This window comes from Chaetura pelagica, unplaced genomic scaffold (assembly GCF_000747805.2).
Source record: "Chaetura pelagica isolate M959 unplaced genomic scaffold, ChaPel_1.0 scaffold11, whole genome shotgun sequence".
Classification (NCBI taxonomy): Eukaryota; Metazoa; Chordata; class Aves; order Apodiformes; family Apodidae; genus Chaetura; species Chaetura pelagica.
The window spans coordinates 406,205-478,293 of record NW_009952694.1 but is presented as its reverse complement, the minus strand read 5'-3'; the positions used below and the strand labels follow the sequence as shown (position 1 = coordinate 478,293).

General features: G+C 36.0%; 2 protein-coding genes across 2 annotated transcripts in view; one reads left to right on the top strand and one right to left on the bottom strand.

Annotated features, from left to right (window-relative positions):
- Positions 1 to 16,011: 16,011 nt before the first annotated feature.
- STRN3 (striatin, calmodulin binding protein 3) lies at positions 16,012 to 54,713 on the top strand. The gene is made up of 17 exons (XM_009993845.1): positions 16,012 to 16,114; positions 20,639 to 20,712; positions 22,080 to 22,161; positions 22,471 to 22,650; positions 23,103 to 23,235; positions 24,855 to 24,996; positions 30,082 to 30,192; positions 34,977 to 35,117; positions 40,156 to 40,289; positions 45,843 to 46,018; positions 46,150 to 46,197; positions 47,862 to 47,983; positions 48,853 to 49,020; positions 49,280 to 49,420; positions 50,784 to 50,891; positions 52,486 to 52,572; positions 52,672 to 54,713. The coding sequence occupies exons 1-17, from the start codon at positions 16,086 to 16,088 to the stop codon at positions 52,839 to 52,841; spliced, it is 2,046 nt and encodes a 681-aa protein (XP_009992147.1). The 5' UTR covers positions 16,012 to 16,085; the 3' UTR covers positions 52,842 to 54,713.
- Positions 54,714 to 70,010: 15,297 nt separating this feature from the next.
- Positions 70,011 to 72,089, bottom strand: part of COCH (cochlin) — a 22,658-nt gene continuing 20,579 nt past the window's right edge. The window contains exons 9-10 of the mRNA XM_009993927.1: positions 71,121 to 71,637; positions 70,011 to 70,392 (exon numbers count right to left, since the gene is read on the bottom strand). Coding sequence (XP_009992229.1) covers positions 70,217 to 70,392; positions 71,121 to 71,637 — 693 coding nt within the window. The 3' untranslated portion in view covers positions 70,011 to 70,216. The remainder of the gene's footprint in view (positions 70,393 to 71,120; positions 71,638 to 72,089) is intronic.

The following is a 72,089-nucleotide window of genomic DNA, read 5'->3' as shown; positions in this document are numbered from 1 at the left end:
CTGGCAATTGCAAGTTCTTTCAAAGTTAACCAGATAACTTTGCAGTGATACTTCAGAGAAAAGTATGTATAAAACAGAAGGAATTAGCAATATGTGTGATTTTAATTGCTTGTTCTAAGTTTATGACTTCAGTTCTTCCAGAAAATAAGATACTTCCTTACCTTCAGTATGAACTTAGTGGGACTCCTGAGTGGTTTCCCAACCTACCCCTTTTTTCACTGTGTAGTTTAAACTACTGGAATAACTGGCCACCTCTAATAAGAGTGCCTTTGCCTATGAGGATGAGGGTGCAGGGAGAGATAATTTGTAGTTACAGTTTATTCTTGCTCGGATCTTGTAATTACCTCTATTATTGTTCTGCCTGTCTATGGGACACATTTTTATAATTAAATTACATGTCACTTCATCATCTTAGGGTTTATACCACAGCCAAATGATTGACAAAAGATCTCAACCCTTTGGATTCAAAGAAGTCCTGTACTAGTAGAAGACGTAAGTCTGTGTTCACTTCAGACTTTGAATTTTAATAATTCTACAGCCAGTCGGGTGCATGGCTGTTGTGTCTGCATAAGTGAAGCAGCATCATTCTTTGCCAAATCTGTGTATGCAAATCAGTATCAAGTGCAGAAATGTCAAATATCAGGAGTGTGGTACTTCAACCACAGTAATTTTGTTCTTTCACTGGTTGTATTGCCTGCCACAGTTGCTTTTATAGCACTTATTGCTGAGTTGAAAGAAAATAGTCTGGCCTTGCATAGTGTGTTGATCACTTGAAGTAATAGGCTGGGTCTGTTCTCTCTTCTGTGAACTAAAAGAATTGTTTTCACTGTAACAATGTTGTGTAATTTTAACTGTAACTTTGATCTGTTGATGTAATTACTTCGATCTTGGTAGCTTTTATACTGAGATAAATTCAGTCCATGTTTTCTAAGATGTTTATGCACTTTGGAGGAGTTAGCAAGCCTGTTGGATATTAGTATTTGTTAGAAATAGTTTCCTTTAGGAGGTAAGTGGCTTTGTAATCTCAAAAGGAATAGGAATGTGGATGGGAAAACACTTTGGGGATGTACTACAGAAAAATACAATCTCAATATAGTCAATATGTACCCTTTTAAGTAACTCAAATATGCATAAAGATAACTTGTTATTGATGCATTTTCTGTCATAAAACGACAGCTTTAGTGGCATACAACTGAAGTTCCTGGTTAGTCTTATTATACAAATGCTTTTTCCCAACTGCTAAGTAACATTATTGGACTGTTCAGTTATCTAACATTTTGTGTTCTTTACAGAAGTGTTTAAAAAAAATGCACCCCACATATATTACTTCCATACTTCCTCTTTTTCTTTTTTTCTTCTGGGGGTTGGAGAGCACCTCATTAAAGGAATTTTAAGAATTTGTGGAACCTTTGGGGAAACTCATTGCAGAATAACATCCCAGTTGTAAGGGTTTGTTTGTTTGTTTTTCAAAAGTGTACCTTTCTGGGAATCTTTCAGATTTGAGGTGATTATCTAAATTAGATACTTCACATGTAATTGTAAAGATGTAAACATATGTAAAGAGTTAATATAATGAACTAGATGAGACAATGTTCAGAGTGCAGATACACTTATGCAGTGTTTCAGCATTTACAAAGTGTAGCAAGAATCAATTACTGAAATATTAGTTACATGTAGCTTGTTTTGTTGCAGGTTGGAAGAGGGGGACATTGTCAGGAAGTTTTCAAAGTTGGAGGAACAATTCTTCATGGCATAGACTTCACCTCTCTTTTTTGGCAAACAAATAATTTGTTTTGATTAGAAGTGAAAGCAGTTTTGAGTTTTAGAATGGTCAGTAGTTTGTTAAGGAAAAAATCAGTGCCTCAGCAGCTAGGAAGCATGAAGTAAAATAAATATTTTTAAAAAGACAACCCTGGCTTTTCAGAAATTAGTGGAATTTTGTGCAGGAAGATAGTGTAGTTGCTAAAATGTTCTTGGTTCAAAAAGTTTTGTTCATGGGAGAAAAGTCCCTGGGAGTGTTTAAATTCAAAGATACTACCTCTGACTCAGGATACTTTTGATTTACAAGTTTTTGGAGATTTGGAATGTTTTCTGAGGTTTATTCTTCTGTTTTTATACTACTCCTATGGAGCTGCCTGTTTGCCCTTGGTTAGAAGTGGAATACTGAGTTTGGTGGTCTGTTGGTCTGACCAGACACAGCCAGTCTTACATTCTCATGACCAGAGAGGTAACTGAAGTGCTTTAGTTTGATTGAAAATTCACTTAGTGCTTTTTTGATACTGTTTTGCTTAAATAAAAAAATCCTGATTGGTATCAGGGGCAGGTGCCGCAGTTGTGAAATGCACAGTATATTTTAACCACATGTATTGTTTTATTGATTGCATTCTAGATGGCTGAAGTTGGGAAATATGTATAATTGATAAACTGCTATTTCAGTGGGTCTTACAAGTGTATCTCAGTATTTATTCTGTAGCTAGGCTTACGTAACTCCTCAAGCAATCCTTCAAAAAAACAAAGTATACTTTATCGACAGTGACCAAAAATAAAATGAGTTATAAAAAGTTGATCAACATTTCTATATGTGATACTTTTAAATCCTGTGAGGTGTGTGGGTAATGCATGCATCTGAAATGTCTAACTTCTGTTGGTGCCACCTGTTAAGGTACAGCTTCATGGTACAGAAATGCCTCTGCACAAATAAATGTTTATTAACGTAATAGAGTATTGGAGTATTTAATACCTTTGTTTTATAAGTAAACTGTTTTCAGTATGAAGTGGCATATGTAGAGAAGTTAAAAACCAGAAACTCCTATTAGTTAATAATTTTTCTATTCTAATGGTGAGAACAGCTACGTATTTTGTGGAGTTAAGTCCCTTTTGCAATTTAAAGCAATGAATTGAGAGTTCTATGTAGAGGGCAATTAGACATAATCAAATGTTTCCCTACTGTGGCTTTTCATAAGCTGTTTAGTCAACTGTGTTAGAGTCAGATAGGCTGTGGTAGAACTTTAGGTGCTTTACGGAAGGTTGAAAATCTGTTCTCCCATGTGTGTATGGATAAATCCTGCCTTCCTCACAGGCTTCTTGGCAATACTTCAAAACTAAAAATGTAGAGTTGCTTCCTCTTGGTGGATGAATGACCTTTGCAGAGAAGATCTGTTTGTCAGTAAAAAGGCAGCTTCTATATAGCAGAGCTTACTATCAAAGATAAGCACACAAATTTGAATTAAGGAGATTTCCTGACGTAGTTCAAGATAAATAGGAATAAGGAGCAGCTTCTGCAAAAAGAAGATAGCTTCATCTTTCATATTTAATTGCTTTCACTATAAAATTAGGATACTGGTGTTCATTGTTAAAAAAAACAACACCCAGGTGTTTTAACTTTTCTGTTTATGCCCCGTTCTTCCAATTTTGTATTTCAAACAGTTGATTTAGATCTTTAACATTTATATAGAATTTCTGTGCAGTATTCACCTCGTAGAGGCTAAATGCAATAAGAGAATTCAGGTCATTGAGTTACAGAAAGATCCATGTAGAAAGTGAACAGGAAATAACTGGGTAGCTGTGAGGTTTGTGTACAGGAAGATATTGATCAGTATAGTAGTTGTGTCATTTATTTATTTTATCTTGTTCCTAGATAATTGCCTTCTGTCAACATTTGGCATAAGTGTTTTTACTGTGTGATAGTAATTCTTCCATGAGTAGTCATTTGGAATAAACTTGCTCTTTCTTAGAAGCAGTGCACAGAACTGTTACAAAGTAACAATTCCTTGCTTCATGTTAAGGCTACCAGCCAACAGCTTCAATTTATTTGCTCCTATTTCAGATAACACAGTATATCAAAGTAGAGAGTAAGACGTAATAAGAAACTCTTTCAAGCACCTGGTGATTCAGTAGTAGTGAAACTAAAATTGTTTGCTTTCTTTGAGGACAAGGTGCTTTAACTCCCAGACCCTGGGATGTTGGAACAGAATCCTGGGATACACCTTGAGACCCTGGGAAAGGAGAAGGTCCTGCATGGACAAGCAACTCCCAGAAACATTCAAGAAGAACATATGAACATGTTTACAAGTTTTACAAGACCTATTCTGTTTTGTACATCTAGCAAGATTTCTATAGTTGAATCGGTAGAAGGCAGGACTACTGGCTGTGTTAACTCGCTGATAAAGTGGTGTGAATTAGAGAGCCCTGGCCCTGTTCCATGCCAGAAGGCTAGATTAATATTTACGAGGTGCAAAATACCCATTCCTCTATCAGCTTTCTGTGATGCCTTCCTTAAAACACTATGCCATACACTTGATACTAACTTTAACTTTACTACTCTTTTGTTTCTCACAGCTTTTATTTCCATGAACTTAGTTGTATTAAGTTTTGTTATTCTCAATATTGCTGTTGCTTTAATGATGAAAAACTTTTTAAGCTCTGTGGCACTGTATTCTTATATCTAGAGAGGTTCTTATATTCTGGTTCTAACACTTCGTAGTTTTTGCTTTCTCCTGTATGTTTGATGGGAATGTGTGCTACTGACCTGCAGCTGATGAACACTGACATGAGTGTTCATCACTAGAACAGTGTATGTCAGTTTAGGTCACGGTGTTCACAGTCTGCTGTGGATTATACTTTCCCCTTCTCTATTCCTGAATAATAAATAGAAGTTCCTAGTTCTGGAGAGGAAATATTTGTTCTTGAGGATGTTTGCCATGCTGCAGTTTTTCCTTCCCTTTCCACTCTGGAGCTATTGTAAGGACATGCCACACTACAAAATGTGAAACTTCATTCTGATTTCCGTGTTCTTGTACTACAGCTGCTAGTAATAATAAAAAATGAAAAACAAACTTAAGTATTCTTAGTTCTATTTAGTATTGTGTCTCATGAAGCTCTAACTGTGGCACTTCATTAATAGCTGTATAACTTAACAATGTAACTGCATCTTAGTGGAATAATGAGCCAGTATAGTGATGCTGTCAGTAAATAAACTTTTAATCTTATAAAATTGAAATACTGTGTTTTGGTGTTAACATCAGTGTATGATTAGTCTTCCTGGTTGTAGCGGTTACTTTTCCTGGAATAATTTTTTGCTAGCTTAGATGTGTTCCAAAAATGCCCAGCAGTTCAAAAGATTGTATGTTAAACTTTTTAGATAGAAATGGGGTGAGCTGTGTTACTGTTATTTGTTTTTTTAAAGATGCTTCTTTCAAGTTTTATGTATCTAGAAGAAATACAGGAAATTCAGATGATAATGACAGAATGAGAAACTTCATCTGAGAATGAACTTGTGCTGAAATAAACATGCCAAGTTCTTTCCTCCAGGACTGCTTAGAGTTTCTGGCTAGAAGAAAATTGTAAAACCTCTGAATAATCTGTGGCTTTATAAGTGGGAGCTATAAATATAGAAATTGGGAAGTGATTTCTGTCTTGTGATTTGTGGAGAACTTGCGAGGTCAACACTGCAATATAATATCCTGTTCTTTAGTAGTAGTTTTAAAAGGAATACTGAAAATTTGACCAAAAAATTTTGAGGGCTGGAAGTAACATTTTGAAGAGTGATCTATATGAAGTTCAATCTTGTTGGTTAATGAAAAAAGAAGTCTGATAGGTAGTCTTACTAGGTGCCTCCCTGGGTTCTAAATGTATTCAGATACTTTTAAATTTAAAGTAATAAATGCTTAGGGGGTATGACACAGCCGTCTGGAACTTCACCATAAAAAAAAGAGGATTATCCCAGTGAAGGAGTGTAGATAGTGTGACAGATATAGTCCTTTCCCTCCCCGCTTTTCCCACCCCAATTTTTTTAGTCCCCATCTTTCTAAAGAAGCCTCCCTTCAGCACTGGAAGGCCAGTATATGTTCTCCCCTGAGCTTTCTCTTCTCTGGGCTGAGCAATCCCAACTTCCTCAGCCTGTCTTCATAGGAGAGGTGCACCAGCCTTCTGATCATGTCTTTGACCCTTCTCTGGACCTGCTCCAGCATCCATCAGGTCTGTGGCTTTTCTTTCTTGTGCCAAGGACTCCAGTGCTGGACAAAGTACGCCAGATGGGATATCACTAGTGCAGAATAGAGGGGGAGAATCACCTTGCTCAGCCTGCTGGCCAGTCTTCTTTTGATCAGCCTAGGATATGGTTTGCCTTCTGGGCTGTCAGTGCTCATTGCTGTCGAGTGTCCAGATTTTCATCCACCAGCATCCCTAGGTCTGCCTGAGCAGGGGTGCTTTCAACCTCTTGATCTCTCAGCCTGTATTGATCCTGGGGATTGCCCCAACCTGTATGCATATTTGTCTCTCTGCAATTTCAACAGTTTATTTTGCATCTCTGATTATGGTGGTATGGGTAAATATTTAAGAGAGTTTGGGTCTGGTCAGAAAGTACTTAACTGTCTTTTAAGTGAAAATTAATTAGGGATTATGTATTACCTTATGTATACCATTTAATGAATAAACTGACATTTTTGATAATGCTGAATATCTTCAAAATACTTGCTGTACTGTGGTGTCATAGCTGTGGTGGTCAAGAGTATTTCTCAAGTTGTTAAAACACAGTCTAATCTGTGGTTAGGGTTTATTTTGCTGTTGCTTTTTGAACCTGGTGATTGGACTCTGGCTTATTCATAAACTTGACTGTGTCTGTTTGCATTGGTTTGTCCCAAGAGAAGATATTGCTCACAAGCATTTCTTTCCTTAAGCATTTCACACTGGAATAATGTACAGTGTTCCATAACAGAAAGTTTACATAGGAAATACTATATACAGTCTTGTTAATTGAGGGAGGGAGCACTTTACAGTTAGTAGCTGATACTTTTGGCAAGAGTTCAGCTTTTGACATTGGTGTTGTAATTGTATTGTAGTTTGCTTCCAGCACAGACATTTGGAAAATACCATGACTTAGTTGATTTTAAAAATGCAAAACTTCAATAATTTCTTATCAAACATTAGTCTAAGAATAGTAAGAATTCATTATTATTTCATCTGTGAAAAAGTATTCATTTTTGGCTGCTATATGTCACAAAGAAAGAATGTAGCACTGAGTGCAAAAATACAGGTCGGTTATGTTGTCTGTTTATTCCCAGTATTTTTTCAAAGATCATGTTACCTCATAAAAACAATTGAGACAGTGGAAGTACTAGGACCTGTGAAAGACGCGTTCAGGAAACAGATTTGTTTGAGCAGGTGCTCTCAAAATCTGTCGTGTTAAAGAAATTTGGGAGGTTTTTAATGTGCTGTTTTTTTTCTTTGTATATTTGTCTTACTTGATTTGGTAATGTGCGTGAGAGGCTTTTAGCAGTGATCCATTTTGGACATTAGCAAAATCTAGCTTTGATATTTGTGCTTTTGGGAATGTTGTGGCAAGGACCTGCTAGGTGGTTTGATAGAGAAGCACTGGCTGGAGATGAATGTAGGATGTATATTGTGTTAATGGCAGATTAAACTGCGTAACTCAGGCTCTGGCAGTTTTCTGTAGTCCCGTTGAAAGTGGCAGTATGTTGATACGTAAAACTATTTGACATCCTCTGTTAACTTTTATCTGTAAAGGCATACGATATCTAATATTTGATTTATTGGAAAAAACGGATGCCAAGCAAATTGAAGTACTATAGCAAATCAGTTAAAAAAAACTAATGTAGGATTCTTAGTTTTATTTTACAGTACTTGATCTTCAGGAAGTACATACTTTCCTCAGGAAGCATAATTATATTTTCAAACAGTCCTAATTGTAAAGATAATGTAGTTTATAAGGTACATTTGTTTGCAAAGCGTTCTTAAGTTATTATTAGAAACATGACTGCCTCCGAGTCTTGGGAGCTTGTGTTCAAACATGTTGCATAGATTATTCAACCTGCTAAAGGAATGCAGTTAAAATATGCTATCCAGACTCTTGTGGAATAGTAAGAGTGTATGAGTAGCAAGAAATTCCTTTGCTGCTTATGTTTTCCTTGATTAGTTAATTGCCTTGAGTGGTGGCATTCAATTTGATGTTTCAATGGCAAAGATTGTACTTTCTCATATTATATTGATATTGTGAAAAATAGAATAACTTGGAGGTAAGAATGAGGAGTGTTTTTTGAGGTAAAAATGAAAAGTTTTCTGGTTAGATGGTCAGGTACTGCCAAGCATTCCTGTTAACTCACAGTTGTGGTGTAGAAGTTTGACCCTAGCATAGAAGATGGAGGAAATTGAAGGCTGCATTTTCTGTAAGTTTTTCAAAGAAGCTGATTGCAGTACTTGGCCCTGTAGTGAAAAGGAAACTTCCGAATCTGAATGATCGAGGTTGATATGGTGGTACTGGAAAAGAGGAGGGACAGGTTTGGGCAAGAGGAGTGTTTTGCAAGCCTGTTCTTTGCCATACCCATTGAAGGACCAAAGGGAACTTAAGGATGAGTAAATTCTCTTGTATCTGTCAATTGTGTCATTTAACCTGCAGACTGATCCTTAGAGCTAGCTGGGTTTCTTGTGTCTACTACTCTTGTGGAACAGTTACCCAAGGATGTCACTTTTCTAGTGGTCAGGAATTGCTTTTTGAAAGTGTTCAGAAAGTATCAGATGAGTCTTTGAGAAAAAGTGTTGAGGAGCAAGAAATGACCATCTGCTCAAATAGAAAAAAATTACAAAAGAGAGAACTTTCAGGAAACATCTTAATACCACTGCTCCTTTAAGTTCAGTAGTTACAGAAGTGATATTTAATTCACTGCTCATGAAGTTCCACAGATAATTATCTTGTCAAATGTTGTTCAAGTGTACACTAGAATTAACTAGTTGATGAAATATTTTTAATGCATTTTTAACCTGAATTTATTTTGTGAAGGTGTTCTGCTAACATACAAGAGCTGATGTTGCTAATTTTTTAAGTCATCCAATTATTTTTGATTCTACAGTATCTTTAAAAGTGTTGTATTTTTGAAACATATATTTTTCTGATATGAGGTGACACCTATCTCACTGCACAGCTTGCTAGAGAGAGAATCTTGAGATTTTAATTTGCAAAATAAAGATTGATTTTTATATATGTATTTATTTAGATAATTCAGGGTATCTTTTTTCAGTCCTCAGTTGACAGTGTAAGGATTAAATGTAATTGTAATAAATGTGTAGATATAGTCATGTCTGTAAGGATATAAACTTGAAACTCTTTTAAATGCTTATTGCTTTTACATGCATGATGGTTTAGACGCTCTGAATGAGATGAAGTTTCAGACTGTTGAAAACTGAAGGTGGAGGCCTCTCCTTTTATGGTGAGTTTCCTTTTTTGTGAATGGGAACTGGAACACTAGTAGCTACACGTGTCCTCTCTTAGATTACTATTATGAATTAAATCTTCCATCTTCCCAGTAATTTTATTTTTCCAAAACAGTGTTCTGCTCTTCTTCAGCATGATAAACATCTAAAAGTAAATATTAGGTTAGTAATTTGGTGTAATCTCATTTGGTCTTGTGATTAAAACAAAATGTTTTAATTTTTAAAATCTTTTGTTCTGAGTTTTATGGTAAGCCCTACTAGGATAAGTACATATGTGTGCACTGAGTACGTATATTCAAGCTGCTTCAGTGTATTGCATTTCTCTCAAAAATACGACAGGCCTTTCCTTCCTTCTAGAAGTCTGGACTTCTAAAGTTGAGAAAAACAACAAAAGCATTGCATTGCAGATGGTATCGCCTTGCATATTTTTTTAAAAATACACTTCTAGAATCTGAGTATTAATAATATTTGGAACTGAAATGAAAAGAAAGTATACTCACTTATTGGCTGTTTTCCTGTATTGGTAAATCCATTAAGATTTTATTGTTTGAAATGTGCAGGTAACTGTTAGTGTTTTGACAGCGTAAGATAAGATTAATCATTCTTACATGCTTTTATGATTCAGGTTTCAAGCTTCTTTTTCCCTTTGGTATGTTTTGCTAGGTTTGAGACGCTGGTCTAATATTTCAACTACCACATAACAGGCTTTATTAATAAAACAAGACGTTGGCATCCTATATGTAGTTATTTATATAACCTTTGGATTGGATATGCAGTTTTACCTGCCCAAAACGCTGTAATAACTTCCCTCCTTTGTCCTCAGTGGCTAAGAGAAATATGTTTAGTCAACTTAAAGATTGTCTTTATGTCAGGTTTTTCTGTGCAGCTGAGGCCATAAATGCAGTTTTAATATGAATGCTGCTATTATGGGTAGTGCTGTATGAAATGTGGAGCAATAATTCTGAAGTTATAGAATTTTCAACGCTTCTTTTAAAAGGGGGGGGAAATCCCATTTTCTTCCCAGAAAACACTTTTAAATTTTAATTTATCATATTCTATGTGAAATGTAGTATTTTTAATAATTTAAAGTTACATGGAAATTCTCTAGTAAACTACTCTAAATCTCGAGTTATGCTTTGATTAAGCAATTTAACTGCATGTTAGGGATGTGTGAAGTGTCAGTGTAATCAGTGATTCACTTACTCCTATTGTCCAAGGAAAACTTTAGTTTCTTCTTATCTTGGAGCTTGTAGAGTAAAAGAGTATTTGCCTAGTTTGCACATGATCACACTTATTTAAATGATAAAAACCCTTCTAACTACAAAATGTAGTGCATGTATGTCTGAAATGCAACACACCATTAAGACAAAACTAAGGTTACAAACTCTAGAATATTAGATATTATAATTTTTATTTGTCCCCTGCTGTACATGCATTTTGTAGTTATTTAACCCCACACAGTTCTTTTTTGTTGGATCCATACTTTTGAAGTAGCTGTTCGGTAATTTTTTTTATTCTGGTATCCTACGTACCTAGTTTCAGGCATTATTTCATGTGTCCTTGTACAAATACAAAGTATCTGTCTCTAATTGCCTCTCAGAGCTCCCTGAATTCACTTTCATAATAAAACTGTACAAGTTCATGTGGTGGTACTCTTATTTGCAGCTGAGGGCCAAGGTGTCAAGGGAGCCCAGAGTTTACAAGTGTCACTGAATTTTGCAGAAAGACAGTGAATCTCAGATATCCATGAAAAATGCTGCAAAAATGAAAGTGGACCCGTTGATAGAAGAGGAGGAATCAGCCCTGAAAAGGAGGCTTCTGGTTGAGCTTGTCTGAAGAATCTGAAGCTTACCTTTATCTGTGGGGAAAAATATTCTTAACAGAATCTGTACACAACTGAATGCAGCTAGGTTTTTTTAAAGCCATGGGAGGCCAGAATTTTGCTTGCTAATACGCTTTTAAAAATATGTTTTGATTTAATTTGTAATTCAAAAGAGTTCAGACTTTTATTTTACTTCCTTAGTCTCTCTACTCTTGTTTTTGAAAGTCTTGTGTCTTGGAGATGCTGTTGTGATATCATGGTCAGTTCAGGCTGATCTCAGACCATGTTGTCACTGAAGAGAACTGTTACTTCAGTATCCTGTTTGTATCCCTTGTGCTAGCCTAAGTACTCCCATGGCTATACAGAGTAGGACCAGGAAACTGATGTAATTCAGAAATGAGTAAAAAATAAATATAATTATTTCCTCAGTAGACTTAGTGTGTAGCAGCATAAGCATCTAAGTCAGCACAGAAGATGGACAGAAATATGAGGAGGAGGTTTGCACCCCTTAATATCAGCCCAGGGACTTACGAATTGGTTTAAGACAGTGGAAAGAATTCTGCCTAACTGGGAGAGAGGGAAGGAAGTTGAGTACCAAATATTTCTGTGCTACATGTTTCCTAATTGTGGTGCTGGTCAATCTTTAATCATTACTATAGCTACAAATCATATTTAATCTAGCTCTCTTGAGAATTGTTTCAAAAGAAAGGAATATCTAAGGATTTTGAAAATTGAGTTACATAGAAAACATTTTTAAGTGTGCACGGAACCTAAGTAAGTACAACAATGCTGAGGAAGACTGATCTGTTTACCTGTTTTTATCTAACTTGAGATTTACAAATTATCAAAAAAGTCAGTGTTGGAGAATTGTGTGTTAATTCTTAGGACTTATAGTCATGCATTGATGTGTCAAGTGAGGCCAGGAGGTCTGCATGGATGAACAAGGAGCTCCTGGACCAACTCAGATGTAACAGGGAAGCCTACAGAGGGTGGAAGCAAGGACAGCTAACCTGAGAGGAATAGAGAGATTCTCTGAACAGCCAGGGATCAGGTTAGGAAAGCTAAAGACCTGATAGAGTTAAATCTGGCCAGGGACATCAAGGGCAACAAGAAAAGCTTCTATGAAGGTTTGTCAGTGAAAAACAGAAGACGTGAGGAAATGTGGGCCCTCTCTGGAAGGAAACAGCAATTTTGCTGACTACACCAAGCTGTGTGGTGTGGTCAACACGCTGGAGGCCATCCAGAGGGACCTTGACAGGCCCATGCCAACCATATGAGATTCAACAAGACCAGGTGCGTGGTCTTGCACATAGGTTGGGGCAATCCCAAGCACAAATGCAGGCTGGGCAGGGAATGGATTGAGAAGAGCCCTAAGGAGAAGGAGTTGGGGAGAAGGACTTGGAGATTTTGGTTGGTGGGAAGCTCAACATGAGCCAGCAATGTGCAGCTGCAGCCCAGAAAGCCAACCCTATCCTGGGCTGATCAAAGTAAGTGTTGCCAGCAGGTTGGGCAAGGTTATTCTTCCCCTCTGCTCTTGTCAGATTCCACCTGGAGTATTGCATACAGCTCTGGAGCCCTCAGGACAGGAAAGATATAAACCTGTTGGCAAGGGTCCAGAGGTGGGCCACGAAGATGATGTAAGGGCTGGAGCACCTCTCCCATGAAGACAGGCTGAGAGAGTTAGGGTTGTTCAACCTGGAGAAGAGAAGGCTCCGAGGAGACCTTAGAGTGGCCTTCTAGTACTTGAATGGGTCTGCAGGAAAGCTAGAGAGGAACTTTTTACAAGGGCTTGTAGTGAGAGGATAAGGGAAAATGGTTTCAAACTGAAGGAGGATAGATTTAGATTAGATATTAGGAGGAAATTATTTACTGTGAGGGTGGGGAGACATTGCAACAGCTTGTCCAGGGAAGTTGTGAATGCTCCTTCCTGGCAGTATTTCAAGGCCAGGTTGGATGGGGCTTGGGGCAGCCTGGTCTAGTGGGAGGTGTCCCTGCCCATGGCAGGGGGGTTGGAACTAGATGATCTTTAAGGTCCCTTCCAACCCCAGAGTATTTTGTCATTCTGTAATTAATAGTTTTTATGCCCCTCCGTTCAAGACTTAAGGAAGCAAGTTGATTAATGTAATTTATACCTCAAATCTGCAGTGGTCTTATCCTTGATCATGTTTTGTGTGTCTTGACGACTAAGTGTTCCTGAAGTCTAAACTGATGTTCCATATTATAAAGATCAAGTTCTTAACTTCTGTGTAAATAACTTCTATTACTTTTTAGCCATGTGGTGGTTAGAATAGAGAAAAAAAGAAAAAAAATAATAAACCCTAAAATCAGTCCCATGTATATACAGGGAATTACAGACAATGGTGCTAAAATAAGTCTACTGATATTGACAAAAATGACAAATACCCAATTACAAAGTGTGTTCTTGTGTGGTAACCTTTCTGTTGACCCTTTGGGCCCTGTGAAGATTGTTATAAATACTGCGGTACATAAATTATTTTTTGAGGGCTATTTTCGTAGGGTGAATTTTTGGGTTGTATGTTTTTATAACATTTCTGTAGTATATGGAGTCTCAAGATCATATGATCACTTAAGTCATTAACTTGGGGTCCTGGTGCATAACAAGTTATCGGTGGGACAGCAGTGTGCCCTCGTGGCCAAGAGAGTCAGTGTTGTCCTGGGATGCATTAAGAACAGTATGTCCAGCAGGTTGAGGGAGGTTGTCCTCCCCCTCTACTTTGCCCTCTAAGACCACAGCTGGAGTGTTGTGTCCAGTTCTGAGCTCCCCAGTTCTGGAGGGACAGGGATATGCTGGAAAGAGTCCAATGGAGGGCTACAAGGATGATTAAGGGACTGGAACATTTGTCATTTGAGGAAAGGCTGGGAGACCTGGGGCTTTTTACTTCTGAGTAAAGAAGACTGAGAGGGCACCTTATTAATGTCTGTAAATACCTGAAGGATGAATGTCAGGAATGGGCCAGTCTCTTGAGAAAAGACAACTGAGAGGGGACCTATTAATGTCTATAAATACCTGAAGGGTGAGTGTCAAGAACAGGCCAGTCTCTTTTCAGTGGGGCCCTGTGATAGGACAACGGGAAAAGGCACCAAGTTACAACACAGGAAGTTTCATGTCAACATGAGGAAAAACTTCTTTACTGTGAGGTGACAGAGCCCTGGAACAGGCTGCCAAGAGAGATTGTGGAGTCTCCTTCTCTGGAGACTTTCAAGACCTGTCTGGACACATTCCTGTGTGATCTGCCCTAGGTCTTCCTGCTGTAGCAGTGGGGGTTGGTGATACTCAGAGGTGCCTTCCAATCCCTATGATTCTTTGGTTGAAAAGTATGAGATACAGGAAATGCCTTGTAAATATGGCTACTTGATTCTGCTTTGGCAAATACTTGAGAAATATTTCCAGAGGGAGAAAAGTTTGGCTGTGACCATTTCAGAAGCAGAAGCCTCCCTCCATGTATGATTGTAGCTGTATTATTTTCCTCTCTGTTATCAGCAAACTGAGGATGAAATAAGGCCCAGCAGTTGCCGTTGGCAACTAAGATTTGTGAAAAAGGGTGTTGCCAATTTAAAGAGGACTAATAGCAGGAAAGGAAACCTTTGCTTACGGAAGATCTGAATTTTGGAAAGAGTTGAGAACTGCATTCAAGTCAAAGATCACAAGAGCTTTCATAAACTTCTGATGATAATTATAAAAGTATTTAGTTGTGGATTTATTTTAAAAAGAGTCTGTGTGTTAAGTAATTTTCATATTTTTAAAGTACGGTGCTGTGCTTTAAACAACTTTATTTTTTTTTTTGCACTTCTGTTTACATTTTGTTGTCTTATCCCCGACTAGTGAAAAGTTCGGGTAAAAAGTCAGGCTGATGAAAATTTCTGGTCATTTCCTGCCTGAAATACTAGAGTGCAAATTATGTAAAATTGTAGTTTTCTTCAGAAGTCAGTTAACTTCCTATTGGATTAGTCTCAGTTGTATAGTTTTTTTAGAATCCAAGTAACATAATTGCAGTTGAATGGGTTTGCTCAGCTCCCCTATCCCCTTCCATTGGGAGCCCACTTTTAGAAAAGCTGATTCTGAATCTTAGTTTCCACCTTGTATCTTGAAGTATCTGTGCAGTAATTATGAAGTCTGTTGTTGTGGTGTTTTGGTTTTTTTCTTTATTATTATGTGCTGTTTGCTGCATTACACTTTCGCACCAAGTAGCAGTGGTTAGTTGAAAGTGCTTTCATGATAGACTTCTAACTGAAATACTGATAACTGCCTGGTTCTCAATAGGATTTAATTGCTTAGTGCTCATTAAATTTTAATTTATTAAATCATTAGTTAGCTATTGCAAGATAAAAGAATACATTCTGAGTCGGTTTACCATTGAGCACAAAGCCAGAGAGACTAAAATCGGGGCTGAGGTATGAAGTTTTGTGTGGTGATATCACTTAGTATTGAAAAAGGTGCAGTCCAAGAATGCTGTTCTCCTGTTTATGCAGTTTCATTCTCTAACCACAGAGAGTAATGAAAACTTGAAACCATTCCTTTAGAAATCTTCAAGGATACATAAGGTGCAGATTGTAGCTCTTCCTTTTTTTGTGTGTGTATGTGTGCCACCTCTAATGATGGAGTTTATCTTGAGTTCTGTAGAGCAATGTGGTCTCTACTTTCCTTTTTCTACCTTTTAAAATTCGTCTTCCAGTAAAATTTTGTACTGAATCTTGTCTTGAATTAGCTACCAAATGACTTCAGTCAGTTTAAAGTCATAATGTGGACAAATGAGTTTGTGGTTTCTTGTAATGCTGGCCAATCCAGTAATACTGTTAAGTGTTGAAATTTTTTATTCACGTCTGCAAATCCTCCTGTCTTTTGTAGGATTTTGGCTTGCAAAAGACAAAATCAAAGCCCCTTCACTTTGTCATGAAGAGACTACATTTTTATTCAACAAACTTTGTTTTGTTTTGTTTTCAGGCTCGGATAGCGTTTTTACAAGGGGAAAGAAAGGGTCAAGAAAATTTGAAGAAAGATTTAGTGAGAAGAATAAAAATGTTAGAATATGCATTAAAACAAGAAAGGTAGGTATACAAATTGTTCAGCTTTTATCTGACCTAGAAAACTTCGCAGGGGTTCCATCATGTAATGTCAGCTATCTTTACTAGATGATTCCACAGTTACTGTATGTCAACTGTCCTTATAGTTGGTCATCTTTACACTGTGTTTCTGATGATCTTCAGTGTCTGCTATAATAAATAGTTGTATAATTTCGAAATTGTTTGGACTAGTTTCTTAAACACAGACATTTCAAATTGCATTTTTCCTTTTCTGAGTTAGATGAATGGTATACTAAGCAGGAATAATAGTTCCAAAAATGTGTATACCTTATTTACTGTACACTTACCTGCTCCTTGTTGATATTAAACTTGAAAGGATTAAAAATTACTGTTCTCTTTATTCCCTACAACTATTTTTATGTTGCATAATTAAAAATAGATTTTGTGGCTTAACAGATTATTACCTTTTGAAGTAAGGTTTTTATGTGCTAGGTGCTGAAATTTTCAGTCTCAGCACATGTGTTTTCTGTAGCACTAATTTAATGCATGAAAAATTAAAAATCCATTCAGTCCATGCAGGCTAGTTTCCTTCAAACATATATTCTCTTCTGTTGCCTGGCTATTTCATTTGGCTAAAATTAGTAGTTAATTTTGCAAAAACATGAGAAAAATAATCTTGTCATGTGCCTGTACTTTCCGTAGTGGACTCAGTTTTCACATTTAATTTTAACTTGCTCTTAAGAAGTAGTTGAGTCCAGTAGTGTAAATATATTGAGGATTAGGCAAGCAAAATAGGTAAGCTTTATTTGTTTATTTTGTTTTGAGGGGAACATGTCTGCCAGAGTAATCTTAAAATTTTGTTGTAAAGTGTAGTGAGGCTTCACTTGGACTTTTTTAGTTAGTTGTCCAAGAGTAAGTGTGTCTAAGTAGATTTTACATTGTGACTTAGTACTATGAGTACGCTGACTAGTACAGAAATAACGTGGATTAGTTTGTTTCATATTAATAACTAAAGTTTTGGCAAGGATGGCTTTGTACCTCAGTGTGAAGTGTACAGCATAAAGATGCTTCAGGAAACAGCTTATGTTCATACAGAAAGCCATATTGGCACATTATGTGTTGTCTGGTGAAGTAAAGGCAGAAAAGATCTATTTCTTTAGCCCTGTCCTTGAAATGGAAAGGAACTCAGTTTCCAATCAGTGTTGAGGCTAAAGTTTACATTGGTATGTCATACAGGTAATATACAAGTCACTCTGGATTCAAGTGTGCAAAATGTTGGGATATGTGTACTCTTTATTTTAAGAACCTTGAACATATCAAAGGAATAATGTGCTGTTATGTTTTGGGTAACTTTCTGAAGTTGAAGGAAAAATTTTGGTAATTTTGGCAGTATAAACTCGATGTGCTGCACATAGAGACTTAGTGCAGATGCACACTGTAAGGCTGTGAGGGTTGCCTAATTAATGAGCTAAATCAGAGGCAGTTAATTACAGCTGGAGTGTGAGGACGTAATAGAATGCAGATTTTGAAGAGAAATGGCATTGGTGAAACCTCATTCCTACTTTTCCCTGAAATTACAGCTGCCTTTGTAGTTTGACTTCCCATGAAATTCCAAAATTTTTCTGATGGGTGAGAAACTTCTAATCACATGTACACAAGCAGAACAGCAAAAATAAACAGTTTGCTTCAGTTCTGGTGGCTAGTGGGTGCAAGCCAACGCTGCATACTTTTCAAGAGAAAAATTCATGCTTAAGACCGAGCCAGAATTGTCATGAAGATTGCTAAAAACAGGAACTGAAACTCTGGGTTTGATTGGTAAATATGTGGGAAGCAATGAGGAAGCTTTCTGTTATTTTTTGCTACAAATACCCAGTAGTTTGAAGGGATCTAATTGTGGAAGTATGATGGATTATGAAGCAAGCAGGTAGTGACTTGTCAATAAGTCATCCAAGAATTGGTAAATTAGTTTCTTGGTTTTTTGCACTGAATGAAGAGTTCAGGATAATAGATGTTATTTTTTTGCCATTGTTTCTCTGAATGAAGAATCACAACTAATTAAAAAGAACCAGCCCCAAAGCAAAATAAATTCTAAGGATTTCAGATCTGAAAATTGTTGACAGCAATTCTCAGTATTGCACCTGATTCCTTCCACCACTTCTCTTCTGGTTGCTAACTCCCTGACACTGTCAAGTTTTGTGCAGAGAAATACTGGATTCTAGGGAGTCAAACACATTCAGGCAATGATGACTATCATGATTTTGCAGAAGGGTATGAAACAAGACATTAAGTGTGTAAGATTAAATAAAATGCAGTAATAGATACAAAATAGTTTGATATTTGAAGTATTGATGTCTTAAGTAGGTGTGCAACAGGTCTGATAAAGTTTTGGAAAAATAAACTCTCTTTTTCAATGTCCTTAAATATTTTAGTAGTTCTGTATACATTTTTGTAATAAGATTAGGCCTTAACTAGTTATGTCTGGGATTTTTTGTTTGTAGCGAGTGGATATTCCTTTACAGTGCTTTGCAGACCCAACCAGATTTAACTTGTATAGTCTGAGCCACTCATCTCATTGCAACTAACAGCTGAATAGCACATCAACTTCGGGCTTTGTTTCTCCTACTTTTTCACTCATGGAAACCTAGCCTTAGAAGAATAGCAAGACAATACTCAATTCAAAAGATGCCTCCTGTAGAATTCAGTTACTTTGTGGTGTGGGAGAGTAGCATCACTGACTTGTCAACAACACTGCAGCTTGTTAGTGATTTTTGAGATGTAATTACCCTTTTTTGTATGACAATATGGAGATGAGTATGTGTGCAAATAGTTTATTGGAATTTATAAAGATTTCTTTTGGCTTATTTGTAATGCCTAGTCCTTGGTACAATTTTAGATCAGGTACCTTATTATCTTCTCCAAAAAAAAATTAAAGCAGAATTTTAATGTTTGGAATTGTAGCACCAAAATGAAACAACTAGCCCTAAATATTATTTGCCACAGCTCTAAATTGAACAAATTTAGATTGGCTTTTCAATTTAATTGAACAGAAATGTTTCATCAGCTTTATTTAACTTCACAATTTCTTAATTATTATTTTTTTTAACCCCTAAATGTACACTACTTTATAGGATACATAAATCATAGTCTGTGTGTTTTACCTGGAAAGCTTGGTGGAACATTGTCCTATTACAATGTGGAACAAAACTTTGTCTCTTGGTTTAAAGAAAGCACCTAGATCAGACATTGTTACTAGTGCGTGCATGAAATATGAACATACTGACAAATAATGAAAAAGAAATTATTTAATTTGACAGTAAGATTAGGGTCAGTAGCCTTCAGGAGCCTTCGTTTTTCAGTTAAAATGTGATTGCTGAGAAATGCAGGATTTTATCTCACTCTAAAGAGTCAGTAGTGCCATCTACTGACAGTTTGATAGGACTGTTTCTAATTGCAAATTTAGCAGAAACTTCTGTAATTTAGGATAAAATCTTCAAATATGTCAGGCAGCATTTGAGATTAACTTTTACCTTCAATTTAGAAAATCTTGCAGCAGTGACTCAGCCAAGAAAATTTGTTAGAAATCCTTGGGTTTGTCCAGCACACGTTCCATTATGTGTCTTTTCTCAATAATTTTTGTATTTGAGAGTAGTGTTTAAAGTTGGTGGGAACTAAATGAGGTTTAGTTATTCTTAAAACTTTGCTCAGCTGTTTAATTTAGAATTATGAAGACAGCTTTGTTTTATAGAGACTTCTTTAAAATGTGGCTGCTAATATTTCTTACAGAGATTTTTCACTTAGACTCTATTGCAGAATACCTGGAGTTCTTTTTCCTGAGATTTCAGGTGTTTTTGTTTTATGAAGCAAAAGTCAAATTGTGAAAGGTTTATGATAAAGGTAGATTTTTAAAGACAGATTTTTTTTAAAGAAGTGATGAAGAGAGGTTAGAGGGTCAGACATCAGGAGAAAGGAAGGAGTGAGGCATGTTTGCATCAGTGAACTGAGCAGGAATTGGGAGGCTAAGCCTCTGGTCAATGAGGAACAGAGAATCAGTAAGAGAATACCTATGATGAAGAAATCTAGCACTCTTAACATGGTTCTTCAGAGGGAAAGATCTCTTACAATAAGGAAGGACAGAGCAGAAGAGAAATTGAAGTGGCAATTGAAGGTAGCAAATAGACAGGAATCCCAAATGTACAGTTTATTCACCAGAGTGTGATGGGCTAGCTGTGACAGTGACACATCTAAACAATAATTTTTGCTAAATAGTTGAATCACTTTTTGGAAAGTTCTCTTAGTTGCTGACACACATGAAAAATAACACATTCTTGGAGAACATTCCAAACTCTATATAAGTTACTTCATAATTTTAAGGTTAACTTAAAACTGTTCTTGAAAGACAAGATATAGTTGTATGATATGATATCTAGAAGTTTTATTTGGATAAATTGTATTGTGTTAGTGTGGTTGTTTTAAATGGGAATGGTAGAATATTTTTACTTTATAAAAGCATTATGTACTAATTTGTTAAATATTTGCATACTTCTTTAGGGCAAAATATCATAAATTAAAATATGGCACAGAATTGAACCAAGGTGACTTGAAAATGCCAACTTTTGAATCAGGTAATTTTTTTTACAATAGTCTGTTTTATGATAATGTGTTTGTACACTGTTCTAGATCTGATCTTTCCAATTTATTTCAGCTTTCCTTCTTTAGGTATGTTATAGAGAAGATGTCTAGGAAAGATCTAGTATTGGGTTAATATTGTTTAATGTGAACATAAAAATTAATTGACCTTTCCTTTTTTGAAAGAGATCTGAATGTCAAAGAAAGCTTAAAGTTAGACAGTTCCTTATTTAGCCACTCCTACTCATTATTTCTTATAATGCCCCTTCTTTATGGATTTAATATTTTTCTGCCATTTGCCATCTATCCAGAAAGAAAGCAAAAGTGCAGAATAAACATAAGAAATAATTGAATTTCTGTTTTTATCTGAAATCAAGGAAAAAAGTCCTAAGGGAAAAATAGTGCTATCCTTGCTGGCATCTGATTTTGCAATGTATATATAAAGTTGTTTGTAACAGTTTTGCTTTTTACAATATTGGAGATAGAGGAAAGCATTTTTCATAGCAGTATTGGACTACTTAATTGCATGTGGCTTCTTTAGAAATGTGGGTCTTAGGGAAGTCACACTGTTGGCCTGTATTTATGTAATGTGCCTTAAAATTGTGGTCTACACATTTTTATTTACCTCCCCCTCCTTTTTGGTTTTGGTTATGGTTTGTTTTTTTTTCTGCTATAGAAGTGTCACATTTTGGGTACTTTTATAGCCAGTTGAAACTGGAGATCATTGTTCATTTTTTTGCTTGAAGGGATTTTTTTGTATGTGTTTAAAAGCAGTGTAAGTTAGATGTTAAAATCCTTAAACTATTAGTTTGTATTATGTTTTATTGTCCCTACAATAGTAAAAATGCAGTGGGTCTAGATTTTTGTTGTTGATAGTTAACTGATGGAATTTTTGTTAAATTGAAATGTTTGTTTTATCAAAATCCTGATATATGTTACTGCTTCTCTTATTTTAACTGTATTTTCCATGTTGCTTTCTAAGCATCCCTGCTTTGTGAAAGAAAGTGCCTGTTTTCTTAGCAGTAGCACTTCAGCGGATCAGGGCAAGGTTTTCTTTTGTGTACAAGCTAAATGTTTTTCTAATTCCTTTTCTGCATGTTATGAGGTGAGGATTTTTTAACTGATTCTGTTCTGTTGAATTTGCTTGAAGCTTCAGTAAAGAATTAGAAAAAATAGTTTAAATTAAAAAACACTGATTTAATCTAATTTAAACATTAGATTGCATCTGATTTAAAGCTTTTTATTTTGAGGTTTGCTTTTAGTTTCATTGGTGTCTTGTAAAAAAGTAAATTGATCTTTTAAAAAAACCACACAAACCACCAAAAAAAAAAAACCCACTCAACTATTACACTATATCTTTCAGAAGAAACCAAAGATATGGAGGTTCCTGCAGTACCTCAGAATAGCCAATTGACCTGGAAGCAAGGCAGACAGTTACTAAGACAGTAAGTAATGTTGTTGAATATTGGTGTATTCAAATGTTTTCCTGAAGTATGACAAGCTGTATATATGAAATTAAATACTCGATGAAATGCAGTAATTGAGATAGGCGAATAATGGTTCAGTTTCCAGGAGTTCGTAGTCTTGAACTTTAAGCAGTGGAGAGTACAGTCTTCTGTATGAGATGGATAGCAATGAAACTTATTTTCCATAAGCAATACAATAGTGGGATTAATTTTTAACAGTCAATACTATTTTCTTTCCTTCTCCCTCGAATACGCTTTACCCTTTCTGTCGTCTCTTAATGCATCTAGGTATCTTCAGGAAGTAGGTTACACAGATACAATATTGGATGTACGCTCCCAGCGGGTAAGGTCTTTGCTTGGGCTCTCCAATTCAGAACCAAATGGTTCAGTAGAGACAAAGAACTTAGAACAGATCCTCAATGGGGGTGAATCTCCTTCGTCAAAGCAAAAGGGACAGGAAATCAAACGGTAAGTGAAGCGATAAGAAATGCATGAAGTTTGTTTTATGTAGTCATTTATATGTACTGGTCAGTTCCTGTTGAACTTTCAGCTCTAGAGTCTCTCAGTAACCGTGAGTGTAGCTGACTACTTATGATTATGAATTTAACTGAAATTGATAATACATAGGAACATAGGTATATGTATTCCACACATACTATATACAGGAAAATATATAGAGTATTGAAGCTGAATTTATGCCATAGAACCACTTTGGAGTTGTTATATAAGGAAAGAGTCTGTTGAGTTATACTACTGTAATAAGCGATTAGGCAGCTGTAGGAACTGCTTCATACCAACCATGTCTTGTTTTGCTAGTTTTAAACTCCTAAGCTGTTATATAGCAAGTGCATTTCATCTGATCTTCTAAAATCTCTTCAGCAAGTAAAACAGATTCTCTGTTAATATGTTTGTTTATGTAGGAATTCTGGTGACGTTCTTGAAACATTTAACTTCTTAGAAAATGCAGATGATAGTGATGAAGAAGAGGAGAGTGACATGATAGAAGATATTGCAGAAGGAAAAGAAAAGCACCGGATAAATAAGAAACACAAAGTAAAATACTTTAAAAAATTTTTATATAGATCTGAAATGCCCTTTAAAAAGGGATTTTTTTTTTCCCCAGGTGACTATAGATGTATCATGTTAAAATGTTTGTTTTACCTTTTCTCTTGGAGTGGATTGTAAGCAGATGCATAATTGGTAAATCTGTTGGTTTAGTTTTTTAGTTTGAAAACTTAAAGAACCAAACAACCTGTTTGCAAATGTGAATTAACTGCTGAAAGAGATAATTAATTTGACTATCTCAGCTTCTTTGTGTACTTTGAGTTCCTTTATGAGGCAAATTTAGCAGAATATGATGTGCTTCCTGTCTGAATTTTGGGGAAGATAGGAGCGATTTCTTAAAAGAAACTAAATTATGTAATGGGGGAAAAAAAAATCGGTTCCATGCCAAATAAGCATTTAATTTTTCCTTTTTACTAAGTACATTAAGAATGTAGCAGAGACTGGTCTCCAGTAATCTTCTGTTTAAGTTTCAATTAAGTTTTTTGTCTTTTAGTTTTCCATTCCATGATTTCTAGGTAGGAAAGACTTTATTACCTATTCCTTTTTGCTTCTTTCTCCTTGTGCACTGGAAGACTCTCCCTGTCACTAGAGTTTCTTTATGTAAAGAGGCTGATTTATGAATGTTATACTGACAGCTTTATTACTTTTTGCTCAGTAGAGTATTCTGTTGCATGATGGCCCCTCTGGCTATCTCTTAATTCTCTTAAATAGCTAGCAGCGTTACCACAGCTTGATGCAAGTCTTCATCTCCAGTTGTCAGGAAAAGTTTTCCACCACGCCTTTTGTATTAACTTGTACTTCTGGTAAAGGGATTAATTCAGCAATCGGTTGAATCTTTTTCGTTCTAAGGCAGCAGATAAGTCTGATAAAAACAATTATCCAGTACGTAAAACTCCAAGCACATGTGAAGACACTACACTCATTTTTTGACTCTTCACAAAGCTTGTTTTTTGTAGAAAGTAGAAGGATAGATTATAGTTATTTTTGTAAATTGTCTCTCTCTGTGAAAGTGGAAGAATATTCTGCAAGTCATAAGAACATAACAAAAGGTTATTGTGGAAATTTCCTTAACCTTCAGAATGAGAGAAAACTTATTCACTAATGCCTTAGTGTCTGTTTTGTTTAAGGTGGAGGTATGGTAGATCTAGTAAAAAGGCACTTTTCTGAAAATGCCATATTTTGCAAGCTTATGCTTAACACTGAAATAGACGAGAAAGGTAAAAGGAAAAAGGGCTTCTGGACCAGTAGAAAACAGTTTGTTTGTAAATCTCAGTAGAGCTGTTGATATTGCAAGAAAATCAACAAAATTTTCCCATTTATGTTTAAATAAGGAATGAAGCCTGGGATGTATGTGATTTATTGTTCATAAGCCTGGTGTCAGTATTATTTTCATTTCCTAGTGATCACTAGACTGCACTGCTCTTTTTTTTCCTTATAAGCAACTCTAGATCTGACTAAATATGTGTCTTTTGCTGCATTTTGTGTTGAAAAATATACTCATCTGCAACCAAGGTCTCAGTGAAAGTAATCTAAATACCTTCTAAACTAAGTATTTGAGTAGAAAAAACTGTTACTCAAATGCAGAAAAATGTTGTATCTTCTTGCAGATTGGTAATGAAGGTTTAGCTGCTGACCTTACAGATGACCCTGATACTGAAGAAGCTTTGAAAGAATTTGATTTTTTAGTGACAGCTGAAGATGGTGAGGGAGCTGGAGAAGCTCGCAGTTCAGGAGATGGAACAGAGTGGGGTAAGATGCTAACAAAAGCATTTAGAAATAAGGGAATACTTCTTCATGATAATACGTAAGAGGTGCAACAGCTGCTAAGAGGGTGTGGATGTGTGGGATGATTGTGATGGTAAAATGCTGATGCTTAAATAGTAGTGTATTGGATGCTGAAACAGTATGTTTTAGGGTAGATAATAAAATTAAGTAGGTTATTAATTTGATGAGAAACAAAATATGCTAAGTCAAACTCCTGGAGCCTGTGAATTTCAAATGAAGAAACTGAAAGAGGGACAGAATTTGGGCAGGAAAAGGAATAATAAACCAAGTAACTCACATCTCCCTTGAAAATTGGAAATGGATCATCTTAGCTTCTGAACACTCAAGCAATTTTGGGGTTGTGTAACGGAAGTCTTGCATTGTAAGGACAAAAGGTGCCACTAGGTCATCTTGTTTGACCCTTTTATTTTATTGAGACAATTAATTTGTCATACTTAGATAAACACCTCAGTGAGCAAAGAGAATGTAAATAATAATCAGAGTGCTGGCACATCTTCCAGGAAAATCATCCAGGCCTAATTGGGAAGGTACCAAGGATTAGAAAGCATTCTGTCCTGAAAATTGGTATCAAAGGATTAGTCACCTTTATTGTTAAAACTCAGTCTTACTGCTAATTGGAAGATGAAGCCAGACAAACCATTGCTTTTAGTTTTGGCAATGCCTTTCTCTTTTTAGAAGCATTTTAATTGCTTTGTGGTCTTTCCATTTGAAGGTGATGTTATTTGATTTGTTTCTTGGTTGTCTTTTTTTTTAGCCTAACAGGCAAATCTCTTGGTATAAACATCTCATAGACCCTGAAGCCAAGGTTTTGACTTTCAGTGTGCAACATCCTTTCAAATGTATAGTCACACAGAAAGTTCTAGCATCAGTCTTATTGTTATTGTGCATAAAATGAAAGACAACTTGATACTATAATTCATGCAAAGATTTATCCATTTTTTCACAGCAGACTGCTGAAACTTACTGAACTAGCTTGTCTGTTGAAATTTCAAGTTATTGCTTTCCAAGATTACTTTGCAGCCTATTTATATCTCTGTCATCTTCTCAGGTAGTTACCCAGAATGGAAGGTTCTGATTTATTGCACTGTTGAATTTCAAGTTAGATTTTTAAATGTTGTTTTCAAGCAGTTCAGTTGCTGTCTCAAAAATAACAGACAATAAAATTTAAAAACCTATTTTAAAACTCAAATTGACCCACTATGTTTTTCAGAGAACAGGTTTGATTGCTGTTTTAAGCACAGTTCAAACAACCCGTAGCAAGAGTGAGGCAAACCCATAGCAAGAGTGAGGAAGGGAATGTTGGCGTTTTGTATGCAGTTATGACCACCTTTTTGTGACAACTGGTTTAACTGCAATAAGTCCATTGTTACTAAAATGCTCATGTCAGAGTCAAGAAACTGGGGAGGAGGTAAAAAGCATAAGCCTATTTCCATCTTAAAAAGGATGTGTTCTGAGTTTTGTCATGTAAAAGCAATATCCATAAGTTGTATATTTTGTACTGACTTATGATTGAAATGAGTCAGAAGGTGTACTTCCACCTATAGCAGCAATGCTTTTTTCAGAGTATGTCACCAATTTTAGTACAGCAGTTCTTTTCTTAAATGAACATCTAAGGATACAGTCCATCAGGTAATGGTGTTCAGTGTCAGTTCTTTAAAGATCAGTATGTAAATCTGAAATATTTCAAGTCAATGTGTCTTTATTACCTATCAAAAAAACATTTAAAATATTGTCCCACTTAAATGCCTTCTAAAATAATACATTGCCTAAATCAATTTATTTTAGCCTGTCACATAATTTTGAACTATATGAAACTGTTTATTACTTGAAATGCTCAGGTCCATCCATTTATTTACTTTTTGACAGGGACCTTCTTTTAAATGAATACTTGTAGTTACTTTGGAAATAACTACATTGACCATCAACTTTACTATTTCAGTTCTAAGTTGTTTTTTTCTTACCTTCATAATGTAAATAGTTGCTCTGTTCTGTTTTCTTCTCAGTTTTTTTTCTTCCTGTGTTTTCCTGTCATTGATATTCTCTGTCACTTCTTACTCTTGCAAAGATTCAGGCTCTCTGAAAAAAATGTTAATGTTTACATGTGAATTTCTTTATAAAGCTTTTATTTAGTATCTAGAAACCAAAATTCCGATGTTTACAATGTAAATGTATTGCTTAATCTTGTTTTATTGTAACTTAAAATAATTATCAAAGTATTATCCATAGATCTAACTTTAGATATACTAAAACAGTTAATTGCCAAGTTTGATAGCTACATTTTTGCTATTGGAGACTGATGCAAGCAAGCCACTGAGTGTGGGTTCCTTTTTTTTTCTCCTTATAATAGAGCTTTTTATGAACACAATTTTTTATTTTTTTTTTTGTGCTTCATTTAATATACTTTGAGTCTTATTATTTTCAGGCATTGTAATTTAAAGTGTCCTGACATGTGAAATGCTTTACTTAGAAACAGCTTATCTTCAAAATAGTGAAAGTTGAGCAAATTCAAACAGTGTTAAATAAAGAATTAAAGTATGCAGCATGTTCCATGTTTTTTGTTACATATTACATATATTGGATATTATGTAGTATTTTTATTCTGTTTATGGTTTTGATGACTAACTATGAGTTCATCAACAAATTTCTCATCTCCATGAAACATGGAAGTGCTGTTTACAGATGGACAATGAGTCAGAGAATGATGGACTATGCCCAGAATTCTGTGTGGCAGAGTGTGACTGGAATTCAGTGTCTCTTGGGTCATCTTTTAAATAAATAAATATTTTTTAAAAAAATTTAAAAATTCATTCTCCACGATGGTGTTTGACATCGTGGATCCTCCACACTGTCCTGATGTCAAAGGCATTTTGTTTAGACTTATGTGGGGAAGAAGTAGAACCATTTCCCACAGTTATAAACACTGCAGGCAGTTTCAGGAAGTTTACTACTAGGGAGGAGTTATTGAGGGTCTTCTGGTTAAATGACTCTGTTCTGAAATAGCTACGTGTATCTAGGCATACCCGAGAAAAACGCTGCTGGGTTTTTCTTTAAATCTTTTTTGCAATGTCATAGCCTCTCTGATTAATCAGAATTGGTGTTTTATCTAGTTTTGTGTTTACAACCCGTATCTCAGCAGCCAATGCCATTGTTTCTGAATATTTATATTTGCAGGCTTACGTTTTTCCTGTTTTCTGTTGACTGAATGAACCTAGTTCCTTAAAATTCTTTGTCATGATATCTAAATACCCTGTTTCTTTTACAGTCTAGAGACATCTTCTAAACTTCTAGTGTAAAGCGCAGACTGGAAATGGTACTTGCACATTGTCATCACCATCAGTGAATGATGTGGACTACTTTTGAAACATAACAGAATGACCATCTTGTTGCTTTTTTCTGTACAGCAGTGTTACATTGCTGTTAAGTATGTTCAGGACCTTGTTCAGTTTAATTCTCAAATCCTTCTTTGCTTGCAACCTAACTGATTATTTTTCTTTTATTGACGGTGCTTTGGATTATTTTTTAAAAATTTATTCTTAACTGATATTCCTTTCATTAGGTTTTTGGGGGGTTTTTGTTGTTTTTTTCCTAATTCCTTCCCCTTTTGTTTGGGCATATCCTCTGACTTATCTTTCTGTGCCTCTTGTGTTTCCTGAATAATCGCTATTCTTCTCTGTCTGCGTTTGGGCCCTGCAATCATAAAGATTGAGTTCTTTGTCTTTGCAGTTTGGTAGTTGTAGCTGCAGTTTGTTGTAGGATGTTACTGCTCCGTTCCTCTCTCTGCAATTCTCTGTGTACAGCTCAGAACTTGGCTGTTATGTGACACATTTCATGCCTTCAACACCCTTGCCATTTCTATATTCCACCTCTTTGATGAAGATTGTTGCTGTCATCAATTGTCTCTATTTAGATGATGGTCTTTTGGCAGACACATCAATATCCTAGAATATCTTCTCATGCATTGTCATGTTTTGTCATGAAACATGTACTTGGAAAACTCCTACTGGTTTGCATCCTAAATGCATGTTTCTTTGTCTCTGCTATGTATGGCTCCTCTTGTTCACTTTTGTGACTGTAATGGTTACAACTTCAAAAATTGCAGTTTTGTGAAATCACTGATAACATAGGCATGTGAAAGTTAAGAACTGAGCAACTTAGTTTATGATTTTATGTCCAAAGAATTTATGAGTGTAGGCTTAACTGGCACACAAACCAGGTTTAGTTGCTGCCTAGTTGTCTTCCAGCAAAAGTGCTTCTGCGAATATTACCTTTACCGTGTCTTAGAAACAAGTTTATCTTGTTATTAATTCTGTGTTTCCAGCAATGTTTGATATGTGTAGTTCAGAAAAGTGGATACTTGACTTTTCTTAGAGAATAATTGACTGCAACATTTGTCAAATAGAAAAAGGTTCTGAAACCTTATGGTGTATTTCTGCTAATTATAATTACTGGAATGCAGTGAGATGTCAATTTATTAACTTACATGAATTACTTTTCTTCATCTTTATGTAAAAACCTGTATTATAGACTTGTTTTTCTGGTTATATGTAGGACCAAGGTATCTTTCTTGTGCGTGTAGAGTGAGTGTGAGAGGATGCATGGTGGTCTTCGTGAATAAACTGACACTGACTTACTCAGCTTGCATTTTCATGAGAGATATAGCATGAATACTTTTTTTTTTGCATATTCAACACTGGCTGAATAATTTCTTAACACTGTCTTTCTAAAGATGCAGTAGTTGTTTCTGAACATCAGTGAATTTTGTGCATCTTTCATTATCTAACATAAACAGTTACTTATGAAGCTTAATTTGTTTGTTCCTCAGTAACAAATTGACATAAAATTTTCAAATATCTAACTGCTATTATACAGTGCCTTGGAAAGCTGTATGAAATAAGACTTAGTGTTTTGTAAACTTAAAACTGAGACTGCACCTTTAAAGTAAAGATTTACTAAGAACTTTAATGCTTTTATACAGCTGTGATAGTAAGCCAACAGCTTGCATTGCCAATTGCTGTTTTTTTTTTTCTTTTAATAATATGCTGCATGTAGACAAAGATGACCTGTCCCCAACTGCTGAGGTTTGGGATGTAGACCAGGGACTTATAAGTAAACTGAAGGAACAGTACAAGAAGGAACGAAAAGGGAAGAAAGGGGTAAAGAGTAAGTTCAGATTCTGAATCTTGTAATGCAACACTTTTTTGCCTATCTATATAGAAGACATTTTTTTCTCACTAGTTCTGTTTTTTGTTTGTTGTGTTGTTTTTTTCATTAAGCATCGTTTTCTCTAATGGGGGCAACCAACTTTAACTTTCTACCTGCTGAATGTGAATATGTCAAAACCTTTGACAGCCTTTTCCTACATGAGAAACCTTGAAAATACATTCAAAATTAAGGTTAAGTAGGTAAAGAGAGCTAAATGCTTTCAAATGTGATGCAAAAATAATGAACAACTCAGATTTTGAGTGTATTCCTGCTCTGAAGTTTTGTGAAAGATTTAAACTTTATTTCTTAAAGTATAATACTATGGTGCTATTGGGGGTGAGGTTTCTGTTGGGTTATTTGTTGGTTTTTTTTAACATGAACTTGAATCACACTATAATTGCTGTTTATTTTTGCAATCTAAGGCAATGAGAATTGAAAAATGCCTGTAATGTAAATACCAAGTTTTTGGTGGCTTTATTTAGTATATAATTTTTGTTTTATGGAGCCCTTCACTTTTCTGTGCAGTTACCACATTTTGCTTGACATCTCCTTACTCTTCAAGAGTTTTCAGAGTGGTTAACATACTTGAACTATGTAAGTTGTACCAAACTTCAATATTGAAGTTCCTGGTAAAACTGTTTTAGCAGCTTACATCATTAACTCTACAAAGATTTAGTGGACAAAGTGTTATTAAATCACTGTCACTATAGAGAAGCTCCCTTGGTTACAGTGTTTTTGTTTTGAAAGTATATTATAACAGTTTCTGGCACTATTTAGTAAAAAATATTTTTCTTCTTTTGTGTCAATATGTACTAACTAAGTTAAGTTATAGTGAAAATACAACACTTCTTGAACAATTCTGCAATTATTAAGATTTTAATTTACTTTTTAACATCTAACAAATTAAAACTCAGTGCATGTTGATTGTTTTCTTCAGCAATTTTGCATGTTTTGCATGTACACACAAATACAGAATCCTTGAAGTAAGGATTTTCACCTAGTTTTTTGTTTGTTTAGTACTTACAGTAGCAATCTGGGTGCTTCTGGATGTCCTCATCTAACATGTAAATCAGCAGTTGACACCAAATTCACATTATTTTGTAGGGTTACAAACCTTTTAATAATAAAGTGGACTACTTTAAATTGAAATTTTCTTACTAAAATTCACATTTTAAACTTTTGTAAGCACAGTGGCTGCAAAATAACAGCAACTGTTTTGAATTCTGGGGGAAAAATATTTAGGCGATTTTTATATTTCTCTCAAAAATTGTGCATTTATTTTACCTCATGCAGAAGTTCTTGAAACCTTGCTTTTGTTTTGATTCTACTGTTTTTGCACATACTACATGGGTTAGTTTCTACTTTTGTCTTGTGCAAGGTAAGCAGCTGTAAAACAGGGACAAGTAGTAGTGTTCTAGGATTATAAATTGTATGAAAAACTCTTCTCAGGCCTTCAGATTTGTTTTAGTGGCATCATTTTGGCTTGTCTAGAAAAAAACTGTTTCCTGCTCTTGTTGCTTCCTTGCTATGCAATTGACAATTTCTGTAATCTTTTTCCATCTGTAAGTCAAAATTTCCAGAAGAGGAGCATACAAAGATAACTACTGTATCAAAAGTTGGCAAATGCCAGCGTTGTGCATTGCTGATTAAATAGGTTGTCTCTGTTATGTAAAATAAAAAGTAATTATTCTATGTGAAATGTATAATTGCAAAATTTAAAATTTTGCAACATTATTATAAAAACTTTCCTAGCTGTCCGCTTTTTTGCAGTTGCTGTGAACTGCTGTTGGCTATCAATTATTTGACATGTATTGTCTTTTGACAGTGTGTTCGACTGTCAAAATTTAAAGAAGTATTTTCATCTGAAGAAATTCTGAAACCTGCTTATGTTCACATAACAGAATATTTAGGAGACAACCGTGTGTTATAAAACTGTGAGCTCACATAAGTCACTGTTTAGCATTTGCATTTTAAGTTTAAATTCTCCTTTGGGAAACCCTGAGCTCATATAAATATTCTCACAGGCCGGTTTCTGGGATTCTGCACTAGCATCACATTAATGATAGTAGTTTTTCAATAAAAATTGGCCTCTAAATCACTGAGCAAATTGAATGAGAACTCCACACACAGTAAAAATACTCATGTGAGTTTGGACAGGTTTAATAAGTTTTTTTTATTTGATTCATAGACTTTTTTTTTTTCTCAGCTTTTTTAACATTCTGAGAGTGAAAATAGTATTGTAGGCCCCCTTTGTTCCCACTTGTCATGTCTGATCATTCGCGTGCTTCGTTCTGAATATTCGTCTCTTACTTTGCACTTCAGTCTATTTCAGACTTTTATCACAATTTATTTTGAGCAATATCAGCATTTATCTGTATAGTAGTATATATATCGTCACAAAGTGCAAATAAGTGTGCATTGACTCTTGCCTCTTGCAATACTTTGGGGACAGCAGAGTAGGACAGACATTCTTTTGTTGGATATGCATCTGGAAACTACTTTAGTTTGCATTTACATTGTTGTCTTTGTAACGGGGTCTTCATAACCATGTCCCAAGTATAGTAACTTTAATTCCAAATGGTGAGAGAAATAAGTGAACAGAAGTAGATTTTATTCTGCTTTAGTCTGCATTCATGTTTTCTTTTGGATAGAGCACCTTAATTTAGTTAATCTTCTGTCAGCACTTATATTTTCATCATTCAATACTTTTGTTGGTTTTGGGTTGGTTTTTTTATCCGTGTCTTTTTTTTTCCCGCAATATGAAAAAAAACTCCAACAACAAAAAAAACACCTCACACTCTAATTGCCTTTATAATATCAGCTGTAAAATAACCCAAAGCCTATTTGTTGAAGACTACTTATGTTTATATAGAAGTAAAAATTATTTATAAAAGACACAAACCAACCACAACCTATTCTGGAGTTCATTGTGGTAAATAGATCACCATTGGTGGGTGGCTGACAGACAAGTGCATTAAAGAGAAAAACTGGGTTTGTGATCTGTATGATAGAGACCTGGCCATACTAAGCAGGACTTCTACAACGAGATCTCGCCTGCTAACTGCTGTGAAGTGTTGTACCAGGAGAATGTAGTTGTGTCAGCCTAGTGACTGTTGGTGGAAAAGAGACAGTCCTCATTTATTTTATACTCACTTCATTAGCTGAGATCACAGGTTTCCAGGCTCACTTCTACATGTGAGTGAAGTGAAACTTACTCAGGGAAATATTTTTTGTTGCATAAGGGAAATGTTTGAAAGCTATTTTAATTCTCAAACAAATCCGGAGTAGGAGGCTTTGTAGATTTAATTTGAATTAATGAGAATAGCTATATAGCATCCCTCTTGGGGTATACATGATATACTTTTGCTATGATTCTGCTTCCAGAAATGTTTTTCATTATCATCCCTCTCTCCACATAATACTTCATTATATCCAGAGAATTCAATTACTGATGGATATTTATTTTTGAACACGTAGATTTTAAAGATCTTTTTGTCAGTAAGGTCTAAAAATTGAAATGATCAGGTATTATTTGAAAGTGTATTTTAGTGCTTAACTGTTTAAACAAACAGTTCTGCTTTTGATAAGTCATCTGCCATCTATAGTGTTTGCCTTCGACTGTTTGGCAACAAAGGCTTTGCTTTAATTTAAATTTCATTTTGAATAAAAGTGGTACATGCCCTCTCAGTATAATAAATTGTTTCTTAAATAATTTTAAAATATGCTCATTTTTAGTAAGAAAGCATTAAGTTCTAATCTGCCCTTTTAAGGGTAGTAAAAACTTATATTTTAGCAAGTTTAAAAGCATGGTTTTCAGAGGCTGGATGGTGGGTTTATTTATTTAAAATGTTCTACAGTATAACTGCCTGCAGTCCCAAGAGGGACTCTTTTATCTATTTAAAGTTGTTTATGTTTTGTATTGTTTTCTTTAAAGAGATTCTGTCCCTGGAATTCTACTTGGATTTAAACTTGACTTTTTGACATGCAAGCTATAAGGTTGAAGCAGTAACTAAATAATTAAAGAAATAAGATTATATTATTCGTGTTTGTTAGTGTTTACATAATGAATTTAATGCACATATAATTCAGTGTGTGTTGTTTCTAGAGGCATGCTTGAATAAGTGTAACATGCATCTACAGTTTCATACAGTGGTGGAAGCATTCTTGCCCTTGTGTTTAATAAACATTTTATACAATTTAAATACCATTCAAAAGCAGGTAAAGTTAATTGTTTGTTGCACCCCCCCTTATGAATTGTCTGTACTTTCCCTCTTGTTTTTAAATTTGTTTTTTATTTGTGCTCTGTTTTTCATTGTTAAGTGGTTTAGTATAGTTCAAGTTGTGTAATATTATTACCAAATGTTTAATTAATTTGCATTTTGTTTAATAGTTAATGTTCTTTTAATATTTGGCTTGACATCTCAGTGGGGCTGTAAGATGATCCTTTTCTCTCCTGCAGGAAATTGTAGAATAGATCTGCAGATCACAAAGGACTTATTCTTTGTTTTAGTGAATTAAAACTGTTTGCATGTAGCTTTCAGATTTGATGTATTAACTCCTTCCTTTGAGTTCCAAAATACCAATTTTATTAATATACAAAGACAAAAGCAAAGCATTGTATTTATTTGAAGGAGGTCCCATCAGTAATTATTCTTGTTTAATTAGTTTAATGGATTTTTAGACTTCAGCCAAGTCAAGCGGTAGCAATCAAATGAATCTTTGCTGCTGACATTAATTTACAGGAGTCAACAGGACAAAACTTCACGACATGATAGCTGATCTGGGCGATGATGAGATACCCCACATCCCTTCAGGAATCATTAATCAATCTAGGTCACCCTCTTCTAGAATGACTGATCATGAAGGTGCAAGAGCAGAGGAAGGTACAAAAAATTCAGCTACTTATTATATTTCAGGAGATCTCTTTTAGAAAGCATACACTGTAATATACTGTCCCCTCTATAAAGCTTAATGCAATTGCAGATTGCCACATTATTATTTTATTTGCAATTCTTCCCAAATGGCTTTATGAAAATATGGCTTGAGTTTCTGTGGCTTTTTGTAACTCACCATTATTTCAGAAGCATTTTAAAACAACTTGATGTACAGGAGCTTGTTGTGAAACTATTCACCATTAAATCCCCATTTGCAGACTCACTCTGTTAGCAAAACCTTTTACAAATAGGGCGTTATTGCCTGAGGAGAAAAAAGGTGAGTATTTACATTTGATGCATAGTTTGCATTTTAAAATGAAATTTTAAAGTGGTTATTTAAGTTGAGACTAAATCTCTTTGCCTCAAGTTTAATGTTTGTTTTTTTAAAAATTCTCTTGGTTTATAAACAGAAATGTACAAAGACACTTTTTTTACTGTACTGGTTTTAACTTCAAGATTATCTGAGGCAATGGAAGTTAGCAGCAGACTCTTATCTAAATGGTCCAGAATCTTCTGTTTCCCTTTTAAGTTTTTGTTCTAAAGAAATGATTTTCACTGTATTAACTTTAGGATTAGAATACCACTATGTAAATTCTGTCCTCTACTCAGAACATACTTGTTCTCAGCTGAATTCAGGTTTGGCTCCTTTGTGAAGATCTTTGACCCTTAAGCCCTGGCATGATATCAGCTATACCAGAAGTGGAAAGAATCTGTGTTATTACTGATTCTGATAATCTATTGGTTCTGCTGTTCTTCCTTCACTCCTGCCCCCACAAATGCCTGTAACCTGGCAAGCAGAAAAATATAAATTTTGCAGGGAGGCTTTTTTGTTGCTCTCCCACACTATTATTTTACAAAAGTGTTTGTCTTCCCACTTTGTCTTTTACTGCCTTTCTTTCCATCTTGGTTTTTATTTATGACTTAAACATGAGTCATAAATAATACTCCACAGGTATCAAATTTACCTGTGGAGTGCAATTGAAAAACATACCGGTAAAGTTCCACTTTTTTAATCTTTTGGACATATGTTTAGGTTGTATTTAGGTTTAGTCTTCACGTGCTTTAGGTGTTGCTTTTAGCCTTGTTAAGGTATTACGGGCATGTGACCCTACAGTTACAGTTCCCTCAGTCTTTCACTGTAGTTTGGGATTTATTCATTAAGATTATTAGTATGAATATCTCTACTGTCATATCTGTTAATTATGATTTCTGCATAATAGTAAAGATTATAAATTTTGCTGTTTCATCAGAAATTCTATCTTGAATATTACATGGCTTTTTTAGGTTTTGTCTGTTCTATATGATGCAAAGCTGCAAGCAGACAAGCCTAGTGTTGTTTTTTAATTCCTTCTAGCTTACAGTTGTTAGTGGTTGACAATTTTGTTTTCAGATAGAGAGCGAAGTTATTGTTAAGTTCACTTTTTTCTGCTTTTCTGAAGGACAGGAGTCGATTCAGGGAAAAAGGAAACTATGGTTAGAATTGGTTGGGCATATGTTTTAAACCTCTTATTCTGTGGGTTTTGGTTTCCTTGGTTTTTTTTTTCATTCAAGTGCCTGTTTAAATAGGATGAGAAAATTGTGCTGTGAGATACTGGGCTTTCTACTTCACCATACTGCGTAACTTCTAGGAACTGAATAAAGTGCAGCATGATTCTCTGTCCAATGTATTGTACAGAGAATTACGACTTTCACAGGTTTTCTTTTTTTGATATCTGTAGATTGTGGGGGTGTCAGTCCATAGATTGACAAAGAAAATAGCAGTAACTGCTGCTTCTGATGTACCACATATTAATTCTTGGGAGAACAAGATTAAGGTGCCCCCTGTCATAGAGTAAACAGTAACAGCATATATGCACATATGTATTTTTTTAGATATTAAAGCAGTTTCAGTCTGTACAGATACTGCTGCTTGATCTTGATTTAATTGTATATTATGTCAATAACTTGAGGGTAGGAAGTGCTGATTAGAATTGACCAAGCAAAGATTTAATCATTGCATTTTTTTCCACTTAGCTTCATCTACAAAGAATCTTCCATCAGTTACATAAATACTCTTGGTATTTATTGGTTGTGAACCCAGTTAAACATATAATGCTATGTAGATAATATCATACTGATGATAGACAAATACCTGGATGATGAAAAAACATTCATTAAGTTCATTTAAATTTATCATTTGTATAGCTCTGTTGATAAATTGGTTTTGATATTTGGAGTTGTGGATCTTTATTTTTAGTAGCTATAACATCACACATCTTTAATTACTTCTTTTCTGCCTTTTTTAATGAAAGCACCTTGCAACCATTTTTTTAACTTGTTTGGATATGTCTTATTTTAAAATAAAATGTGCAAATAAATTAAAATGTAGTTACACAGCATATACATATATATTGTTCATTAGGATTGAGAAATATGCTTCTAAATTTCAGATAGCATTAGTTTCAAAACTTTAAATGATGGAATATTCACCTCTGATGCAAATAAAGCTTGCTAAATTTATAATACAGATTCTTAATGTGGTAGTGTTTTTCTGTGGTAGTGTTTCATTCTGCAGTATAAAGCATATGAGAGTTGATCTGTTAAGGATGGATGACATTCATTGTACTACATTATGGTGGCTTCAAGGGCTTATTTAAACCTTTTGGGCCTGTCCTAAAGATCAAATAGGGGTCACAGCATCACAGCAGGGATGGAAAGTGTCCTCAAGTTTAACATTAGGATATTGCCTCCTTTTACTTTGTTGTATAATGACTTGGAGGTTTGACTTGTAAATGGCTACTTGTGTTTGGGAGGTTGGGACCTTTTCAACACAATAGAAGTGAGCCAGTTTTAAAAATTCCAAACAAAAGTATTAGACTCTTTCTGTGGGAGAGAAAAAGAAAAGAAAATACCCAACACAAAACCAAACAACCAGTGACAGCTAAACTCGCCTTTATCTTTTTTTTTTTTTCCTTCCCACTCTTTTTTTTTTTGTCAGAAAGGAACCACCAGGGAAAGCTTGGTCTTTGAAGTAAGTGAGGGGCAAATTCTTACTCAGTTTAGGATTTCACAGTTTAGTTTGCCCAGAGAATGTTAGTGATGTGATTTCATTTTTTGGCTTGTAAAAAGCATTGTTTGTATCCCCTTTTATACTCAGCTCAGATAGTTTCACTGAGAAATCAATCCTTAGTAATTCTGATCTCATCTAGTAAGCATGGATGACGGGATAATCCCCTGCTCCCTAAAAACAAAAGCCCCCGAAACAATAAGGGAAATAGGTGGGTACATGGAAAATAATTAGTTATGTTCTAGAATTATGGCTTTTTCTGAAATGTGGATGGTTTGGAATAGACGGTAAAATTGAGGGTTTTAGTAAAATATTAATGTAAATGAAAAGGTTATTCATGTGAGGCCATAGACAGTTATTTTGGGGAGTTAATGTATTTCGATGAGTCAAGACTTTTTTGTGGATTGTGGATGTTTTAAAAAGAGGTGGTTGTGCATGGTTAGAATACTGTTTGTTTGCTCTTATGCCATTGTAGGAACAGCAGCCTTTATTTTTATGTAGATGATAGAGTATCATGTACACATGTGTTGCTTGTGCTGATAATGTTAGGTTTTTGTAATAGTACAGTAGTACTAAAGCATTAGAACTTGTTTTATTATCGAAGTGATTTTATTATTTTTTTTACCTAGCTGGGCTGACTCCCTTTTGCATAGCTGTAAACATGATGTCAGACATCTTTAACTTTGCACCTGGTCTTAACTACTTTTCTTCAGCCTGACTGGGATATGAGTTCCTGTTCAGATAGTGGCGGTACAGAACAATAAAGATGCACGTGTTGATTATTAGTCCTCTTGTTTGAAACTGGTTTTGTAAGGCAAAAAACAGGATGTGGATGACTTTTAGATCTGGAAACTTTATTTTCTCTGATTTTCAAGGTTTTTCTTGAGAGGATCAGAAACAAGGGATGGTGTTATAGGGAGGCCGTAACTGTTACAAATTGGTGAAATCCATGTCAAGCGAGTTAAATTTTAAAGATGTCAAATATGATTTAACATATTTTGCAGATGTTTGCACTTAGCTTCACACATAGCTGAAGTACTCTACCTAACAAGCATCCCAATTTTTGCACAGAAAAGCAACTCTGATAAGTAAAAGCAGCTTCTAAAATATGCTGAAGTATTACAATGTTTAAGCCTTTATTCCTATTCTTTGCTGTCAGATTGATATTTGTAGGTAGGAGATATACAGATTTGTTGAATATTGTAAATAATATGGGTGAATATTTGAAATTTTATTACTCAGATGTGAATTCAGAATAAATGGTTATATATAATTTGTATTAATTCTAAATGATAATTAAGATAAATGTTACATTTTAATTTGGGAAAGGCACAGCTAGCTAAGATAAATATCAGTTGAATGTATTTTTAAATTAGAATCCAAAATCATGCTGAGAGAATTAATGAACAGATTTTTCATTTTTTTAATAATCTAAAAAAATCTAAGTAGAAAAGATGTTTTGCAGGAGGTCTGTAGTCTGAGAAATAAATACTTCCACGTGCAAGGACAGATATTTGACTAGTATAAAGGACAGATATTTGACTAGTATAAAGCACAGAGACTTATTTGCAAATGAATAGAAGGCAGGTAACACTGTGTAGTGAATGAAATATTTTCCTGAGAATTTGGACACCTGGGATGTACATTTGATGTTGCAATGTAAAGTAATGTTGGTCAAATCACTTGTCAGTCGTATTGAACACCTCTGTAAAGTAAGCTGAAATTTAATGACAAAGCATGATAAAAGAATTTTGTCTTTATGTGTGTGTGTTTTCACATGTGTGTGCGTGTTGTCATACTGTTTTTTTCAGTTGGAGCAATATGTAGTACATACAAGTTCAGTTTTAAACTCTGCTTTGCATTTAAGATATTAATAATGAAGTTTTTAATCCATTTGAATTATTACATTGAAACTTAAAGAAACTGTTTTGTTCTTTGTAGCTGAGCCAATAACATTTCCACCTGGAGGAGGCAAGTCATTTATCATGGGTTCTGATGATGTGTTATTAAGCGTACTGGGCCTTGGAGACCTTGCAGACTTGACAGTAACAAATGATGCAGACTATAGTTATGATGTAAGTGCAATTTTATTTTAATATTCTTCATATAGTTTAATAATAGTTGGACTCCCTCTCCCCTACCCTGAACATTACAGATGCAGAGAACAGAGGTTTCATTAGCTATTAGTTGGGAGGAGGAGCGAGCACTCTGTGAATGGGTTAAGAAATGTGGGTAATCAAAATCAGATGAGATGATGTTTGTTTTCAACCTAGATAATTTAAATCAAATTTTTTTCACTGGGGGAATCTGGGTTTATGACATAAAATACAGATTAATATCTTAAAATGAAGTTGTTTGAACCAAAATGTCAATTACACACTGATACGGAGTATTGAGAAGAACTGGAACAAACCACATATACTGATACTAACTTACTTCATTGCTGTCTCCTTTGTGTTTAGGTAGTGTTAACAGCATAGACTATATAGTAGTATATTTGAAATGTAGTCTTTTAGGGTGTATTTTTGTTGTAATATGGCGTTCTGACATCCCTTTGACCATATTTATTAAGCTGCTACCAATAGCATTATATGAATTTTTCATTGGCTAGTAACGCTTGATGGCTGGTTATCGAAGTGTTCAGGTAATTCTTACATACTGTATTATACTTAAAGTGCCTTGTGGGTTTGGGTTGTGGTTGTTCGGGACTTTTTATTGTTATTCCTGAGGTACATCTCTGTTGTATTTCTCTAATTTTTCAATTTGGATATATGGTGTTTGTTCTGAAATAATTGAGGCATTTTATTAAAATTTTAGAACCTTCAAAGTTTACCGAGTCTGAAAATACTTATATATTTTAGTTTAATAATATTTGGCCTTCAGTATTTATAACTGTTAGGAGTATTGCTGTAATGAGGTAAGAGCTAATACTTAACGTTTCTCCTTTATTGCAGGGTGTTCTGTTACATAGGTCTATTTCCTGAATAGCAAATGAAAATGTTAATTATCCATCCTTCTATTACTGGTTTAAAAATCAATTAAAGGGCTTTTAAAAATATTTGGAGTTGTTTCTAAATTTGTATAATGTATCATTCTGTTCACTGTAAAGTTGGTCTTCAGGTTGTGTGCTTCATTTCAAACTGCATTACACTTCTGGGAAATTAGATAATATAGTTTAGCTTCAGCTCTTTGCATGTTAACTTTCTCAGGATTTTGCTTTATGTCTAACTAAATCTTGTGTAATCACATGTAAAATGTGTCAGACTGATGGATCATGTGCAATTGTGTAGGAAATTACCACTTTTTTACAAGTTTCAAGAAAAGCTAGGAACAACTGGAGTTTAAATAAAAGTTTTTTGGGAGCTTCAGTTATAAATGGTTTAGGCCAGCTTAAGTTTGAAACATTCAGGACTGGATGTTCCTAACTACTACTCCCAACTAGTAGTAAATTCCCCTGGGAATTATGAAGTTGAATATTACATAGTATTGTATTTATTTGATTGAATAACATGCAAAGTAACAACACAGATGGAAAAGATATTTTTTATATTTTGAGAGGGGAGTCTCTGTCCTGTCATGGATCTGAAGAGACAGAAATTGAGATGCTATTAGTTCTCCATCACAGTGTCACTTCAGATTAAAAATGGGTGGGTCTTAGTATCTGAAGTTTATTCCACATAACTGTGAATCTGCAGTGGGATAAAACCATATCTTACCTTGTTTCTGTAATACAGTTCTTGTAGGACATGTTAATCTTGTGCCCCTCTGAGCGTAGCTGCAGTCACTTCCTTTTCCAGTAAACCTTCAGATAAGAAGATAATGTTGAGATAAGTTCCTGTTAAACAACAAAATAACCCCAAAAATGTAATATTCCCACTTCCTGCATTTTGCTTCAAATAGGTTCATGCTCTTCAAACGGCTTGCATGAGCCGTTATAGTGCATGAATAAAGTGACAAGAGGGTTCCGCTGGCTTTCATGCATCACTCCTTGATGAGTGTTTTAATTTTAAAATGAGAATATATGTGGATACGTTGGGGATTAATTTTTAAATCCTAAGAATTTCAACTATAGCAGCAAATTTTTCTACGTATGAATGATTTAGTGCACAAGTTGTCCAGACTAGTCATCTAAGCAGTAGGTACTATAACATGGTACAGTCATCTCAAGTCATGTCTTCTTTGATAAATGCTTTTTTTATATTTACATTGATGCATATAGTTGTTTATATCCTGAAGGAGTAATATTGTTACCAAACCAAATGCTCCTATTGTATATTCTTGGATTATCTTGCTGCATAGGATGGTGATTGTTTTCTGCTGTAGAATGGGAAGTCCAAATTTAGATGCTCTGATAAATGAGGAAATCTCCAATCAGTCACTATTTTATCAAGAAATAAATAACCTTAAAACACAAAAAGGCTCTCACTATAGTTACTTACTGCTTTCTAATTCCCATTTGCTGTGGGTGAGTAGTTGATTGAGATAGTCAAGGAAGTACACATCTCCTTACTATGCTGTAAGGATTCTGTTCACTGCAGGGGCAAGGAAGATCTTCCTTCCCTGGTCTTTTTTTTCTTGGTTTCAGATTTATTGTGTTTGTTTACCTCAGTTATACTTTCAGTCTGTTTTGCAGGTGCTTTACAAGGCAGAATGGATAGGTTGCTTGCCTGTGTTTCTCTATAGACAAAAAAAAGAGGGGCTGCAGAGATTTTTACTGGGTTAGATTGAGCAAGTATTATAAAGCAGACATTTCAAATTCTGACTGCTCCTTTCATCTGGTTAGCAATTTCACGTGGCCTCTGGTTTATATTTTTTGTATTTTGCTCTAAGTTTAAGGACATATTTTAGTCAAGGTCTTTTTCCTGACAGAAGACCTCCTCTGTAACCTAAACAAATGGTATTGTTTGGATATTGGTGGGCAATTTCAGGTGGAGGAAGAATTACTCTTGTTTTTGGTAGGCCCTCCTGTTCTGAACATCTATTGTGTCTGTTTGATCTTGGTCATGTTTAGTGAAGTTATGGTTCTGTAGTCTGTCTTCCCAGAGTTTTCTTAATCTTTTGGCGTTTACAGCAGAATAGTAAGACCTAATGGTGCAGTGTGTCTATGACCACTGTTTTGAGGACCTTTTGGGATGTCAAACTTCAGAACATTGACAGATAGTGTCACATTTTACTTCTTTTCCTCTGGCCCATTTTGTATCTCACTGTTTTCCTTTGCGATAATCATCAGCAAATCCCTTTTCCAAGTCCTGTTTTTTTCTAAGGTGTGGGTTTTTTGAAATATAGCGCTGCTTAGCTCTTTTGCTTAGAGGTTGTAAGAATCTCTTTTTAAAGTTGTTAGTTGTTCTCTTACTCCTGCAGCAAGGATGTCAAGATTCATTTGGAACACAGGTTAAGGAAAAGAATTTTTAAATATCATCTATATATAAAAATAGATTTCTAGAAAGGTGTATGTGGTGTCTTTTAAAAGAATCCAGATGTTCAAGACAGGTGTAAAGACAAGTCATGAGTTTAAAGCTATACTTTTATGTACCTTTGTTTTCATAACTTACATAAATTCTGTGTCTTTTTGTTTTAGCAGATTCCTCTGAACTGCTGAGAATAAAATTACCTTTGTAACAGCCATTTTAACAAAAAAGATTTTTTGAAAAATTAGGACAGCAGTATCCAGGCTTGGTTTTCCGGAATGACTCTTAATCGCAACTGATCTAGAAATTAGTGTGGTGTGGATTCACATTACACCCAAAGAATCAAGGTCTTCTGGGCCATAATAGCATGCTAAAATTAACCATTGCTGTTTCAAATCTTTGGCTTTAATTTCAGCAAGGCCCAAATCACCACAAGTGCATGAGACAACATGCAATGAGGATTAAAAATATGAGGGACTCTGTTAGAAAAACACTTCTATTGCTTTTTGTTTGGTGTTGGGGTTGGTTTGTTTGTTTTTGTGTTATTTTTCTTATAAACTCTAGTATCAGGGAGGTGAATAAATACACAGCCTGGGCTGAAATCTACCAAGTTTAATGCAGAACTTCAGAATTCTGCTCTGTCACTTGAAACAGAATTTTATTCTTATAATGAAGCTTGTATATAATATGCAGTGTAGTGCTAAATAACTTAAATCTCAATAAAAATACTGTAGTACTCCATATGCTCTGAAGTAGGAAGATTGGAAACAAAATGCTTTGTTATGAAATGTATTTGCTGAATGATATAAAAAAAACAACAAACACAACAAGCAATCCAGGTTAAATGTCTGGTATTACAATTTTCTGTTGCTTAATCTGAACTTCGCATAGTTTGCACTTAGGCCAACAATTTAATATAAAGGAAAAGCAAATGTCTGCATATCTGTAACTCAGAAAAGTAAATTTTCTTGTCTGAGCCTTTCTATTTCTTTTTATTAGACAAAATCAAATTTAGTTTGAGTGAGTAGTGGTAATTCAGTCCAGTATGTAGGTTTTGTCCAAGAATACTTATTACACTATGTTAGGTTATGATCTGATTTTTATTTTCAGTCCTGACAGGTATCAAGTACTAAGATTTTAGTAGCAATGGGAGATTTAAATCTCAATAATGTTGCTGAGAGTATCTTGGGATACTGAGAGATTCTGTCCTACAGTTAAGAAACATGCTCTAACAAAAGTCAGTTTTCTAAACTCCCTTTATAATTACTTGAGAGGAAGAGAGAAGTACCTGCACATGTCCTAATGATGGAGGCTTAGGACAAGTGTGATGTTTTGTTGTTTTTTTTAAGGGTCTACTCTCTGCATAACAAATTATATTCAAAGCTCTAAATTAGTGTCTACCAGTCACTTAGAAGAGTTTGAGGTTTTGTGGTAACTTTTCAGAGTTACCTATAATTAATACTAAGCAGCCATATTTTTTTTTATTTTAGCCTAACAGTCTATAGGTTAAGAGCATGAATTGGATGTTTACAATACATAAACATTGTTTGTAGATACTGCTTCATGTAGTAGCTAAGTAATAATGTTAAAACATATTTAAAGCTCATTACAGAGTTTAAAAAATATTTATATATAACAATGTGTTTAAAATAATGGCCAGTGGGTTGAAATTTATATTACCTATTTCTCTGTACAAACCTTCATGTGCAGAAATAATGAAGAATGTTACATATGTTTCCTGTTACTCTCAATCAAGTTACTCATGTGAGGAAAGTCACTCGCTAGAGACCTGACGCTCATTTTTATTGTGTTTAACTAAGCTTTTGACAGCTGTAATTGCTTCCTTGGGTGCAGGCAATGTAATAAGCAATGAAATCATTATCTTTCTTCAGGGAAGATGAATTAAAGTATCATTGCACAAAAGGATTAAAAAAAAACAACAAACGGATTTTTGAAAAGGCTTTTTGTCTGTGTATTCGGCATTCTACTCTGTTCTATTCTGGGACAAAAGAAAACTATTGCAATAGAAAAAATTTCTGGCTACTTTGAATGCAGACAGTTATAGATCCATATAGACAGATAATAGATAAATGCAACTGAAGATTGAACGTGTATTGGTTGAACCAAAAAATAGCGTGTTTTCCTAAAATGCAGGGAGATATATATTATACGCATTTTAAAATCCAAGATAAAATTACTCTTCTCCTTTTCTTTTTCAAGCTGCCAGCTAATAAAGATGCCTTCCGAAAGACATGGAACCCTAAGTATACGCTACGTAGTCATTTTGATGGAGTGCGGGCCTTAGCTTTTCATCCTGTAGAGCCTGTGCTGGTTACAGCCTCTGAGGACCATACTCTAAAACTTTGGAATTTGCAGAAAACGGTTCCTGCCAAAAAGCAAGTATATGGGTTTTGTAAAACATCAGTTATGTTTTAAATTACTTGGAAATCAATTAAGTTCTTAAATGTTTTCAGAGTGTTTCAGTAGAGACTTCATATAGTGTGCTAACTCTTTCTTTCTCTTTCAGGAGTGCCTCTTTAGATGTAGAACCCATCTACACATTTAGGGCCCACATGTAAGTGTCTGACATAATTAATGCTTGATAAATGTATTGTCATTATATCACGGACTTATAAGACACTTCGGTTTAAAAGCCACAAATGTATTCTATTTTACATCATAGAGACAAAGTCCATTATACTTGGTACAAACAGGCAAATATTGAGTCCCTGTCATGCACAGTCCATGATACACAATGTAACAAATACTCTCATTTCTGATGGCAGTCCAGCCAAACATCTTGGGAACACAGATGGCACAAACTAGTCTGAAACAAGAAAAGAACTTGATTGTGACAGATAGTGACTGTGAGCTAACCTGAGTTAAACAATGTCAGGAGAAGTTGCAAGTGGAACTGGGACTTGTAAAACTCCTAGTGGTTTTTGAACTCATATTAACTATGTTATTACTGCCTGAGTTTCAGTTGCTAATTTTGAATTCTCCTTCCTTCCAATAAGAAGGAAATACCAAAATGAGCAGTCCGTAGCCAGTCACAGTAGTTTGAGTGTACTTTTATATAACTAAAGATTGATTCTCCAACCCAGTTAGCAGGTAAGCTTCATGACAGCTCTTTGATAAGCGTGATAGTGGAGAACACTTCCTGTTCTGGCCTCAACAAATTAAAAAAAAGTTAGTAGTTTGCATTAAATCTATACATGCTATCATCACCCTCCTTCTTCCCTTAAGCCACTCTCTTAGTAGAACATAATGTCTTCCTTTTGTATTTATTAGCTGAAGTGTTGAACAGTGTTTCCTAGCACTGAGTGACTAATTTGTCCTCATGTTTAAATACAACTTTCTTTTGAGTGATGGAGGGTCATCTTCAGATCTCTTTATCTGTCTAAATTTGGGCTATTATTATTTGGGTTTTGTTACTGAATACCAAAAAGTAAGGTTTGGGGAAGTTTTGATACAGAACTGATCTCAGCTTTGTTATTTCAGTGAGACTGGTAACAAAGTAATTTTACTGGCTTTCCCCTGCGGCAGGCTTTGAGCAACATTTCCTTTCAGCCCAGCTTTGTTCTTCACTTTGCCAAATACATAGGTGGATTCAACCAATAGTCTTCCTTTTCACCATCCTCAAATATATACTTGTAGGTTTCCTCATATGCACTTAAAAAACAGTGAATTCCTTGTATCCTGAGCATAGCCTATCAAATGAGGCAGGCATCTGATTTTGGAGACATGGTTATACAGTAGGATTAAAATTTACTTAGTGTCCAGAGGAGTAGACCTGCTCCTTCCTTTGTGCTACAGCATGTGCTTCTCTGGTATCACAATAAATAGGATGAATTTAAACCAGTAAAAGTATAACCTTGGCTTTTTCTAGGATTGTTTTTCTGAACCAGTTTGCTGCGGCACAGGGTGCTGTCAGTTCCTAAAATAGGATGAGAAAATATTTGGGGTGGCAGTGACAACCACCTCTTTCAGCACTGCTAGCTGTTAAATTGGCATAGAGAAATAAGATAGTGTTCTTTGAATGTGGATAGTTAATTTGTTATGAATATTTTAATACAGGTTGGCATCACTTGTTTAGTCTTAGAAAAGTTTTAACAGAATTGTTTCTTTGGAATTTGATTTTTAAAAATAAAGAAATACTTGATTTTATTTTTTAAAAAGCTAAGTTTTCACTCCTGTCCTGTAGACATTACCAGTAAACTTTTTTCACTTCCCCATTAGTGGACCTGTATTGTCACTGGCAATTAGTTCCAATGGAGAACAGTGTTTCAGTGGTGGTATTGATGCAACCATCCAGTGGTGGAACATGCCTAGCCCTAATGTGGATCCATATGATACCTATGGTAAGTACCTTTTTAAGATGTCTGATGCTAATCTGTTTTCTGGAGTTTTTGTGAAGGTAGCTTCTATTTGTCAACTGAATTGTGTGTTTTCAATTTGCTGTGTGTTGTGAACACTAGTTATTTATTCTGACTTGCCTTAGAGAAGTACTTTGTGTACAACTGTAATAGGAAGATTGACAATTTCTGAGGTGAAAGCAGTAAATAAAAAAATTAATCATAACTGTTATTTTTCAAGAAGCGTGCCATACTACTTTTAACCAATATTCCAAATTTTGAAATTATTATTTGTTTCTTCTGATAGGAAATTATGAGAAAACTAAGATACGTGTACTCAGATTCTATGTCCCATGATTCTTATTTGCATCTCAGTTCCCATAACTGATGTCTCTCACATCAAAGAGCTGATAACTGCTTGGGAAACTGCACATCATTCTCCTGCCATTGCTGCTGATCAGCATTTTGTTTAGTGTAATTCTAAGGGTGCAGTTGCATGGCTGATTTAAGTTTGATTGGGACAGAGTCAAGACCTCTGTGTGTCAATGTAATGAGTCAGCAAGTGCCTCAAAGGAAAGGTGGTAATAAGTGTGTATCATTCTGGAAAAAGGGACATAGTTGTGGGGATTTTGGGTTGGTTTGGCTTGGTGGAGTTGTTTGCTTGTTTTTTTTGGTGATGGTGGGTTTCTGCTGGTTTTTTTTCAGAAAGCTGGCAATGGGTTTGCAAAAGTACTTAATGGAAAATTCTAACTGTAGTTTAAACAGAAAGGACTGGGGGGACAGTTAAATGTGGAATTTAATTTATATTGAGGTACAAGAAATATTTTGTGTTTCTTCACTAAAAGGGTTTTATTTCTGAACTTTTTTTTTTCCAGAGCCAAACGTTCTAGCTGGCACATTAGTTGCTCACACAGATGCAGTCTGGGGTCTTGCTTACAGCGGTGTAAAAAATCACTTACTATCTTGTTCAGCAGATGGCACTATTAGATTATGGAACCCACCAGAAAAAATATCCTGTATTTGCACTTACAATGGAGAGAAAGGTAAGTTTTTGCAGTAGTTCTAAAAGTCTGTTGTGAGGCAACTGGTGGTGTGTCCAGGTTCTTTATATCCATTTATCAAAACTAGGTAACAGGACTAAAGGGAAAAGATCTTTTAATAAAGTAATCCTAGTGCTGTAACACTATTCTAAGAAGGGAGGTCATGTCTTCTTTAAAGTATGAGTATAAAAAAAGTTAAATGTTTAAACAGTTAAGATTTTTAAGTGTTTCTTTCAAAAGATGTTTTTTTCCTTTTTTCTAGAGCATGGAATACCTACATCAGTTGACTTTATAGGTTGTGACCCTGCTCACATGGTGGCATCTTTTAACACTGGCAGCACAGTCATCTATGATTTGGAAACATCCCAGTCAGTGATAATGCTTTCATCACAAATAGAATCTGGTATGTAAAGCTCTTCTGTCCAAGTTTTATGATATGGTGAATTAAGTTTTGCTCCTCTCCTACATCATGCAGTTGGAAAGTTTGTTAGATGGTTAAAGATTCTTGGAACAGGCATGATGGAAAATATTGTGGATTAGGAGGATTTGAAAGTGGTTTGAAACAGTAAAAGCAACAGTGTTTTGTTCTATAAGCTAAAGTTTCTCGGGATTGTTTTCTCAATTGCATATTGAAACACAGTTTCATTGTATAACCTTGACATGGAGGATATTAAGATAAATAAGTTAAATAAGCAAAATATTACTTCAGTGTAGAATTCTGCACAGGTTGTGATTAAACACTGTCTGTGTGATTAAAAACTGTGGAAGTTGTAATGTTAGAAAACCTGTCACTGTACAGGAGGTGCTAGAAGTTGTATAGATCTTTAAGAATCGTATGTATCTGATAAACCCTTGATAGAGAAACTTTATTTTCTTGAACGTATGATAGTGTTCCATGAGGAAAACTTCCAGTTTCTGGTCATTCCTTTCTTTGAAATGAGAGGTAAAAAACTAATGCAAGGGGAGAGTTTGCTTCTTCCCTCGAGACAGTCCGGTTTACTTAGTCATTATACTTAACAATATTAAGTATCTTATGTAAAGACTTCAACACAGGTTGCAAAGCTGTGTAAAAGCTATGTTCTAGGTAGCTTATGTAAAGACTGACATGGACAGTGAGCAAGAACATCACAAATTGCAGAAATACCTGTCCTAGTTTGAAGAGAGCATCTTAAATGGAATGAACAAAAATTGAGCACAGAAATGAAGGGAACAAGCCTTAAAATGCTGGCATATCAAGATAAGAAAATGTTTTTTAAAGATTATTCTAAAAGCTTCTAAAATATTCTAAATGATTGTGTATTTAACTTAAAATAAGACATAAATGTATCTGACAGATTAATAAATTAATAGATTAGGGTGACTTCAGTTAGTTGGATTATTTTTTTTTTTTTTTTACAAATTTTTTTGTGAATGTGGAGGTATAAGAGGTGTATGCTAAATATGTTATAGATGCCAGAGTTTTTTCTGCTCAGCTAATGCTGTCCTGCAGTACTCTCTTGGTTTGTTTGCAAGCTGTCTCAAGAATCTTTCATGTGTACATCCTGCTTGTACAGCTTTAACCTTACAGTACATTGGCTAGAGTATACCTGGCTTGACTCCATCCTGTAAAGCAAGGAACTGTTTATTTCTGAGGAGATTTATATTCTGTCTAAAGTGTTATTTATAGAATATTAGTTATTATAGTAAGCTGAAGTGTAATGCTAAAATATTCTCATTTTCACTTTAATCCTTTCTTTAAGGGAAGTAATTTTTTATTGTATTTTCAGGTGTACAATCAAATAATCATATTAACAAGGTAGTAAGTCATCCCACACTTCCTGTAACTATTACAGCACATGAAGATAGACACATCAAATTTTTTGACAACAAAACGGGTAAGGATAAAGGTTTTTTGTTTTTAAAAGCAGAAAGCTAAGACATTTTCTCCCTTCTCACCTGCCACAAGTGTATGTGTTTGAATTGTGGTCATCAAATGTGTTGCAGTGATTGTCCTGAAATTAAAACTTACTACTGTAAAGAAACAAAAAGAAGGGGAAAAAAAAAAAGATAAAAACCTTGCACAAACAAATAATTGGGTCAAAGACAGGAAACAGAAGGTAGAAGTAAATGGTCATTTTGTGAAATAAAAAATTAAGATTAAGTTTAGCATAATATGAATCATCTATAAAAGGGATGATATGTTGACAGTTTACTGCCACATTAATTTGGGGTATTAAATTTGAAGGCTAAGGAGGAAAAATTGAAGATCTTAATAGAGTTTAAGAGCAGTGTGCATAAATGTGAAATTACTCATGTAAGGAAAAACAAACTTTTTAATATAAAATAATTATCACTGGGCTGACTGTTCTTACCCAAAGTAAAACCTTGGAGTTGTAGGAAGAGGTTGTATGAAAATACCAGTTCAGCACTTAGCAGTCAGAACAGCAAAATTAATGTTAGGGGAGGGAAAGGAATAAATGACATACAATCACTGTTAATACCTTCGTATGAATTTTTTGTATATCCACAGGTGTACTCTGTGTTACACCAACGTCCCTTATCTGAAAAGGAATATCGCCAAATTAAAATGTTTCAGAAAATGGTTAAAAAGATGATCAGAGACCTTCAGTAGCTTATAGCTTCTTCAGGAAGAATCTTTAAAACTAAATAATCTGAGATTCTTCAGGAAGACAGACAAGTGGGCAAAGATTCATGTTAGTCATGGTCTTACAGGGATTTATTTTCTGTCGTTTCCAATACATGTACATTGTTTGGTTGATAATCCCCAACAGGTGACAGGCTCAAAACAGAAAGAGGTGGTTGTTCTTAAGATGTGCAGTTAAACATCTTGGAACTCCTTCCAAAAAGAACAATGAGATGGTAAAAAATGTTGTTAAAGAATCTGGGAATAGAGGTCACCAAAAAGAAATGCATTACGAGTAGCCGAATACAGAGATAATACCTCTGGTTTGTGACGTAACTGAACAGTTGATTATTAGAAGCTGGAGGGTATTCTGGACAAGTATCACTTATAGGTGCCTTGTATTTATTTTCATCCCTGGCTTATCACCAGTATCCTCCCTCCTAGCAAGGACCAAGTTAGATGGACTTACGATATGACTCAGTAAGTCTCTTTTTGCAACGCTTCATCAAACACTTTGTCCAACTTAGGCAGGTAGTAGGACATTTAAGGCACTGAAAACTTAGGTTCTCAGCCAATCATTTTAGGATTGGTCTTCATTGTCATTGCTACCAGTAAAAATGCCAGATGGATAAAAAATGTGTTTATAATGGGAATGCCTTTTTGAGAGCTGTGTGCCATTTACTCATATGCTTATACCAGAGCCTGAAGTTGAAAAGTAATAATTTCTAGTAGAATTGGGATGTTATTGGAATCAAAATAATTGTGTTATTCTATATTGCATTTCATGGGAATGTTGTTTTTAAAATAATACTTCAGAGGAGACTCACTATTTGTTTCGCTTTTAGGTAAAATGATCCATTCTATGGTTGCTCACTTGGATGCTGTTACAAGTCTAGCTGTAGATCCTAATGGAATCTATTTAATGTCTGGAAGTAAGAGTTTTTTAATGTTCTGTATGCTCTCTGAAGTCATGATGCACTTGAAGTGCCTAACAATTCTAACTTCGTTGTTTTACTTTTTTTCCTAAACAGGCCATGATTGTTCCATTAGGTTATGGAACTTGGACAGCAAGACGTGTGTGCAAGAAATAACAGCTCATAGGAAAAAGCTGGATGAATCAATTTATGATGTAGCATTTCATCCATCAAAAGCATACATTGCCAGTGCAGGAGCTGATGCCCTTGCCAAAGTGTTCGTGTGACACAGCAGAACAAGCCTGCGTCATAACAGCAGGTCTGTTGGACAAAAAAGAGGGAATGCGTCACTGCCATCAATGATAAGGTTACCGATAAGACACTACATCTGATCTGCCTGGGTGAAGGCTCTTATGTGGGGCAGGTATAAGTTGGTGAAAAATCACCACATCTTGAACAATGTCAGGCTCATTCATTTAACTGTAATTACTGTATTTGGGGGGTGGGGAGAAGTACAAAAAAGAAAACCAGTATTTGTAGCCTTGACTGGATATGAACTGAGCGTATGTCTGTTCTTTAGGTGTCTTTAAGCAAAAGTGGAGTCTGATCTTACAAAAGACTTTTATTTTGGACTCTGTGTGCTGCCTTAGGGTTAGGAATGTGGTGCTCTTGTGGGGGGAAGTGAGCTCCAAGAGTAGCTTTCTTTTCATCTCTTAGTAATCTTCTGTTTATCAGTTGAATGCCACAGATTCCCCTTTTAAACTTTTATTTTGCTTTAAAGAAAAGGAAATTTAACTTAAAATATTTTAGCATTAGTTGCACAAAATGTTTGGATAAAATTCTAGTTTTTATAAGTCTTTTTATATATTTAGCCTGTCACAACAGTGCTCAAGATTGTATTGATAATGTTTTTCTGCATTATAGAACCCTAAAACACAGAGATCTCACTGACCCGCTGCCGTGTAACCACACTCTTCCCTTCTTTTGCCTAATACAGCTCAGCTAAGTCCTTGCATAAGGATGCTAATTCATCATCATCGCATAACTGTCTTCATAAATAAAGGACTGTAAAATGTGTTCAGATGAAACACAGAGGGGTTAATACTCCCCGAATGAACTCTTAAAAAAAAAATTAATCTTGGCATCCTATCACTATGTGATATTTTGTACATCTTACTGTATTTACGAGTTTATTTATCAAGGATTACCCATCTTGCTAATGGCCTATTGTTATTTATTTCACTTTTTGTTGGTCTTTATATCCTTTTATGTAGTGTGTTAAAGGGCCCTGTATATCTATTATGGCACTCTTTGAACAGTCTAAAATAGATGAGAAAATGGGACATTCGATAATTCTAAAGTTGCAAACCAAGAATTTCTTTTTCCTCTGGTTGAGTACCTGGAGTGGAGTTGATTCCAAAAAGCAATCTTGTTTCAGAACTTTTGGAGTGAAAAATATTTTTATTTGCGTTTCAAATAGAGTACAAAAGTAGTTGATTCAAGATTCATAAATCTGCTGTTATTTGACTAGTTATTCCCTGCTTTTATTTTATTTTCAGATGTGCTTCAGTTTATGGTGTAACTAAAGATTTTTGTTTGTGTAATGCATGATTAATACAATAAAGTATTTTTTCTAGTCTTCCACAAAACTTTTCTGATCAGTTTGCGAGTTTTGATGAGTTTTGTAAGGTTTCTGTTTTACAAACTATGAATCAGCAAATTTTTAAGATTGTACCACATAGCAAAAGTACAGCTGTTGAAAAATAACTGTATATAAAATGCATATAATAAATATTAAATGGTGTACCTGTATGTTACTGTTGGCTACATTATTTTGTGTTGCACAGTTTGAAAGTGTCATTCTGCAAATTATCAAATTAGGTCTAAATTTTAGCAAAATGACCATTTGTTTATTATGCTTATAAGCTGCTTTGCTTTTGGAAAATTGTGATAGTTGTCTGGATGTCAACCAGCTGCTCATTTTCAAGCAGCAGTACCCACATAGAAGAACATGTTTCCACAGTTTTTTAAAAGACTTTTACAAAAACAAATTGAAACTTGCTTGTGTGTTCTTAGAGCCTTTACAAGATGATAATCACAATGTTTTTCACTAATCTCTGTATATGAAGTGATTCTAAAGTGATTTAGGAGCCAGAAAGATACTCTTTTTTTTAAATGAGGGAGACATGACATGCTGAGGTGTGCTGAGCAGCCTCTGTGGAAGAAGGGAGTATTATACCATAGGGATGAAAAGAAAGGCTTCTTCTTAAATTTTTTTTTTTTTTTTTTTTTTTTTTTTTGTCAAGCTGCCACTGAATCATTGTATTGAATTGAAAAAAAATAATAATCTTAGATGCTTAAAATTTGCCTGTATGTCAAATGTTACCTGTTAGTCTTTGTTGATGTCCTCCAATAAAGATGATATGCAAAAGGGCAGCTTTTTTGCAAGCAGCTAAGCTGCAGGTCAACATTTAGCTACTCTGTGACACAGAAGAATTTTCCTTGAAAGTCTGTCAGCAGAGTGCCACAGTATGAATCTGAGCTCGTCTGGTGAAAGGAGCATGTTTAGTTATAAATTACCTTCAGCTGGAACATGTTCTTGTAGGTGGCTGTAACTGCATCATTCTGTGTAAGTTTCCAGTTTTGCAGTGAGAATGTATCTCATGCCATCTCATGTCAAGCAAATTAGATTTAAAAAAAAACAAAAAAACAAAAAGGAAAAAAAGGTGCTCATGGTAGGCAGAATACTGCAGTTATATTCTGCAATTAATTTTGTTTTAATAATGTTACGTTGTTTGAAATGTTACCGTAAATTATAATTGTATTAAAATTGGAGATTTTTGTCCTTTATCATGATGATTGAAGTGAGGCCTTTCAGTAACTGCTTGTAGGACACTAAGACTTTACTTTTGAAAGTAATATTTAGCTGATTTGCACTTTTTGTTCCTTCCAGTCTAAAGCATTCAACTAATCAACAGACAAGAGAGTATTTGAATTTTGTTGGAAGTAATTTCATAATCGCCTTTTCTGAAGCCAAACATTGTTTCTGGCAGCTTTTCCAGACTGCTGCTTTTTAATGCTTAAATGAAATGTGATTGTTTAATAAACATTGCCATGCATAACATTTACCTTTTTTTAAATTGTATTAAAATTGAAATGGTAAAACTCAAAATATTTGCTTATTTTCCTTAACTGAAATCTCAACGGTCATCTTAGTTCACTTATGCATAGTGGATCAAATGCTGTAGTGGGGCTTCATTTATAGAATATTGATAGTGGTCTGTAAGGCAGGCTTAGTTTATTGTGGGGTATAACATGCTAAAACCTTAATTTGTTTGTTAGAGCAGAAGAGCTGTAGTACTGGTGATGGGAAAAAAACAATGGTGCTGAAATAAATTTTTTCATTTAGCAAAAAACTTCAGCTTATGAAAGAACTCATTTACTTCTCTTTTGTAAGATCCAAAGGACTTGTACTTAGAGCCTGAATGGAAGGATATCTAAATGTGTTTAATAATACATTTAGGGGTATTATTGATGTAAGACTTACTCCCCATCTTGTTTTTTATTGTAGGAACTGTTTTAAGCAGATGAGTGGGGACTGTAGTCCAGCATCTTGCCTACATAAGTATCACATCTGCAAAAGGGTGTGACAAGCCCTTATGGAAGAGCCTTCACTAATTTAGGATTCCTAGGTAGAATTTATTTGCCAGGAGGTAATAGGAAGATTTTCCTAGAGGAAAAACCCTGTGGGCATGAGGATTTAGTTATCAAGGGCTGTTCCATTTATCCACTCTGTGTTAATTGATTTATTTTAATGCTGATAGTACTCTCTGTCCCTCTTAAATGCTTCCTTAGCACTTCCCATCTCAGATCAGTGGAAGGCTTCATGATCACACAGTGCTGAGTGCTCTCCCTTCTAGCTACCACATCACATAAAAGGTGTCTCAAACAAATGCATCCCAGTTGAGCAACTACTCTTTTTGTAGGGAGGGTGGACACACAGAAAAGGTAGTCTACATAAATCCTGCTGAGAAAATTAGTGTAACTTTTCTTCCTCTCAGATAGATGCATGGTATAAAACTGTGACTGACTTTTTTTCAGTTGTTTGCTTTCACTACAGTGTGCCTATGTGTGTGTATATATATGTGTTTTGGGTTTTTTTAAGAACTTTTTTAAAAGAAACAACAAAAGCAGAAGGCTCTGGAATTCTTTTTAAATGCTACATCTGAAGGTAAGCACGAATGAAGGTTTAGCTCACTATTTAACACTCCTTTGAGAGCAGAAGGGACATCCATGAACAGTATGCAAACTAAATGGCTTATGTTCATAGTTCAAGTTGCAAAACATTATAAATGTCATTAAAATACATTGCTTTGTTTTCTAATTTTAACATGGAACCAAATTTTGACTTACTTGATCTTGGGAAACAACATGCTCCCTTTTTAGTAGTCCCTCTTGCCTGGGGATCTTAATGGCCCCCTGCAAACAAGAGCAGTCATCTAGACTTTCTGAAAGTGTGCACAGAGCAACACAACATTTGTTAATGTTTGGAATTTAAGGAAGTTAACTCTGGTGAGATCCCTAGTAATGAAAAGGAGGCAATGTGAGGTAGCTGAGGTCATAAGGCTCTTGCTTTCAAGAATCACTGAACCTCTGGCTTCAGTACTTCAGAATTCTCTGCTGAAAACAGTAAACTGAAAGTTGTTGGTATGTGCTTAGCTGTGATTTAATTTCTTTAGATTGACATAAAAGTGAATAGCTGTCAGTGAGCCTTGGGTTTTTTTGTGATCTAGAACCTTCTTAGGAGATATATTTTATTTTTTTTCTTTATTAATTCCCATACAACTTGCATTTTTTATGGGTAGTATTTTCTCCTGGAAGGTCATACCCAGTGTTCCAGCTGATCTGAACTAGCTTTCCTGAAGCAAAATAACAGAAGGCCAACCGTTTTCCAATCCTTAGCCATTCTAGCTCACTGACAGCATCTAGGGGCAGTGCTGGGACATTTAATCCAGCAGTAGAAGAATTCTTGCTTTGTATGTAGAGCTGTAATATAATGTTGGAGTAACACTAAATGTCTAGCATGCTCACTTTAGCTGGAGGACAGAGTACTGTTGCTTACAAGCATATGGGTCCACTTTGTTCTCTGTTGGGACCCTAAGCTATTGATGGTTGTTAGTTATTGACTTCTAACAAATAACAAGTAGCAGCTTCAACTATTTACTGTTTTCATGTGCAAATAACAAACAGTTGTCTTCAGTTATGTTCATGATATCTGTAGTGTTCCGTTGCTTAAATCTGAACAGTACAAATTTTTTCAAGTTAATGGATTGATTACAGATTTTAAAACCTTCTGAAGTGTCAATGCTGTAAATTTGTATATGTAAATGTATATGTAAAACTAAGGCTACAGGTAGGAGTTTAATGGTGATCTTGTATTAGCTATATGGGTTAAAGGCTGTCCCTTTTAAACTGAGTATTATTGGGAGCTGATCTGTTTTAGCAAAGCTCAGAAATACTGGTATTGACCCATTCTTTAAAAATGTCCTTTGAAAAGTGGTAGTCTTTCAGATACAGGTAATGCTAGTTTAACTCTTATGTGGCTTGTAAAGTTGTTCATTTTTATTACAAAGTATACAAGGTGAGATTTGTAACCTCTTAAGGTGAAATGCTCCATTCTACTTCAAATACTGGACACCTTAGAACAAATATTTAACTTGATGATCAAGCAGTATTTGCGTTTGGGATGTCTGACTTTTGTATATTGGAGACCCTTTAACTTGAAGGGAGAATACCACCACAAGAGAACAGTTTGCAGCTCTATCCTCAAGTTCCTTTCTGACAAATAGGATGGGCTATACAACTGATTTATTTTTTTTTATTTTTTTTTAGCTGTTTTCAACATAACTTGAAGGGGAGCTTTTTTTTGCAGCTGAACATTTTTATTTTTTCAAGATTTTTAATTCTTTTCTCTAGTGCTATCTGACTTGCTAACTTCCTTCTCCCATCTGCTTCTGTCTCTCAAGTCAAGTTTTTCTTGAAAGCTAGAAGCTTTTGAGAAACCTGTAGGAGGAAAGAGTAGCTCATAGATATATGTTAGATCATTAATCCAGGTGCTACCAATGGAAATGTTATGCTCATTTGACCTCTTGAGAGGGTTACTTTGTAAGGTCAGTGCAGAGAGGCTTGTGGCTCCCCTGCTGTGGGTGTGGTGGAGCTGATTGGGCTCACCTGGTGTTGCCACCTGGGGAAGGTGATAATGGCTGCTTCTGGAGTGAGGACAGTGGGGCTGCAGGAATCCAGCAGCAAGCTGTTGGTAGACAGGATGGGAGAGACATTGCCCTCCCTGCTTGCAGCTGTTTGGGTGTTGACACAGAGAGAGCTGCTCATGTGGTCTACTGTTGGTCACATACACCCACTGTGTTTCCTGAGGCTTCTCCCTTGCATCCACCTGCAGCTTGACTCATCGTGTGACTGTTGTGAGCTGTTGCTTCTCCTCTGGCCACCACTCATCCCGGTGAGTCTGGAAGATGGGCAAGGGGAGTGACCAGTTGCATCTGGGCACTCCTCAGACAGCCTGAGAGCTGCTGTGTTTCTGCTCATTAATGGCAGTTTTGCAAGAGGAGGGTTGGCCAACAGGGTGATATGGTGCTGGTGACTTTCTGGTGACTGGCCTGGTTGTCTTGTTTTAACAGATTTTTTCCCCATTGTTTCAAGTGCCTTTCCTCTCCGATTTCTCTTTTGAACCATGAGTTGGTTGATTTCTTGTTGATTTTTTTAATTAATGAAAATGGGGGGTTTTTTCAGAGACAGTTCTGGGAAAAAAGCTGCTCATTCAATTAGGGGTATCTTGCATCTAAGCTCTTGTCAGACTTATAATTCCGTGGGAATAAAGAACTCCTGCTTCATGCAGTCGAGTCTTCCCTGAAGTCTCAGCAACTGCTGGGAGCAAAAAATGCAAACCCTTCAGCTCCCTTGTGTGCAGCAGGCAGGGAGGCAGCGAGGAGGCTGCAGGGCTCTTGCTGGCCCTCTTGCACAGCCAGGCTGCTGTGGCTCAGCTGCTGACGGTGTCAGGCCTCTGGGAGCAGCAGCAGTTGAGGGCCACAAATGCTGGTGGCAGGAGCTCAAAAGCATAAGCTCTTGTAAGGTCCTGCAGACACTGCATGTGGTGGCAGTATGTTGAAGTCTGTGTCACAGCTCTGTTTTATGTGCCTGGTGCTTTTAGTGGCCGCTGGTAATCAGAGGTTTCCCTAGATTGCCTTACCTGAAGTTTTCTGTGTTACTTAGAAATACCATTGCATCTTAATGACAGTAAATATTTTAAAATGCTTTTCGATACCACCTCATTACTAGGGTTGTTAGCAAAACAGGAGCAGTATTTTAGCTTCCTAAATTAGTGTTTTGGCTCTTTTTGCTTTGATAGCCCAGGTGACAGATTCTGCCAGTCTCAATAAGTGCAGTTTTCTGTTAAGATGATCTAGCTAACAGTTGCTGTACAGAAGAACTTCTTAGAAGCTGGAAATATTTTCCCCAGTCTGAGTGATCTAAACCTGACAGTTTCCATGGTGAGTATGCACTACATTTTGTCAGAAGCTTTATTTCTTTTATTGACAAACACGGGCTTACAGAGGCAACTGATCATGGTCACTTCCTTTAAATTGTGTGTGTTAGCTTAGTCTCTTTAGATCTGAGCGGATCAGACTTTGGGGAGTAAAGTTCTTGTTGATGTATTTGCTACCAGCATGCTGAGCCAGACAGTTGTTTTGTTTCTAAATTGGCTCCTAGTCCTCACCAGAATTAGTGGTTCAACAGGACAAATCTGTGTACCTTACCTCAGAATAACTAGGCAGGAGAAAGCTGTTGTCTCCCAATCTTTCTTTTCTGAACAAGTAATATTTTATTAAAATACCCAAGATTAGGTGTCAGAGAATTCTGGAAATTGCATAACTGTGAATTTGGTTTTAATTTTAAAATATTATTTTAATTGTACAGCTTGTGCAGTTAGAAACTTTAAAAAAAATAAACGTAAAAGCAGTGTTAGTACATTTTTTTGTTTTGTTTTCCATCTAATTAAAATTGTTTTCCTAAACCTTGCCAATCTTTTCTCAGTCTATGACTTGTTGTCTCTAACTTGTGTTCCTTGGCAGAGAATTGTTTATCATATTTGAAATCTGATCACATGCACCAGGGCAGAAAAATATGTCTTATCCCTTTGCTTACATTTTACCATGCTCTGGTTGCTGTTCAGTAGTAAAGGCCTCAGTGGAGGTTGGAAAAGTTTAGTTGGCATTTGCTAGCAAAAACAGCTGTGTAGGATTCTCACACTGGTGTCTTGGGAACTGGTCCAGCAAGAAGTTCAGCTGTAGGCTCAGTTATATCCAGAGGGTGAGGGTATGTTCAGACTGACAGGGCCTGGCTTTCAGAGCTGCCCTCAGCATGAGATTGGGCTCCTTGGCAGCTGGGTGGCGATGCTACCTGCTCCTTCTGGCTGTAGGAAACAAGCTGGCCAAAGCTCTGCTGTTTCCCTTCATGATATGGGATGGCTGGAGTTCAGCTGACCCTGCTAGCGTTTGCAAGCTGCTCCAATGGTGGGATGTAAAGAAAAACAGTAAGGACACAGCATTCATTTATATGTAGACAATGATAAATGTAAAAATTTTGGAGCAATAAAACAAACAGCCTTCAAGTGATGGAAGTGGCTTATGATCAAGGATACTTCACTAAATGAATTTGATGGCTTGAAAGGAAATGTTGATCTTAATGAGATTAAATTTAAAGTGGGCAGTGTGCTTCAAAGCACAGATTAAGCCCTTGGATTTTATCATAGAGTGTAAATTTTCAGGACCCATTCTTCCTTCAAGCTGAAGCCAGAGGCAAAATTGCTGTTGAAGCCGAAGTGGGCAAAGTAACGTGCTCCAGTTGATAGACACATAACTGGAAAGTTAATTATACTTAAATTGCAAACTTCAGTGGAAGTTTATATATATATTTGGTATCTATATTTGGATGGCAGTTGATCACAAACATTCTGCTTCAGCTTCTGAAGAATACCCTTTATGTTTACTATCCCAGGTCCAAAAGAAAGCCAGTCAGTAAGATTTATTATTTTTTTTTAATTGATTGTATTAGGCTGGAGATCTAAGCCTCTAGTTTCCAGGCAGTTTGTTAAAGATACATGTTGATCTTTGATAATGTGCTCAGGCCTTCTATGGCACTTGTGTGCAACAGAGAAATGTTCTTATTTTTGTGGCTTTGATGCTTTCAGGAGCTGTCTTACCCTTGAGGCTAATAAAAGGAAGGATAGTGCTGAGAAAACTAGAATCTCAGCATTTAAAAGCAGTGGAGCTTAGTAGCGATAGTGAGAGTTGCCCCATTGGAAATATGGTTTAAAATCAAAGCATAAGAAATTGGCACCACTTTTCTTCTTCTGAACAGGGGAAAAGAAATTACAGTATTTTGTATGGTGCCATGCTTGGCAGAAGAGATCTATGCGACAACACTAATATGATTGCAAATAGAAGTTACTGTAAGCTTTTATGGGAGAAACAACTGTTCTGATGAAAGTTTTCTACTTCATTTGTGCCAAAATCTTCCCATTTTTACTCCTCCCACCTAAAAATTAATTTGTAAGTTGTAGAGAAGTGTAATCATTGGATTGAATGCAAATGGGTTTTTGGCTACTTACTACATAGCTTCTTTATTGGCATTGACTTTGAAAGGCAAAGTAAGCACTTTTAAAGAGATTACTTTATCTTAGGAATCTTAGGATGGTTGTACTTTTAGATTTTTCTTGTTCCTTGCTGGTTCAATATTAGTAGTTTCAGAAGCACTGATAAAGGTTGATTTCTGAGATCTGTTCTTCTTGCACTCTGAGTGAGGTTGTAATATAAAATATTTTTGCAACCAAGTTGTAGGTCTGGCAGTATGAAGACTTCTCTGAAATTCCTGACCTTCAGTCCTGGACTGTATACCTGCTTTGCCTAATCTACTGCACTTGTCACAGAGGTGTACAGCCAGAAAACATGACACTATCAAAAGATGTACATACAAGGTGATTCATAGTCAGGGGATCTAAAAGCCTAAGATTTGTGTAAGGTGTAAAATTTGAGGTGCCTCTGAATTGAAAAGAGAGACCCTGGCTTGGGTGCTGAGGCATCCTCTGCAGAGCCTGGGGTCATGCCAGAATCATGGGAGAAAAATTCCCAGTGAACGACCTGCAAGCTGAAAAAGGAGCTGCCTTATACAGACATAATCTTTATATTTCATAGAATCATAGAATCTTAGGTGGAAGGGACCTCGGGAGATCATCTAGTCCAACCCCCCTGCCAGAGCAGGGTCACCTAGAGTACATCACACAGGAACTCATCCAGGTGGGTTTTGAATGTCTCCAGTGAGGGAGACTCCACAACCTCCCTGGGCAGTCTGTTCCAGTGCTCTGTCACTCTCACAGTAAAAAATTTTTTTCGGATATTCACCTTGAACCTCCTATGCTCCAATTTACACCCATTACCCCTTGTCCTATCACTGGTCATCACTGAGAAAAGCCTAACTCCATCCCCCTGACACTCACCCCTTACATATTTGTAAACATTGATGAGGTCACCCCTCAGTCTCCTTTTCTCCAAGCTAAAGAGACCCAGCTCCCTCAGCCTTTCCTCATAAGGGAGATGTTCCACTCCCCTAATCATCTTCGTAGCTCTGCGCTGGACTCTCTCGAGCAGTTCCCTGTCCTTTTTGAACTGAGGGGCCCAGAACTGGACACAATACTCCAGATGTGGCCTCACCAATGCAGAATAGAGGGGGAGGAGAACCTCTCTTGACCTACTAACCACACCCTTTCTAATGCACCCCAGGATGCCATTGGCCTTCTTGGCCACAAGGGCACATTGCTGGCTCATGGTCATCCTCCTGTCTACCAGGACCCCCAGGTCTCTTTCACCTACACTACTCTCCAGCAGTTCAGCCCCCAACCTGTACTGGGACATGGTGTTGTTCTTCCCCAAATGTAAAACTCTGCACTTCCCCTTGTTGAATTTCATCATGTTTCTCCCCGCCCAACTCTCCAACCTATCTAAGTCTCTCTGAATGGCAGCACAGCCTTCTGGTGTGTCAGCCACTCCTCCCAGCTTAGTGTCATCAGCAAACTTGCTGAGGGTACATTCTATACCCTCATCCAGGTCGTTGATGAAGATGTTGAACAACACCGGTCCCAGCACCGACCCTTGTGGGACTCCACTAGTAACACACCTCCAACCAGATTCTACCCCATTGACTACAACTCTCTGACTCCTTCCTTTCAACCAGTTCCTAATCCACCTCACTTCCTGGTCACCAAACCCATACCTGATCAACTTATCCACAAGGATGCTGTGGGAGACGGTGTCAAATGCTTTACTGAAATCAAGATAAACCACATCTACCGCTCTACCATCATCTATCCACCTAGTAATTTCCTCATAGAAGGCTATGAGGTTAGTCAAACATGATTTACCCTTGATAAAACCATGCTGACTGCTCTTGATGACCCCCATGTCCTTGATGTGCCTGGAGATAGTGACAAGAACAAGTTGTTCCATCACCTTTCCAGGGATGGAGGTGAGGCTGACCGGTCTATAGTTACCCGGGTCCTCCTTCTTGCCCTTCTTGTAGACTGGAGTGACATTTGCTATCCTCCAGTCCTCAGGCACCTCACCTGTTGCCCATGATTTACTGAAGATGATGGAGAGTGGCCTAGCAATGACCTCCGCCAGCTCCCTCAGCACCCTTGGGTGCATTCCATCTGGACCCATTGATTTATGGATGTCCAGATTACTCAACTGATCCCTAACCCAATCCTCATCTACCATGTCAAACTCTTCCTCTATCTTGACTTCTTCTGGGGCTATATGAATCTGGGGCTCATAGGGAGACCCTGCAGGAGTGAAGACAGAGGCAAAGAAGGCATTCAGCACCTCTGCCTTCTTTATATCCTCTGTCACCAGGGCTCCCACCTCATTCCTCAATGGGCCAATATTGCCTCTATTGCTAGTTTTGCTAGCTATGTACTTGAAAAAGCCCTTTCTATTATCCTTAACCTGACTTGCAAGGTTAAGTTCCAAGGAGGCCTTAGCTTTCCTAATTGCCTCCCTACATCCTCTGACAACAGTCCTATATTCCTCCCAAGTGACCAGCCCCTCCTTCCATGATCTATAGATTTTCCTTTTCCACTTAAGTTTGCCCAGTAGTTCCTTCTTTAACCATGCAGGTCTCCTAGCACCCTTACTAGATTTCCTAACCATTGGGACACTCTGATCCTGTGCTTGCAAGAAGTGGTCCTTGAATGTTGACCAGCTATCTTGAGCTCCTTTATTTTCTAGCACCCTGTCCCATGGGATTTCCCTTAATAGATGATTGAGGAGACCAAAGTTTGCCCTGTGGAAGTCCAGGGTTCTGGTCCTGCTGGGTATTTTGTTCCTTCCACACAGGATATGTACTCATATAAAATCTGTTTTGTTGTGATTACATCAGCTCAGTTAAGATTTTATTAGCATTTAAATTCTATCACCATGCCTTACAAATTAGGTAGTTAATATTGTACAAACAAGGCAAACAAATAATTATCTTACTGTATTGCTTAATAATCTACCTGGTCTTCTGACATTTTTCAAAAAGAATTTTCAGCTTCAGTACAATACATTTTTTTTCTACTATGTTCTTGTTTGTTACACAGTTGTCAGGCTTTTCACTCTCAGTCTATCCTTCTTTCTCTCTTTCTTTACCTTTCTTCTTTTAGATTCTGTAGTATTGCTACATTAAAAGAGAAAGCAAGGAGACTTGCTATTAAGGGGAAGAAATTCAAAGTAGAGTGAAAAGTCATAGCAGTACTGTGAATAATTAGAATGCAATGATTCTTTGAAATATAAATATGTGTAATTTTGTAGGAGTGTAAAATGGTTTGGTTTTTTTGTCCCTTGTTTTTTCTTTCTGGGTTTCAGTGTTTAGGAGTAAGGTAGGACAGGTAACAGCTTCTGTTGTTCAAATTTAAAAAAATGGAAGAGAATATTTCAGATTATCCCATATTTTGTTTTATTTTTATTTTTCTATTATAACCACTTATTTATTTGTTTATTTGTTTTATCTAAATGTTGCATTTTAAAATGCTTTTAAATTCCCTCTTTCAGAGGTTTACCTTTTCTGAATTCACAGCTCAGCAAATCTGCAGGAATTCAAAACTGTTTCTCTACCACCACATTTGTTTTTATTATGTATGTCTTCAAAAAGAGGTTATTCTAAACATTACAGATTTACCTATGGATAAGAAATCATGAGTTATAATATTATCTTTTCCAATCCTTTCAGTTCTCAGTTTTCTCAGTCTAGCCTTCTCTTTGACTCAAAGATTCTTCCAAGTTTAGTCCACATTGAAACTTGTTCTGGTTCTTCTACTCCAGAACACTTTACCTATCTCTATTTTTTCCTGTATTTTCTTTATTTTAGAAATTCTCTATTCAGTCAAATCATATATTTGCTCTTCTTACAGCACTGCTTTTCTTTAGGTTCCACTGTAAAATCATTAAAATAAGAAGCTTTTAAAGGCCTTTCAATAGCCCTTGGAAAAGGTCCTATGTATATATTTTGGGGGAAAACCTCCCAAAATCTGCATGGAGTGTTTAGACCCTATGTAAAAAAAAAAAAGGAAAAAAAAAAAATAAGTCTTGAAGGCTGCTTTCTCTATTCTCTGTTCTAGAGAAGTAAAAGCATGGTCCTTTCTTTGGAAAAGAGAGGAGAAATTGATGAGAATTAAAAGGCCTGTTCTTAGCAAAATCTTAGCAGGTCTTCAAAAACAGCTCAAAGGGGAGTTTTTTTACTGATTTATGTAAATAGAAAGGCAAAGTTGTCAGAAGCCCAATACAAAATATGGAGTAAAGTTCTTAATCCCCACTCCTAGACATATTATTATTATTAAATCAGAGTAGTTAGGTTGGAAGGGATCTTAAATATCATATAGTTCCAACCTCCCTGCATGGGCAGGGACACCTCCCAGTAGACCAGGTTGATCAAAGTCCTGTCCAGCCTGGCCTTGAACACTTCAGGGATGGGGCATTCACAACTTTTCTGGGCAACTTGTTTCAGTGCCTCATGCCCCTCATGGTGAAGAATTTCTTCCTAATATATAATCTAAATCTACAGTCTTTAAGTTTGAAGACATTACTGCTCATCCTTCTTCTGCGCTGCCGCGTGCTCAGATGAGGCTGCCAAATGGCCGCTTTTTAACCCTTGCCGCCGTTCACAGCCACACCCCCTGCACGTCAGCCTTCCTCTCCCTCGCAGGCTTCCCGCTCAGACTCGGGTCTCCTGGCTCTGCCCCGGCTTCACCGTCTCTGGGAAGCCCGGCTCCCTCTCAAATCCTCAGTAAATTTAAAGGAACAGCTCTCACCGCTGCCGGTGCTGCTGCCGCTCTCTCTTCTGCGCTTCCCTGGTGAAGTAGCATGTAGAAAACAGCAAACATGGAAAGTTGTCTAAAATGTCTTCTGTGTGTAATCCCTGACTTGGAATCTCATCCTGGGGATAAGTGTGTGTAACATTTCCTTCAAGGACTGAGAAGGACATACTGCCAATGTAAGAGCAAGTTGTGCACTTCTTTCAGTTACAAAATATCTTGTGAGTAAAGAATTTACCCAGGAAATGTAAAAGACACATTTGGCGTCTTCCTTGGTCTTGTGGCAGTGAAAAATTCCAGTGCTCAGGCCTGTGTCCTAACCTACATGTTGCTGCAGGTTGCAGCTCATATTAGAAGTTACCATGGTACAAAAAAGTAACTGCTCTTTCTTTAAAACAGCAAATTAATAGAATTTTGTACATTTAGATTGTTCCGGGAGCTCCACAGGGAAGGATTGAGTTTTGGACTGTGCCAAGTACTATTTAATGTAATATCCAGAAACAGTTGTGGAAGTTGCAGGAAATACCTAAACTGCTGAGCTCTTCTGCTCTTCTCTGAGTGAAGGAATCTTAATTTTTTTTTTCCTGTGATGTGTCATCAGCAGTGGGGTTGCAAATCTCAGGCCCCCTGAGCCATATGAGTACTTTTCAGGGAAATGGTGCAATTGGGTTGGAGGGCACCTTTGAAGATCATCTGGTCCAGCCTACCTGCCATGATTTTCATATACAGGGGTTCATGAGTCTCACTAGAGAAGAAATGCTCCACTGCAGGCTGTATTCTTGGTTGATAGTTCTAGTACCTGCAGCAATGTTCCCAAATGGGGTTTGCACAGTAAGGGTAGATGCAGCTCTGTTTACATTCCTTGTACTGCATGGCCCAGCAGCACAAAACTGAACCCTCATACTGTGACTTTACTTACCTTCTTGCCCAAAGCAAAACTTCACATCATGTCTACCCTCTAACATACTGTTCTTCCTCCAAACTTGCCTTCTACTAACAACCAAGTCCACATCCTTTCCACCCTGGCTCTGTATTTCACCAGGTCTCAAGCCTTTCATCTGTAGCCAACCAATGTTTTTTCCATATCAAAACTGTGCTCTCAGATGCTTACGCCCACATAAACTGTGTATTTAAAAATAAAAGTATTCTGTGTACCCACCAGTTCCTAAGTGTAGCAGAGCTGTATGAAGGGTGCAAGTAATGTGTTGCCAGCATTTGTATGAAATGGAAATATCTGGATATTTAGCTCTGCAGGTTTCAGTGTCCCAGAGATCCAGACCTGCTCAGGGTGAATGAATGACATGAGTAAAGCTGTTTCCTCCTTTGCAATAGTAAAAACAAAGTGGAAGGGTAAATGTGATTCTACTAGCTGTTGTGTGATTTATGTTCAGAAGATTCAACTAGCATCACACCTATTATGAACAATGACTAAAACTGATATAGACTCATTGAAATAAAAATATTTGTATAAATAGTATCCTTGCTATTTGAGGATTCTTTATGATTTTTTTCTTTTGCAAACTGGGATTTAAGATAATGCAGACAGGGAACATCACATGCAACTTACTCAAGCTATTACTACGTGAGGTTCATCATCATAAGACTTCTATGTCACAGGATATTAAAAGAGCAGCAATCCCAGTTTTCTTGCAATATATATTTCTGTAAAAAGTTCATAAAGTATATGAATTAAACTTTTGCACAAAGTTGATATTGCATATGAATTTATACAGCAATAGCTGAATACTCTTCTCTATAAACACATAACAAAATTAAGGATAACAATTGATAGAAAAATACAAGGTATCTCTGCCATTCATGTTTAGTGTAATACATAGCCAGTCATAAGTTAATTTAAAAATGCACAACAAAAGCCTGATGAATACAACCCCTTCTGTGCCACTCCATAACCACTATGAATTTTACAATCAATAGCAGGGGAGGTATGAAAAAAGGGAAACCCTATATTTATAGGGAAAGTGCTGTTTTGTTTTTTACTATATATTTCATTTGCAAAACCCTTTTATTTTCTAAAGAATACTCCATTAATCTGGAATAACTCAGTGAAATATTGCATCATTTTAACCACATGCATGTTGGTGTAAGAATATCAACACATTATTAGGTCACTAATCAAATTAAAGCTGTTTTTAAAAAAATATTATTTCATCTTCAAAGAACCTCACACAACTCTGAAGATGTTTTTACTAGCATTAGAAAGCTGTTATTCTGTGGGCTATTGAATCCCATTTAAGTGTCTGCCTGTTTTCTTTTTTTTTTCTAACCATGAAATCTGATCTAAAATCAGTTAAGTTTCAAGGTTTGAGATACCTTTGGATTTGAATTTTAATGCTTTGAGTTCTCAGTGTGTGGTCTAATTCAATCTCTTTGTCCAAGATTCTGGTCTCTAACTGTCTAGCCAATAACAACTTTGTAAAATTACGATAGTGCAAAGCAGTAGACAGGAAAAAAATCTGGTTATCAGATAAATTAGGAATATCACTGTTGACTTCAATGGTGTAGGAAGCAGCAGTATCAGCTAATATATTAGGATCCAGATCCTCAAAACAAACTACTATGCCTTAAATATCTTTCAAAATGTGTGCCAGAAGAACCAAGCAACATAGGTCCACAGAAACCTGTGTGTGGAAGTTAAACCTCTTCTGATGTAAGCTTTGCCAACCTGATGTCAGTATCATTCACAAAGCAAGACCCCAACTAGTAAAAATTCTGCTTAGCTACAGTCATGCCTTTTCTTAAACTGCCTGGAAACAATGGATGTTGCACAAGTGAAGCACTGGAAGTACTTCATGCTATTAGAACTCCTTGAAAAGTTACAGAATCATAATCTACAGTAGGCTTATAGAAGATAGTACTGTGTATGTAAAAGTACTTTTAACTCATATGAAGACATCTAGCAAGTGGCAGCAAAAGTGTCAGAACTGTATTGTTTTCTTTGCTGAGGTCTGTTAGCCTGAAGTGCATGATATGCATAGCTTTAATCTTGGGGATACTCTATACAGGAAACAATAGCTGTTGGCCAAATTCTGCATTTCAGTATTAAGTGCAACTTCTAACAAGCCCACATGAATCCTCAACTGACTACAGAAACAAAAAACTAGCCAGTCTTCCCTTGCAGTATGATAGTATATACAAGAATGAAACATCTGTACTTGAGAGGGACTGTTTCAATTTCATTATTTTTTGTTTCCAATTAGTAATATCCAACAGCAGATTTTCACTTCATTGTTTAGAGTCCAAAAAATCTTTACAGATGCCCCTAATAAGATCAGGAACCATCTGCTCCAATCCTGTGAACTCCCTAGTGAAGAAAGTATGAGATTCTCTTGGTTCAGAAGCCATGTCTTTCAGATCATCCAGAGGTGCCCAGGCAACACCGACAGAGAAGACTGTTATTCCTACAATATAATAATACAAAAAAATAGTTAGGAAAGTTTTGCCTATGGATACAAAAAAAACCCCAGCCATTTCTAAAGCTATTAACTAATCTGGCTTGAAAAAGCATGTTTCAGTACCTGCAGTCTTTGCCACTAAATATCAGTAATTTGCAGATTTGTCTCAGTAAGAATCTGGAAGGGAATATGGGATGTCTTAAGGAGCTAGTGTCTTAGATGGTTTTTTTGAGTGACAATCTGAATGTAGCAGTTACATGTAACATTTTGTAAAATTATTTAGAAAACAATTTCTGATACTTTGTGTATGCTTAGTGCTTTCAAGCATGAGCAGCCCAATAAGCTTTTTGGAGCAAAACTGCCTCTTTCCTTCCTAGATGATGATGGAGTGCAGGAGTAATGCTATATTGGATGGTATCATTGGTTGTGGCTTCACAACATGGCTCTTTGTTTTAAATCTACTAATTTCTTCCCTGTTCAGGAAAGTAAGACTGGGTGTATGTTTTTGTTTAAATTGTCATGAGTCAGTCCACTTACACCTGGCTCCACAGTGCTGATTTTCATCCTAATGGAAAACAGGTACTTAGAGCTCACACGTTCCTGAATTTAAAACAAGTACAGATACCTGATTCCCTGGGGCTGTATTTGCAAACTTTATTTAAAATCTTAACATTTACAATACAGCATAAATGGGATTAGTTAACTTCCATTGCTTTTAAAGCTGTGTCACTCACCTGCTTTTTGTGCGGCAGCAGAAGGTCCTCTAACATCATCGTAAGACTGACCATCGGTCAAAACAACAAGGAAATTTTTGTTAGGTCCATCTTTCATTGGCCCAAACACGTTTCTGGTAGTGAAAGAAATGGCATCGCCAGTAGCGGTGCCACCACTCATGTAGCGAATGTTCCGGATAGCTGAGAGGACCTTTTCTTTTGTGGTGTAGTCTGTGAAGCTGAACTCGGTACGCTGGTCGTATGTGAACTGCACAGCTGCAATCTTGGAACCTATGTCAGAGATCTCAAAAGCCTTAGCAACGTTGCTGATGAATTCAAGCACAAGGCGGAAGTTGCTTTCTCCAACGCTGCTGGAACCATCTATCAAGAAGCCGATGTTGACGGAGTTGTAGCACGTCTTACTGCACAGCATCTGCTCGTGTGAGCACAACTTCTGGACAAGAGGTTTCACATATTTGGTAGTGCCAAACCAGGTGGGCATTTGGTAAGAGAAGAAGCCATTGTTTCGACAAACAGCCTGGTTGAAAACAAAAATTCAACAGGTGAATACTGACACAGTGGCTGTATGGATAACAATCAGACATCTGGGTGATTTGTTCTCAAAGGCACGTTAGAAATGGAGTCTGGTGGTGGGAGTTTGGGGTAGGTTTTTACTTGTTTGTTTTTAAAGAAATTGAAGACAAACATCTTCAATTCAAGGCACTGAATACTCCAATATAGCTTATTTTATTCAATAATAAAGTCAGCTCTATCCCACAACCTCAGGAAATTTAAAATAATTTTATTCATAAGAACTGTAACAACTAGAAATTGTAATTATGTTTTTTGAAAATGAACTCAGTCATGATACTGAATATCAAAGGAATTGACTGCTCTGTATTTTTTCTTACACACTGAAAATTAGTGTCTGTGTTTTCCCTTTGAACCTGATAAACCTTTTATTTGTTTAATCTAAAATGTCATAAACAC

Bases quoted from the DNA above. Each gene is read 5' to 3' on its own strand.
- STRN3 (XM_009993845.1), top strand. From the start codon at position 16,086: ATGTTAGAATATGCATTAAAACAAGAAAG. The intron at 35,118-40,155 runs GTACAAAAAATT...TGTTCTTTGTAG, and splicing joins AGGTGCAAGAGCAGAGGAAG to CTGAGCCAATAACATTTCCA. The intron at 52,573-52,671 runs GTAAGAGTTTTT...TTTCCTAAACAG, and splicing joins AATCTATTTAATGTCTGGAA to GCCATGATTGTTCCATTAGG.